At 39.6% G+C, this 72089-nt stretch overlaps 1 protein-coding gene and 1 long non-coding RNA gene across 4 annotated transcripts; one reads left to right on the top strand and one right to left on the bottom strand.

Moving 5' to 3' along the window:
* Window positions 1-21915: 21915 nt before the first annotated feature.
* LOC120440325 lies at window positions 21916-33015 on the bottom strand. 3 transcript variants are annotated; one of them, XR_005613170.1, is made up of 3 exons: window positions 27875-33015; window positions 25164-27191; window positions 21916-22269 (listed from the first exon to the last, which is right to left on the bottom strand). It is a non-coding gene; the product is annotated as an uncharacterized LOC120440325 (long non-coding RNA). The 3 variants fall into 3 exon arrangements; XR_005613169.1 differs by having other exon boundaries at window positions 21916-26526; window positions 27067-27191; XR_005613172.1 differs by having other exon boundaries at window positions 21916-27191; window positions 27875-30314; window positions 30908-33015.
* A 190-nt stretch (window positions 33016-33205) lies between these two features.
* On the top strand, window positions 33206-37318 carry irx5a (iroquois homeobox 5a). Its single transcript, XM_031746559.2, has 3 exons — window positions 33206-33885; window positions 34827-35232; window positions 35889-37318. Exons 1-3 carry the CDS (start codon window positions 33643-33645, stop codon window positions 36593-36595), a joined length of 1356 nt encoding a protein of 451 aa, XP_031602419.1. The 5' UTR covers window positions 33206-33642; the 3' UTR covers window positions 36596-37318.
* The last annotated feature ends 34771 nt before the right edge of the window (window positions 37319-72089 follow it).

The following is a 72089-nucleotide window of genomic DNA, read 5'->3' as shown; positions in this document are numbered from 1 at the left end:
CTCCCTTGCCGTTGATGATTAGTGGGTGAAAACTGTGTGAGGAATGTGCACTGTTTTTTTTTTTCTTCTACCTAAAGCCATGATTTGCTTTGCATAAACAAAAACAACAACAATAGCAGGCAGGTTCTTCTGTAGAAGCCACACAATGAGCTCAAGGGTTCCTCATAACATCTCATTATAGTTAATGAGCGCTGTGTGTTTACAATGTGTAGCTCTATAGAGCTAGCACTGTTTACCCATCCCCTCCTCTCAATGGAGATCACTCAGCACACCCCAAAACAAAGGAGGATTTGTTTAGCCATGGGCTGTGTTTCTTCCCCTCTGGATCATAGGGCTCAATCTAGCAGGCACAGGCTGTTAGCACTATCTCCCAAATTCATCACTGCTACCATGGGATCTCCAAATATACACTGGCTTACAAGCACACATTGAGATTGAACTCTAAACACTATATGTACTATACCTAATTCCTAAAGGGACACCTGAACTTAAATGTTAACAAAAGTAAAATATTTTGTTGTTTATCTATTGGCTAGGTTCAGCTAGATTAAATCAGTCACGGCAAACTTCCCCAAACCAAGCGAGATCTGGAGGACTTTGCAGCCCACATCTGGATGTCCTGTCTTGCCCTGACTACTTGGTAAAAGTACAAAAACTTTTAATGCTGTCTGCATTCCTCCTTTTCTGGAGACATTGACTATCAAGTCAAGTAATGAGGAACTATAACCACCAGACTTGTACAGATAAAGGTTTTAATCTGATGGTGTATTTCTTTGAAAATGGCTAAAAGAATAGTGAAAGCTTCCTTTCACACGCCTCTATAATTAAACAAGTGGATAAAATTAAACACACAAAATTTGCCCCAGAACATTCCATCTGCATCAATACAGTGCATAACTCACTGCATCATACTCCTATCCACTAATTAGAAAAATAATTATAAGCAGCTAACATCTTTGCATAAAAACCTACAGAAGAGCTCTGCATGGTAGGCTCCTCTCTTAATCAGTGTTTTAGGAAGCATGGCAATTGAGAGTCTGATTGAGTCCTGTGTTGAGTGTGTGTTAATCTCTGATTAACATCTGCGTGTGATCTCTTGGAAGTATGGCACCACTGAGCCCTATGTTCACGCAGGGCATGAAATATCCAGGCGTGTAATAACATTTTATTTACAAAGGGCCCACTGGGCACAATGCATGCCAGCACTGCCAAACCGAGCCTAGTGCAGTTCACTTGAATATAACATATTACCTTGGCAATCCAGCTGGGGAAAGGAAAGGGGAATGGTGTTAGTCACATTGTGCTATTAGAGGGTGAGAGCCGACGGATACCTGTATGCGAAACCTAATCCAAGATTTACCTCAGCATATCAGGGCACCCTAAAAAAAGCAGGAAGATACGATGAGATAAAGAGCATGCAGGAAGGTCCCACTTTATCCAAATACTTTTATTTGCATCTAGCAAAACCTGTATCACCTCGGCAGCAAGGCCTGAAGCAGTAATGTGTTTTAGGGAGGAATGTGAGGCATGCAAACCACAACCCCCATCAACTCCTCTTAAATCAATGGTGCATTTAGCCACAAAACCCACTGGATCAAAACCAATAAAAAACACTATTTCAGCATACAGTAGGAAAAACCAAGCACATACAAAACAACAAATAATTGGCATTTTGAGTGACAGCCAGTATATAAAAAAGTAAACTATCATAAATGGTGACAACATGCTCAGCAAGTGCATGACTGTGCATATGTGCAGTAAGAAGAAATATTTTTGGTAAATACAAGTTTCATGGATTGCTATCCAAGCAATGCTAAAATTTACATAAACCGTACAGCCACAATACAAGCTTTAAAGTATGCTAGTATATTCATATAAAATGCAAAGAATGGACAATCACACAATATACTGCATGAAAATATATGGATCAATTCATATTCATTGTTTCTACGACCCAACAGCTAATCTGAATAATCTCCACTTTATGCAAGTGTGAAAATATCACCTATGGGCACCTACAGGCTGACCTATTGCACCCTCGGGGTTTGAAAGAAGCACAGCATTTGTCTGCTGGGCTGAATAACCATCAGGTAATTCCAGGAAAACATATTTAACCTTCTTCCTTCATTCTGAACAAACAGTATGACACCACACTAGTATTTAGCCAAAGTATGAGAGTAAAATTGAAAATACAAAATTTTAATTTGCATTCATGTCACATTTTTTAAAGTTCACATGCAAATAAATAAAACAGAACTGATAATACACTATTATTTGTTTATTAAACAAATTTTTTAAATAACGTTGAACTCTGTTCAAGGTTACGATGTGGAAGAGCACTTGTGCTACATATGTGTGCTAGATAAAATATCATTGATGGACAGATATAATCACACCTTACTCAACTATACATCCACGGATCGCAAAGCCCATTCATTTTAGATATTTTTTATGCTGCCTTTCCTCCTTTAAAGATTCTGTTCTAATGAATATATGCAAAAGTCCATTAGAGCATAAAAACACAGACGAGCCCTTGCTTTCGCCTTTCCATAACATAAAAAAGCAAGCTACCAACATCGCTTTCAATGAGAGCTACGCCTTTCAAACTGCTTTGGTGTCCTACAAAATTACCATATGAGAAGCTATTTACAACTCGACAAAATTTCTGTGTGTTTCCATGAGAGTTCAGTCCATTCCTGTGATGGAACAAAATGAAAAGCCTGCCTTACTTGTTGCACGCAATTAAGCCCCTGCGAAAAGACAGTCAGGGCAGTTTAACATTTCATAGGGCTGTAATTATTCTTTAACTGTTAGAAAGTGTTGTCCCCTAGGAGCCAATTACTTGAAAAGCGCTCATCACACACAAGATATATACAAACAAATCCTTCAAGCACAAAGTAAATGTTTAAACATTAAAAGGGATGAGCGGAGGAACCCATACCAATCAGTTTTGGTAGGAGCTAATTACTAATAAGAGCAGCAACCCCGTTGTGTTAGATAATTATGACACCAACTTGCACCTCAAACACATTGAGCCGCTGGCTGGCTGGAGTGCCATGGTTCTAACTTACACGGGATCGAGCTGAGACTGCAGGCCAAGTAGATGGACACAGAAAGTTATTGGCGTTACTATCCAAACAGTTCCAAGAGAATATGTTTGCCTCTAATACTCAAGTCATCCAAGTCCACCAAAATTAGCCTACTCTCATTTTTTTTTTAACTCCAGCGTTCCTTGTTTGAAAAAATCTCCTGTAGCAATCATTTTATAAGCTGTTAAAACCAAGAAAAATAAAGAAAAATGTCTCTAAAAGTACTTAGGTACTTGAAACATTAGAATTGAGTTACATTTACATTACATTTAGGTAGTATTCTGGAAGCTGAATTAGGCAGGACAACATCCTGAGTTCATTAACTTGATCATTTTTAAGTGAAATAGCAACTTCAGAGTCAGTATTAATATAGATGACTGAGATGGATAATTCTTCACATCGGCAATCATATTAACCTCCACTTACTCTCTACATCTGCTTGGTCTGTTGTTTGCTCATCTATTTAATCTCCTTCAGGCTTGTTCTTTAATGTCCTACCACGTTTGGCCATCTCTAAATATCCGCTAATGCCTGTGAAACATCAGGCCCTCAACGATAGCACTGTAAATGTAATTTATTTCTCACTCATGCAAGCACTTGAGCTAAACGATTATGGCTACTGAGGAGCAGCACACTCTATAAGATAAATATTGATTGACTGGATGGTTTGTTAGCTACAGTGAGGTATAAGGTCTGGAGAGAAAAGACGCAGATAACGATAAAAATGGGGTGGGGTTGGTGTTGAGCTGCCCTGTGCCAACCAGGAGTGGTAATAAAGACCAGGTTGTTTGACCTGGCTTGGAAACAAAAAATAATTTCACTTGAAAGACTTTCAGATCCAATACCAAACAGATCCTTATTTTCTCTCCAACCCCCACTCCCTCTTCCCACTCTTTATTTCATTGCTAATTTTGCAACTTTTCTGTTCTCTGAGCAGGGAGGTTAACTGATACAGCATCATGAGTAAGCAATATAACTGGATGGGATTAAGAAGATTGCTTGATATAATTTTTAATTATTATATTAACCCCCACCCCCTCAAAAAAAAAAATAAAAAAATTAACTTATAAGGGACACACTCCATCATAGCATTTATCAAAATGGGTTATCAAAAAAAGCAATGAAACACTTTGAGATGACCTGGATTCTCTGTGACAAAGGATCACTGGTGCAGCATGCACACAGACACATAAAAAAGGGACAAAGACCCGATTGCCTATTTTCACCGTCCTTGAAATTAGTAACAGCATCTCCAGAGACCCAGGCATAACCTCAAAATCCTGTTTAGCCAAATTAACGTTATGACTCTCTTCACAATACAGCAAATCCATTATGATGTAATGTATGACACGGACTGATGTGAAAAAAAAAAAAAAAACAGACATACAGCCTATGTAATACCCCCTTTTTTTCCCGGGCGCAAAAGAATGCTGCTCGTATTAACAGAAGAGCTATTGTGGTCCACTTGTTCCTCAAAAGTATGGTGTGTATATCATGTGATGAGGGGTGTGTGTGTGTGTGTGTGTGTGTGTGTGTGTGTGTGTGTGTGTGTGCGAGCTTATGTAATGCGGAGAGAGAAAACGTATCGTTATTCTGTTTGAGTGTGTTTATGTGCATGTCAGAGATTGTCAAACTTTTTCCTGACCCTCAATTGCCACAAACACAGGCATATACACACCTTACACAAGAATTTCCCACCAGTGTAAACAATGTTGTGTTGTTGACGTGTGAGACTGACTGAGAGGGAAACAAAGCTGTCTCAAATCCCATTTGGGCTGAGAGGCGGCCCATATGGAAAGTTACCAAATAGTGCTAATACTGCTAATAGGATGTTCCACTCTAAATAGGAGCTCATGTTAATACCCAGATTTTCATTCATGCTGGAAATTGTAGTTTTAAATTACAGTTTAATGCTTCAGATTTTTAATAAAAAAAAGCCCCTCAAAAAACCTTCACAGCAACACAAAAATTACCACAGCCTCTGAACAGAGCCTCAGCCTCCCATTGTCAGCCAATTACTATGCAATCTCTTTCTTATGACTGAATAGCTCACTGTTAGCAAATAATGAAAAGGCAATTATGGCAAAGCTGTGTTCATATTACCCTCTTCATTTTATGCAGGCTGTAATTATTGTCAATCCTAGAGGCTTACTCTACCATGTAAGAGGCAGCAGGGAAGAAAATGGAGTGGGCTGGTGCATGGCAAATTGGAAATGTCACAGCTACCTTTTTATCAGCACCACTAGACCCCTTTGTGCACGTGTGAATTCACGTACACGTACATGTGCGCATATACACACGCACTGCAAACATACATGATTGTACCTCAGTGTCCATTAGTGCACGCACGCACATCCAGGGCATACATTTATTTACACATTAACACTCAGATACTTACTTTTATCATTGCCAATCATAAATTCAATGGCGGGAGAAAAAAAATGCACACGCAGCACACGCAAAACGATGTGTGTTTTGCCGACTCCTCGCCTCAAGCTGTTACTGTAGCTTACAATGTTAGTGGGTAAAGAAATAAATAAACAAACTGATGGATAAAGTGGGTCTGAGAAAAACACATACATACACACACACACACACACACACACACACATTCCTTTTGTTCTTTCCTTTTTTTCCTGAAAACAATGATTCCCCGAAGACTCTTGGTTTTCTTTCCCTGCCAGTGTCTGTCTAACAGCAAAGTGGTGGATATATTCTTTTTGCCTTGGCCCTCATTAGCTGTCTCCATGCTGTTCAGTAATAGGGAGTGGCACATAAATGATTCCCTTTATAGAGTTTGATGTGCCACACTGAGAGTACCACAGCCCCCGTATGGACAGCACCCCCCATCAACCCCTTCACCACCACTGCCAACCCCCCAGATGGAGTGCACATGGGGGGAGGCAAGGCTTGAAGAGAAAGCACTGTGTGACACGCATGACAAACGCTTCAGCCTGTGTCGGTGCTAATTCTAATGGGTGTTGCTGACCCTTTAAAAAAAGCACATCAGTGTTATCCTAACTGCCACTAGCAGAGGTACATAATTAGGGTGGGACATCTATAAAAGCCTAGGCGCGGGCACAACTGCGGCACACATGGCACCAGGCACACTTATGGTGAGATGGAACTATAGAAGGTACATACAGGCAGGAGGTGCAGTTAGGAGAGATCTTTTGTCAATACTCTTGCATGCATCTCTGACAAATCAAAGTGAATAAACAATGTTGTGATTCTACCGTACCTTGACAGGCGAGAAGCAGGTCTACTAACACGATTCTGACGGCAGACTTTTCAAGGTCAGCCTTTAAGCTCTTTAACTGCACTCTTTCAGGCTTTGCACCAAATTCAAGTCGACATTCATATACCTGGCAAGCACATTTATAATATTTTTTTGAAAGTTATTTTCTCCTTTCCCTTTTTTCCCCCCACTTCGTCCCACAGAAGCAGGTGCTGCTCCTTTTGTGTTTAACAAGATTCTTGAAAGTGTGCATGAGGGAAAAGTGCATTTCTTAAAGGAAGGAGTTGCACTACACGAGGCTGTCTACCAAACACGCTTTTCAAATGGATACTGAAGCCTGTCACAGTCATATTACTTTACCTCTAACATAATAGCATCGTCTAGTGCACTCCAACACAAAAGACAGGCAAGGAAACATCACAACAGGATCAGGGAGAAGAAAAGCCCTCTTTTAACTTTCAAAACTCCTTAAGTTCTCAGAGCACACAGACTTCAGTGTGCCGCTAGCTTACGATGGTGTGTTTGCCTGCTGCTTAGAAGAAGGGTGGAGAGAGGCAGTAAAAACAATGTAGTCATTACAGCTCACTTGAGTGTCATTTTGGCAGGCAGTGTTATATCGCTGCTTGACTTCAGATGCGTAACTGAAATCACTCCTCTGTTGTCTTGTGGCCTAGTGGCTGTTAGGCAGAGTTACAAGGCACACAAACAAACCAAAAGGATGCCAATTTACTTCCGTACACTGTTCTCCATTTTTGAGAATTTTGAAAGCAAAGTGTTTTGATTTTTGCCAAGCACACAAGGTGACAGATTATGATGGCAGAATACAGTGATCAATCATAGATAGATCGCAGGGTTTCTCTGTTCTCTACAGATACAGATCTCACTCGAAACAACAGCACAAACAGCAACAGCTGCAGCAGCAGCTGGATCTACAACAGCACTAAAATGATTCCTGAGTACAGGATATTGAGCTTGTGTGACAGACTTTCTGTGTGTGTGTGTGTGTGTGTGTGTGTGTGTCATAGGATTCTCAGATCTGATATCATGATTGTCATACACCCTTGAAGTGAGTGGTCTGTGTGTTTGTCAATTCAGTTTGATGCGTCTCTCTTATACAGACGCATACACTTTTATACACACCTTGTAAACACTGGAGTTCACTCATCCTCTATATTCATCCAGGAAAAGCTGTAAATACAGCGAAGTAAAGAGTAAAAAATAATGAGAAGACACAATCAAACCCTTAATCCCAAGTTGTTTGGCTCGAACAAATTATTTGTCTGCAATAACAGGTAATGCTAATCTGCAGAGGCCTGATGATATGTGAATAACACAAAATGACCAATTACACTAAACATGCCAGCTTTAATTTCCTGCCTCTGAGGATAGTAAATAAACATGGCATCTATGAAGGCGCAACTGGAAAGTGCTCTGCTATCCAAGCCATCCCTGAGTTATTTTCTTTGATTAGCTGCCAAGGCCCAGATACCCCTCCTGTTTCAAGTCATTTGAGGCGTTCAAAATGAAATTATAGAGCATCACTTCGAGATATTAGTGTTAAAGAGCAAGTAGCCCATGGCTACAGTAATCCCCTGTTAATCCTGACCTAATGAGACCAAGCATAAGAGAAGGGGAAACACAGGGTTAAATGGCATTAGTGGGACTTACTGGTGTGGCATAAGCTTTCTTCAAGCGTGAATTACACAACAACACTATGCTAAGAATATACTAAATTGGTAAACATGAAATAGTCTTGTATGTACATAAAAAAAAACACATAATCAAAATGAACTATTAGATGAAAATATCAAGAGCTGTTATGTGTTTGATCTTAATAACATTCATAATTTAATTATTCTTTCATTTGTATCGTCCTAGTTGTATTGATATGGACATATGGAGTATGAGTAAGAAACTAATAAACACAAACATAATTAAAATAGCATATTAAAGTATAAGTATTGTATTTGTGTTAGCCAGCCATGCTGAAAATTATGTAATGTCGTTATAGTCTGCCAGAAAACAAGATCTATTACGCTATTACAACAGCATCAAAATAAGATTGTGACAAGCTCATGTCACCAGCCTTTTTATGTCCCATATACTTGTACTATGATATCAGTTCAAATTTCCGTGTAACCTTCTAAAACAGTTATGGACACTTTGGCATTGCCAAACCATGTAGAGCTGCAAATTAGTGTGGAAACTCCCGGTTCAGTTTCATTTATCATTGGGCACAGACCAAAATGCCTCTGGATGCAACAGGATAGAACTACACTCAATCAGAGCAATGAAACATGGGCAGCTTGGTTGCTTCTAATATGGTAAAGGTAATGAAAGTGAGTATATTAAATCCAATCACGAGCTTTGCTTAAAGCTAACCAATTCATTTTACCCAAATAATAAAAAACACCAAACAAATTGGAAATTCTACAGTCTCATAGTATTTCATACCTGAAAATCACTGGAGGAAATTAAATGCTACTACATTTCTTCTTTCCAGGACAAAATATGTTTCCCATGAAATGTAACTGAAAATGCAGCTTCTTTGCACCGAATGTAATATGTCAGTATTGCCATGTCATGTAGCACTGAACTTATTTAAAGCAAGACGTGATGGTCAAAAGTTGCAAAACCGCAATAGGTAGCCAACATTATATGAGATTAAGAGAAAAATAAGCAATATTCTTTCACAGAACTTCTTGAAATTTAATATTTATAACTATAAACATTGTGGGAAAAAGTCTTATTGCTATTTGTTTTTCAATTAAGAGCAGTTTACACAGCACAAGGCATTTCTACTTTATACTTAAGAAAAAATCAATAAATGTACTTTGTAAACCAGAGTAAGAAAAAAAAGCATCTGATTAAATCACACATTATTTTCCTAGTCAATTATAAAATGCTTTCTCCGTTTAGAATAGATTTTTGCTTAAGTTTAAAGCCAAACTGTGGGTGCTCTAATAACACAGCAATGAGGGACACCAGCTGTGTGGCCTGCCTCATCCAAAGGTAACACAGCTCTGAGTATCAAGATCAGCAGGGCACTTCCTCCTCACCCCTCTGATCTTTAATAGACACTAATCAGATGTGGGATTTGAGAATAAGCGAGTGTTTCTATATAACAAAGAGACCGAGGGAAAGATTATAAACAACAAAAATACCAAAAAAAAAAAAAAAAATTAACACCCCGACTTTTGACGTTGTCTATTACTGGATATATTGTCTGTGTTAACAATAGATTTCAAATAGATTTTTTTTCAGTCATATTTTTCCGTACATTTTAAGCTGACAAAAAACAGACAAACATGAAGAGAGGGCTGAGTGCGAGACAGTGAGCAAAACATGAAGCTTTAAAACCTGAGATTGAGCACAGCCTCCGTCTTTCAAGAATTCATAAATTAATCAAAAGGCAGTGAATATGTCCAAACAAACACATGAAAGTTAGATGATGTTCTGTGTGTGTGAGAGTGTGTGTGTGTTTGTGTGTGTGCGAGCAGGAAAGTTGTACATATAGAACATGTCTGATCCCTGACATGTAATTAAGCTTATAGCGTTACACAGTTGCATGCCCATACTCTTGCACATAGATACAGTTAGTCAGCTACATGCACAGGCACACACACACACATTTGGAAATAGGTCATACATAAACTCACAGTAAAATAAAAGACCACACTCTTTGTCTCTTTTATATTTTCCCATACACACACAGAGGGCATGGGCTCACATCTGGGACTGTCAGATTAGAGAAGGTCCTTAATTTGTGTGACTCAGTGGAGTTTCGCTGGCTAATGAGATTGGGCTAATTGGTATCGTTACTGTAATCTCCTGAGGCACAGGACAACACGTTTAAACATATACCCACTGATCACACTTAAAACCTGCCAGTGATGCTAAAGGTCATTAGCAGCTGTGTTAATTTCCAAAGCTATGCTATGTAATGGGGAGAAGAGTGCATAAAACACTGTAGAAGTTCACCAGGGTTAAAACATTCATTTGCTAATTCCAGGATGCATGTTGCCAAAAGAAAACATGCTGTAATTACACAGGGAAAAAAAGAGAACAAGCTACAGTAACACTCTTAGACATAACCATGGATCTCACTATGCAACCCATTTTCTCGGCAAATTAAAGCATATGTTGGTGCACCGAACACTAAATGTATCAAATTTGCCTATAAACTGATGAGACCTTAGGTTCTTAACCCCAGCTATGTTGAGCTTAGATTCAAAGATGTTTTTGCATTGTTTTTTTTAATTATTAATTTAATTTTTTATCATTCCAATTAAAAGATCTACTTTTAAAACACTAGGCTGGCAGTGTAGATGCACTGTTAATTACATTTCAGCAGATTTTCCTCATGTAATGCAATTGTAACCAAAGATCTTTTTTTTGTTGTTATTTTCTACTGTAGGCCCAGGAGAATTTTACTTTTACTTTTGATATAAAAATAGGCCAGTTTGCTAAAAATGACACTTAAGACCATTATAACAATTAAGATAAGATAAGATAATTCTTTATTGTCATTGCACAGTCATACATAGTACAGTAGTACAATGAAATTGGAAAAACTGTCCTACGTCGGCACTACATATAACACAACACGACACGATATGACACATCACAAAATAACACAAACAACACAACACAGTATATTAACTTAGAAATAAAAAGAAGAATAAGTGTTATGTGTATTGCACACTGTTATTATTGCACATTAATTATTATTGCACCTTGTTATAAATATAAATATTATTATTGTTATTGTTTTAAACATTGTTACCTCCCCTAAAAAAGTCCAGGGAGGTAGCCAATCAGGTCAGCTATTTGCATTGATCAGGGCTATTGCCCTGTTGTAAAAGCTGTCCTTGAGTCTGTTTGTTCGGGACCTCAGCAGCCTGAACCTCCTGCCAGACGGCAGCAGCTTAAACACCCGGTGTCCTGGGTGTGTACAGTCTCGTAGGATGCTGCGTGCCCTCTTGAGACAGCGAGTGCTGTACAGGTCCTTCAGGGAGGGAAGAGGATGTCCAATGATTTTTGGGCCATATTGATGACCCTCTGGAGTGCCTTTCTGTGTGCTGTGGTGCAGCTGGAGAACCATACACCGATGCAATATGTCAGCACACTTTCAATGGAGCAGCGGTAGAAGACGGTCAGCAGCTCCTTCTTCAGGTCCATTTTTCTGAGGATTCTCAGAAAGTGGAGACGCTGTTGGGCCTTCTTTAAGACCGCAGAGGTGTTAGAGCTCCATTGGAGGTCTGTGTCTATGTGCACACCCAGAAACTTGAAACTGGAGACCCTTTCCACGCACTCCCCGTTGATGCTGACAGGCTGCAGCTCGGACTTCCTCCTTCTGAAGTCGACTACCGACTACCGACTACCGACTATCGACTATTATACGATTCTTATCTACAGTAAACCCATGTTACTTCTGCTGTAATAATCAAATCAACTCTGGTACAACTAAAAAGACTGATCACTAAAATTTAACCATTTCTCATGGAAAAAAACCCCCCGCAAAATTCCTGAAATACAGTAACTATAATCTCAGACTGGAGCAAGGTACAACTGTCATTTCCAATACATAATTTAACAAATAAGCAAATACATACATAATTCCCATGACCAAATATAATGAATTTGTAGCAAAGCCATCAGCATAAGTAGGCTATCAGTCTCACTTTTGGCTCAAGCCAAAGGAATGGCATGGGGCTGACAGAGTGAAACAAGAACAGTAGCTAATGTTAGCACTAATGTTAGCATTAGTATTAGCATTAGCAATAGAGATAAATGGAACTCCTGGCAGCCAGGCCTCATCTGTCCACAACTAGAGACAGGTGGGCCCTTAAGCCTGGCTTCAGGTTACTGAACCGAGCCACAATGTGCGTCACGTTCTCACAAACACACACGTTAATACTGCAGGCTGCAGATTTGTGAACTGTAGAAATCTTGATTCATTTACTCTAGCCTTTATAGACATATTCTGCAAATAGGTTACTTTAAAACAAGAAGTTTTAATGTCCTTTTTTCACATTACTTTCAATTTTAACCAGAAAAAAGGGGTTTATTTTCACTATACAGTACAAAGAAGAGAAGCAATATTGTGCATGTGTTACAGAGCTTTTGTGATGCAAATATATGTTGAGGAAGTTTGCTTTAGCACTGTGTGGAGAAACTAAGCTCTGCCACCTGTTCGCCAGATCCAGCGGCTCTATTGAATATTCTTATAAAATCAAAAAAAGGAGGAAGAGAAAATCAAAGCATTTCCTGGCTGCCTGGCACAACTTCTGAGGACTGTCCTATTTTAAGGCTCTGACCTAAAGCAGCAACCCTCTCTTTTAACCTCAAGATGTTGCCAATACAATAAAAACATAAACCCATCTACCAACGTGGCCATTTAATGATATGGTCCTCTGACTCATTTGGAGAGATGACAGTGACAAAGCCTTACATTTATGGGACAGATACGTTGCTCTGTCATCTAAATACACAGACCTACGAAAACTTATTTTTATTGTAAATTAATAGACGAAAAGCATTGTAACAATATGATTAACTTACTTGAGCTCTGATCAACAAACTGTTTCCAATATTGTCATAATTAAATCATTAGCCTTTCACAGTCTTCCCATTTCCCCTGCTTCAGGAAATGTTTACCAAGGGATCTGGGGAGAGATGCCATGTTTGCCTTGCAATCAGATCTGAGCTAGAATGTGGGTTGGAGGAAGGCCCCTCTTCCTGCCTTGCTGGCTGGTGTTGGATGGATACTCGGGGTGTAAGGACCTAGCTTGGAGTTCTATTTCTAGCCCTGCCAACACCCAGGAACACCCTTCTACCACTACGACCCAACTGTTTCGCTGACTCCAAATCAGATGAGCACTAAACTCTTCACGACACAACTCATTTAATTACTTCATCAGAGGAAGTCTGCAGTCAAGCCAAGTTATTTTTACTGGATGTTTGTCCTCTGCCTACAAAAATAGTTGCATAGTTACGCAAAGTTCACAGTCTGATCTTACCCACATACTAGCTGGCCATTTCCTCTTAAACTAAACTGCTCTTAATGCACAACATAGTCCTGTGAGTTATACATTTTTAAACACTAACACTCCAGTTTATAAAGCAAATCCAAGATAATGATAATAAAACTAATAATAATTATTATTATCATTATTATGAATAATAATAATTATAATAGCACATTTAAAACAGATATAACATTAAGGCAATTTTTTAACTTAAAAAAATAAAAGTGTGCAAATTTCTTTCTACAATATGTACAGTTTGTAATTGTCAGCAGGCAGTCCCCTGTTTTGTGCACTGATTTTGATAATAATTGCTGTTCATTTGTTTCCTTGGATTGTCTTAAGAACTAAGAAGATTATGATCAGACGTCTTAAAACAATCATTTTAAAACAAGATCATGACAAAAATTCAAGAGAGATATAGAAAAAAATTAAGAGAGACAGAGAAAATGGAGAACAAGGCAAAGAAACAAGAGTATGAGAGAGAAAGGAAGGAGGAAATGAGAAAGGGAAAATGACTCTTCTTGTAAATGCCTGTGCTTGTTAGCACTGTGTCACATGAGCATCCATATATCATCCCTGTCTGTCACTTGACCCTGATGTGTCACAGACCCTAGACTGTCCCCTCAAACACAAGCCCTTCTCTGGTAACCCCTGGGCCCTCTGTGGACCAGTTTCCCCTGACTGCCAGTGAGTGTTAGGCAGTACTTTACAGCCTCTGAAAAAGAGCTAAAGACCACTGGGGATTGAGATGAATTACAGCCGGGGGAGCTCCTTTAACGAAGGGCGTCCAAATTTACAGCTTTGCCAGCTTTCTTAACTTCATGGATGGAGATAAAGCAGGTCTTGGTTTTGACAGAGCCTCGGCAAGTACACAGGGAGGGGGAGTAGAGAGAACGAACACAATACAGAAAGAAAGGAAGACGAGGCTTAGCTTCTAAAAGAGAATCTAATGAATGAAAATATATGAAGCAGAATGCCTCTTGTTATTCTCTCCCCCGACAAGAAAAACGGCAGCTAAACGTCAAGTAATATTTATTGCGACCAACAGCCATTGAGAGGTTATGGACACAGAGGCCCCGACTGCACTCACTAACTATTTTGTTAGTGAGTGCCGCAGCCAGCCGCAGCATGAAACACATTTTTCTTTTTTTCTTTTTTTTTGAGATCAGTCGGTTTAAACACTTGTTAAATCAGCCAAGTTAAAAAAAAAAAGCTTTCGACTGCTGTCTAAACCTGAATGAAAAGCCCTTTGTAGTTCACTCTGTTGGGTTTGTAAAAACAAATGCACACTACATCAAGCCAATCATTTATCCCCCAGACAAAGATCAAACTAATATTGACTGAAAAACACCTGAGGGATGAGACAGTGAATGCTAATGAGAAGGGCCTTCCTAGCTGTTAATCAGAGAGAGACTATTTTCAGGGGGGCGTGCGGGGGGGACCAGGGACAAGAAAGCCATCTTCATAAACATATCCTCATTTTACAGTATGGTGTACAGGGTCTGGCCGCAGCCAGACTCCTATAAGAACTGTGAATTGTATATTAGCCTCTAAAGCTGGCACTTTAATCCTATTTGCATTCATATGACTATTGCTGGATCCTGGGAGCCTTTATCCCTAGATTTGCCCATTTGTATGCCCCTGTGAGTGCAGGAACTCTATGCACAATACCAGTATCAGGATGTATCTCACATCTTTCACCCTATTTCACTCATGCAGCCACTGCCATTCACTGGTTGAAGGGGGACCAGGAGAACATATTGGAGAATGGTAAAAATAACATGGAGACTTTTGGTTGGGTAATGGACTCTCATGAACACAAATGCACACACACACGTGCCTCTCATCCACACATAGAGAATGAGAGAAAAAATGGTAAGAGAGAGAATTAAATACTCCTAGTGACTCCCTAGTGGAGAGAGCCATAGGCTTAGCTCCACGGCGGCTGGTTTGTGAATCTCTTCTCCTTAAACTGCTCTGTGCCTCTGTGCACACGTTGTGCTGGTGTGGGGGGCGGGGGGCACTTTCACCCATTTGCACATTAATAAACCTCCAGGAAAAAAAAAATATTAAAAGCTGGGAGAATAGACAGTATTTACATGTGAAACTCCCGAGGACATCGGCGAGTTTGGCAAGGGCCACACCATGGGCCTCTGTGGTCCTGCAAATCCTTGGCTGCACACGGGGGCATGATAATGACATCCTGTGTCCAATTACTCCTGCTGCCAATAGTACTGGTCATGATGGAGAGGAACACACTATTAACCCTGTTAGCATTATCGACACAAACAGCATACCTCAAATCAGGACTCTATTAAGGTGATGGCAAAGGTGATAAAGGGGAAACCAAAGGATATATAATAACAATAACAATAACAATAACAATAATAATAATAATAATAATAATAATAATAACAACAATAATAATAATAATAATAATAATTTTTGTCACATTTTATATTATAGTGCTGATATTTAGTCTCTCATGTGAGAAACAGTATTTGCATTTATCAATATTAATGGCAGGCTAAAAGGGCTGCTACGGTGCACAATCTGCAAATATAATGTCCCACCTTATCAATTCATAACACAGACCAGCTAAACTGTCAGAAAAATCTGAAGTCACACATAACCGAGCCCAATACCTACTATTAAGATGGCTCAACATAACAGGACGGCTGCCAATAATTGTACATAAAGATATGGGAAAGCCACAGTCCAGCTATGAATATTTCATGAATTCCAACACAAAGAGCATGCTAAAAGGATCAAAGAGAAAAACGGGAGAAGAGTCAACGTGAACATCCAAACAATATGCAAGAATCCCGACAGTATAGGTCACATGCAAAAAGACTGGGGTCACACTGAAATTGTCCATCAGTCAGACAAGCAGAACTGATTTGGATGCTAAATAATGGTTTAGATATTCAAAAATTCCATATATATGCGAAAGGCTTCAGTGCACCCTGGATCTGGCCTATCAGAGGAGTGCTCTGCCACCACACTCCCTCATGCAGACCCATGCTATGCCTCTGAGCCTATGACTAACACACACACACTTGCAGATATGCAGACATCCAGATACATAGTTCATGTATATACACAACACACATGCATTTAGTCTCATACCTTGAGAATGACATAAACACTGACATAAATTATGTTTCCCCCATAAAAATAAAATCAATGTATAAAACTGAAACAGGTTTTTTGATTACATCAAACAAATTACTGAAAGTTTTGTGTCAATTCTCAGATGGAAAAAAACAAACAAATATCAACTTTAAGCTAACACCCTGCTATGAGTTTATAAATGTTGAGCAATAAAAGAAAGCAGAGACATGCTTTGCTTTCCCGATTCTTCAAAGTCTTGTTTCCACATGGCTGCATGATGGTTATATCCTTTTAAGATTAATATAATTCTGTCTGAAAGTAAGAAAAAGCAGCAATTGTCACCATGAAATGTCCCTCTCCTTTGCATCCTATACATTTCAAAACCACATAATCAATGCAAAATTTATACAAGGCAGTGTCTTAAAATCACAACATGGTGCCACAATTATATTGTGATCTTCTGCTTATTCAAAGGGCCATCTTGTTGTGATTGTCATCTGCCACTTGCCATTGAAATGTGTTTTTCATGTTTCTCATCTCATTGAATGTCAAACATCTCTTATTGAGGGAGCCAAATCCATCTGATGATTTTTCCACCCCACTCAAATGGAAATGGTGCATGTGACAAAACAGTCATATTAACATAATAAAGGAATTCGCCTTACAAAAACCTCAACATCTGCCGGGTTGGAGAGAGTAATGGATAACATTTCTTTGAATCCAATTGATGGATCTGATGGCGCTTAGACAGTCATTCACATCATGATGTCTCAGGAGAGGCCAATAATAGGAACAACATGGGATTAATCTCAACACTCTTGACTCAGACGAGACAAAATATGCATGGGCCCGCAGATCTAAAAAGATGCTGTTATAAACAAATTTGTTTGAGAGTTTTCTCTTTTTTCTTTCTTTTTACACAGAGGCTTGGAGTGCACGATGCTTTGCAAAGGTATCAATAAGGCCCAAAGAAACAAATGATATAATGGGACAAAGTACCTGTGTTATGGAAATGAATGATATTTTTAAGATGAGGACACACCGTGACCCTGATGAGCAAAAGCTTTGTTCATTTTAAACTCAAGTGTTCCTAAGGAAATAGTCCGATACCACCCCTCACACTGCTCCTGCAACAAGCATCAACTAAGGTTACAAAACTCAGTCATTTAACTTTCAAAGAAGTTCTGAATTTCTTTATACACTGCGTGTTCCTGTTAATGTGTCTATGATCAGTGCTTACTGACTGCATGCCAGTTGTCAGGTGATTTATTTGAGTTTTTGGCAAGTAAAAGAATATATGAGTTGTATTTAAAATGGAATTAATTTCCCCAAATTTGATTTATATAAGAATATAAAAGGTCCCTCATGTTATTTTTATATGCTTGTATAAAGTTTGATAACAAAATAATAGAAAAGCGCTCTGAAAGCACTGAGAACATTCTACTCAGTATACATCACATTTTAAAGAGAAAGATCAGCGCGTCTGGACAAACAGTCTGTAATATGTTCTTCCTTTGATCTTGCTTTATCTCTGCACTAATTCCCATTCAAGTTTCATGAGAATTAAAAAAATACATTCTTGCGATATGCAACGTTATTGCAGGTTTTAAATGAACTCTGCCGGCATCTAATGAATTCAGTGCCAGGCGTTGGAGTTGTGGTTACAGTGCAGCTGCTATAACTTCAGCCAAAGAGGACCAAATCACAGGACTGTAGGGAGTGAGAGCCAAAGTTCTCCACTTACTGCCAACTAAGATCACATTAATTATCACCAGCTGAATTTTTAATGGACTGCAGCTTTTGACCACTGTCACTTGTCTCTTTAAAACATAGATTTCTGCCATTTATCTTATTCATGTTTAAATCTGGTGACATTTCTCTTTGATGCTGTGTATTCAGAACGCCCTGACGACTCATGACAGACGAAGGAAATCAAAGTGAATAAAAGACATATTTGAAACCTGGGGATGATCTGGCCAACCGGAATGCTTACAATGACCTGAATCTGATGGACAGATAATTTCTTGTGAGCTGACCTCCAAGACAATGGTTTAATAATAAATACACTGTGTCTGAATTAAAAAGACACTGTTCTACATTTTTAATGCAAATGTATTTCTGCATGCAATTAAAAATGAATGATCACAGAGCTCACGTCTGTGGACCTGGGGCTCTTGCTCAGCTGTTTGACCATGGGGACAAGAGGCTGAGATTTCAGTAAGGACAAACTTGAAAGAAGAGAAGCCAAGAAGAGGGGAGCTTCAGGGAGAGATGGGATGTATGAGTACTGTCTAGAAAGGTTGGTATCTCTACTTTAAAGACTATCTAACCTGTACAAATAACCATGGGAATTTCTGGCTGGTGATTAACATGTTGGCTGGAGGTTTAAATCACTCCAGGACATAGATGGCCCACTGTTTGACTGTGTGATATACTACTTAGTGGAGCTTCTCTGATGGGAAGAACATTACTGATGAGAACTGAAAATGAGATTGCAGAGAGCAGGGGCAGGAATTAGGTCTGACCTGAATGGGTCTGAGGGTAACATGGAGGCTATCACATTAACCTGACGGGGGCTCCTTTAATAGGGTCCAGGGCTTAAACTGATATATCAATTTCCCTCCATGTGGACGATTTCAAAGGCCAGAGCTCATTCTCGCCACTTGTGCTGGCCCCCATCAATCTCTGGCTGCTGTGGGCATCATCACCTCCAAGCCTAAGACAAGCTAGGATAAAGATCAGCAGGCACCAGTCAATCTGCAGCTTTGTCCTGACTATCCAGTTGTGGTCAGAGAGAAGATAGCACCGTCAGAGTTCCAGTTATCTCATTTTTTCAGTGATTGTACACTAGCTGCTACTATTTATCAAAGTGGCAAAATCCAAAGCAACACAGTAAATTGGTTTCAACATGCAGGTCAATCAAACACAGCACTATTCAGTTTCAGTATCACAAAATGATTGTAATTATAATCACAGCTGACAAACATTTCTCCATCTGTGTGTGCTAACGTCATAATAATTACCCTTGTCATGCTAAATGTGTAATTTGGCAACACAAATCACGGCTTTTACCTCTGCTGACAGCTAAAATGATAAAGATTCAGTAAAAGCATGGCAGAGCACCTTCCAGTTCACTTCCACTATTTGTATAGAAAGACTCCCTCCTCCGACAACAGAGACACAAGAAACTCCTTTCTTTTCACTAAACTCTCTGTTCTCAGAAATCATATCAAAAAGCTTCTCTCGCAGTGCAGGCCCTCCAGGGTTCTGATGTCACTTCCACTGTAACACTCCGCTGATGACTGACATATGCTTCACATGAGTGTGAAGAGAAAAAAAAAGGAAAACAAAAAATCCTACATGCTACACACACACCCTTTTTGTTTTAGACGACATTTCCGACTTTACGCTAACTTGTTTTGTCAAAACAATTCCCGAAGAAATTAAACGACACATTACTCAAGTCAAACCTGAAACCTAGATCTGCCACAACAAACCTAATCCACTTTGAGCAGCCCCTGTGTTGTGGTGTCCTCGGAGTGTGTGTGTTTCTCTTGAAACATGACTTAGGTTTCAGGAAGTTTTAGGCCTGGAGTCAGTCATCAAGGTTTGCGGTGGTGGTGGTTGGGGGGGGGCACAAAAACATGGCCTCTGACGGCACTGATAATGATCATGAGCAAATCCCTTTGAAGAACTTTCACTGAGTGTGAACGAGATGTAAAATTTGTGAATGAATTACCAAAAAAGGGGGCATGTGAGTGAAAGGAGCAAAATATACATTAAATGTTTTCATTTATACTCAAAATTAAAATAATACACCCCCACCCGCCAAAAAAATAATACTAATAATCTCACACATATAAAACATTTTTAAGTTAATCAAGTGTAAAAACACACTCTAAAGGAGAGTCCTACAGCATTCAATGGATTAAAAGAGCTGGAAAAATTCCATATTTGTCATAGAGTTCCTTTGAGCTTTCACCTTGTGATCAGAGGCATCATTTAGACAAAGAACAAAAGATGGCAAATATTTGGGGAAGGAAAGAAAAAGTGGTCTGTGTAGCGAGTTGCAACAGTGAAACTGAGCGGGGCGGTGCGCGGAAAGGGCCCGCTGGTGTGGGCTACAGTTTGCAGTGCATAGCAGCCGAGATCTATGAATACAGATCAGGGGAGATGTGAGGGAATTTTACAGCAGGTATTGTCTGTCACTCACCCCGTCTGTCTATGTGATCACTGCCTCCTCGGCGGCTGTTTCATCTTCAGCTCTCTCACACTCACTCATTCTCACACACACACACACACACACACACACACTCCTCCCAGTGCTACCAAAGAAGACCTGGTGCTGTGGTGTGCCCTTGCCAAAAAGTGACAGGTGTTCCAATAGGAAAACCAAAAATCAAAGGCCCATGATTCCTATTATACGTTGTGATACCCTGCTTATGTCTGGGTTTGTATAAGTTACTGACATCTGGATTTGACTGAGAATATATAACCTACACGAGGTAGAGTCTGAAAAGAAAAATTAGCCGTGACGTGAAATTTCAGATATGTCACAAATCTAAATGTGATCTGTTTTTTGCATGCATAACATATTAAAGTGTTATTTATCCAAACTCCTTTTTTATTCTTTTTTTTCCTGTTTTCTTACAATGGGGAGAAAAAGCTGCCAGTCGTGTGCCTGCATGGCCCGGAGCCCTTTAACACACACTGTGAATTATGCCTGCAGTGAACATAAACACAGATTTTACAGCAAAACAGTGTTGTATATACACACACAGACTTGAAACACCCGCTCCTTCTCTCATTTAACAGCATTACTGCTGAGATGAACCTTGCTCTATCTCTCCAACACATCATGCGCTGCCTCCCTGAAAACAAACATGTTGATAAGACGGATGAACAATGTTAAAAGTGAAACACTGAACAACAAAAAGGGCAGACTTCTCACAAGCGGTGCCACAACACAGTCAGCTTGAACAAGTGTTTGTTTTTGCATGGGAGTGTCAGTGTTGATTTCGAGCGCGAGGAGACCAAAAACACACATAAAGCTGCCCAACTGTTCAATCACGGTGCTCTGCAAATGGGAATGGGCCTGCAGTCTCAATTAGCTAAGTGTAGCAGGCAGCTGTTGTGTGGCCGATGGAGTGCATCGTTAATTCTGTAAATATACCTTCCCTCATCTGTCTGAGAATCACCCACTCAGGCCACATTTAGGCCAGATGAGCAACAGCTTCGCCAGTGTCTGGTAAAGTTGGCAAAAAATGCGAATGACTCAACGGAGCATGGAGAAAATTTAAATGTTCCTTTTGAGGGATCTCATTTTTCTTTTGAATAGACAGTGCAAAGTTGCCAACCTCACTACAAGGTTTCAAATGTAAAGGAAAATGAAGCAGCATTTAAAAAATAGAAGTAATTGTTGTCTGTTCATGTTCCAGTTGTAGCACCTTTTATTCAAACTGAACAACAATGTGAAAAATAAATGCTGTGCTCTTTCAGGAGCAGTGCACCATTGAAACTGATGGTTTAGCACTTGTATTGTTCTTTAAAGTTGGAGCAGTGCGGCAACAACATTCTGCCTCTTCTTTTATGGGCTATCAATAATCTTTTTCTGACACATTATTTGCTGGGCTGGAAGAAAATAGGGAGCAGCACGGTCAGTGGTTCACCACAAAGACTTCTGGGATCTGGCAAGAGCAGCGTGCGTGGGCGATGCATCCACCCTGGGACCCTGCCAGGATGTCTTTTTGACCAGGCTGCTGGAGCACTAAGGACCAGTGACAGAACTGGACACAGCCTTTGGGGAAAACAGACAGAAGCAATTAGATGACATGACAGTTATGAAGATGATTCTTTGGCAGGTTAAGCTCAGTTTAGAGTTATTCAAAACTGTATTTTCTGGCAGAAAACTAGTGATTTAGCAGCTTGCTTTTACATTAACATTTGTGAAATTTTTGCATTATCTCATGATTCATTTTATAATGTATATGTGTATATATATATACCTCATGACTTAACAGTTATTCAACCTCCACCAGTATGCTCTTTTCCATTTCTTCTCATTGCTGCTATTTTTCCCTTGATGACAATATTGCTGGTGTAAAGAATTTTACACCCCCCACCAACCCCAGCACAGCTAAGGCTTTTGGGGAAATTAAATAACCTGAGGATTGAGCTACTTTAGGAAGCTCAATTAACATATTTGCCTCTAGAGGAAAATATTGCCTCAAGTTGAATGGACGGTAATTTTACGCATGGATTTTTCCATCTTAATTCTCACAGCTTTGAATAATCCGGAGAATTTGTTTTACAGAACAAGGGGTTTTAACGTTCTGCACTGAAGATGGGGTGGGTACGTTTTTTGAGAGCTGTGTGTCAAAACAAATAACACTGCATCTCAAAGGGTCATACATTCAGTTGTGTTAATTGAACATGATTCAGTGATTCAATCCAGCATTAGTACATTATAGTAAAAATGCAGCTTCCCCAGAGCGAGATGCAATTTCTCAAAAATAGAGCTTATGCTGCCCGATTGTTGTATATTGGCAGAAAACATTGTTGACCACTATGATTTTAGACAATCTTCAAGTCTGGTTGTAATCCTGTAATCCTGCATCCCTGCACAAAAAATAATAATCCACGATATATCAGTTAAGTGCACAATATGTTACATTCTAAAACTATTCATCCAAGTTTCAGAGCTTGAGCTTTTAATTATTTGTGTCTATTTCTAAATCCTCATTCACACATAACATAGGGGTCAAATTCCAATTCCAATCTTGGTTCACCTTCCACGCGTTATGTTTAAATCCCACTGTGCACAAAGATCAAACACTTAAAAAGTTGGGATAACCTTTATTACTTCTCATTAGTGGGTAACCTGATGCACACTGACAAGTTTAACAGTTGCTGCGGTCAGCTGCTGATGCCTCCAAATGGCCTGGCCCTTTGTGAAATTGGCTGACCAGACAGTGAAGTAGTCCCTAAGTCTAGCCCAGTGTGGCTTAGCATGAACTCCATTTGCGCTGTCGCCTCTAGGCCCAAACAAAAAGGGAGTTTTAAAAATGGGCTTTAAGTCTCCAACGGCTCGGCTGACATCCACTACTACAGATCATTAAGGCTCCACAGCTTCTCCCTCTCCAGCCTCAAACACACCAGTGGAGTCATTAAATGCAATGTGTAATTAAAGTTGGAATAAACAAAGGCTTTTCTGCAGGTTTTTTATTTCTCCCTCAACCATGTGTACATCTCTCTCTCATTTTCACACATGCGTCCTCTTTATCTCCTTCTTTTCATTCCTGTTTTTTCCCCCTCTTTCTGTGTCTCAGAGTTGACACATAAGAGAGGAAATTCTCATTGGCTCCCATGGTGGTGGTAGGCATGGACGAAGGCCCTCAGCCTAATTAGAAAACTAAATACTCTGAGTAATGCCTAACCCCTGGGAATACAACTGCCATATCTCTTACACATGTGATGTGGAAGGACCCGAAATGCCACTGGGGTGTCTCGCTGAAATATCCTGTGCTGTTCCCCTTTGCACAGCTGTCCACACAGACTCATGCACTTAAGACAGGCTCGCTTTCATAGTTAAAATAGAAATTTGTGTCCTAAGTGCCGCAACACAGCTAATGCTAAATATTTAATTCCCGCGGGTGCTAATTATGGTTGAGTACTGGCAACATGGATTCCCTTTTTTCACTCCACATAACAACTGTAAAAGCAATTTAAGCATTTTTCAATTAATTAAACACATAGTCTTCCAGTAACCTCTTGTCATTTTGCCCTCCAGGACCATAGCTAATTTGTGTAGAATAGAAACTGGAAAGGGGAACGAGTGGGGGTGGGAGCCATTTTCATCTTTGCAAAATGCTCCTACAAAGGAATTAAAAGGGAAAACACACAATTTTCATGAGAGTTTAAGAAGATCACACTCTATTCTTCTCTTTCAAAAAGCCCATAGTATTGTAAGTGTAGTTTCGAATGTTATGAACCTATATCAGATGATTGTAACCACAAGCACCAGCCCCCATTATGTTATCAAAGCAGCGGAAGATAGTCTGGCCATGAAGCTAATCCCTGATGTATTTTTAGTCACAACTGACTGATGAAGTGAAATTACTACATCAGTGATAAAACGGGACTCTCTGAAAAGCTTATACAAGCAGCAACTGAGAGAGCTCTTTAAGCTTCTGCGAGTCTAAATGAGCCTTTACAGCAGTGGTGAAGAATATGACAATATGGTAAAGATGACTAGTGGTGAAATTAAGATAAAGATACGTTATGTATCGATAATATGCTGAAAGGATCATTTCTACTATGAAGTTCAGTTTCATTGTGCCAGTGGGCCAGCTTAAAATTTATAGCAATCTCATTTCATTTATTCATAAAAAATAAAAAATAAAAAAGGAGAAAATCTATCACCATTTCTGTGATACAAAAAATTGCCTTTGTTTTTTTAAAGTCCACAGTGATGCCAAATAGCATTAAACTTATTGTACAGTGTCTTGTATAATATTCCTCTTTGTGTATCTGCCATTTGGGTGCATATGCACATGTATATGAGAGCCATTAGGAGGGGCAGTGACACACCCAGCCTCTTATAAAGGCCCCTGTCACTGAAAGAGATCAGAAGCAGGCTGTGAAATCCAGCTAATAGTCATTATGGGATGCTGGTCCCTGCACACTCTGTACCTGCTTGCCAAGGCGGCTCCATCACACTTCATATTTGCATTGTGTCATCTTATCAGCATTCACCCAGACAGAGGACAGATCTCATTGCAGAATGACAGCTGCATTACTAATATCAATAAATAAGACTGAGGGAAAGAGCAGAATTAGATGTCTGTCACTCCAAAAAATAAAATAAAAAATAACTAAAATAAAAACCACACACACAAATCATACAACAGCACAAAAATTGAGATACAACCATGTGACACTAAAAATAGCTGTAAAAATAATATTTTCTCCTGATGTAAAATTTATGTCCAAAATCTTTGTAGAGGGCCTCAGCATGTGGTGCCCACCCCCCTGTTCCAAGCGGCGAGGAAGAGTGAACTCTTAAGAACCCTGTGTGCTCAGTCACTTCTGGGCCCATGCAGTCAATAAGGCTATTTCTGATCTCCGGATGGCTAGGGTTTCAAAGCCTGTTTAAATGGGCTCCCACAAAGCCGGAAGCACCAACCTCAGTCTTCTCCCTTCCTGTCTTTCTCCCTCTCTTTTTCCCCCCCTCTCCCCCCCCAACTCTTTTTCTAAATACTGAGAGGGAGCTCAGCTTGCCTTTCCCCTTGCTAAAGAGAAAGGGGAAAGAGGAGCAGGCGGGGGGTGGTGGGGGTCCTCCCCTTCCACATGCACGGTGGTGAGGAAAGACAGGGAAGCGCAGGGTCAGGGCTCCCAGTGCTAAGCTGTGAAAGGCAAACGTTTGGCAGAGTAATTACACGCCGCACTGCTCTGGGAGTGATTAGTGATAGTTGTCTGTTCAAAGTGTTTGGAGCTCACAGCCTTTATGGGCTACGCTTGCCTTCCCTTTGCTTAATGTTTAGATTGCATTTGCATCAGGAAGAGAGTTGCATGTGTCAACATAAACAGTGTGCCTATGAAGCTCACCAAGTGTGCACTTGCTTATCTTGCTTATTATATTATTATCCAGGAAAGACTGTTACATTATTGTGGCGTACAGCTCACAGTTTATCTGTGTTGCTTGAGTTATCCAGGACTGAATTATAATTTGCCATTCATAGGCCAAAAGGCTTATGTTTCGAGCTTTTATTTATTCATTTATTTTTTAAACAAACAAACAAAAAATTCTGGTTGGAACCTTCTGTTAAATGTCTCAACTTGGTGCAACAAAATCTTCTCTTTTCACTAGTCAGATGATACTGAACTGCACTGCAATCAGCATGCTCAGGTGGTATAGCCCAACCTGCCGGCCTTTGATGTCCTTGCTGTGTTTATGTTCGCTAGCCATTCTGCTCCAGCACAGTCTGCAGATGTGACTGCAAGCGGTAAGGTGAGCTGCAACACTCCTGAGTAGCGTCCACTTGTAAAGCACACCCTGACAGAGGGTGTGGCAAGAGAAGAACAAACAACAGGATCAAAAGTGGAATTAGCAATTTAATAATATTAGCATCAGACATGTTTCAGTAATCATTCCAGAAAACTGAACTCTTTTTTTGTCAAATGAAAGAACTGTCAGATTTAACTTTTCAGTGACAGCATTGCGTGCCAACTATTCCCTTTCTTCAATTGCTATCATTTACTTTATTTTTAAAGTAGAAAAAAAAGCTCTGGCTCCTGGATAGGAAATCTTTCTTTCATTTTATCCCACTGAAAATGTAAGGTATACTTAGAAAGGTTTTTAATCCTACTTATATTTTTTGAGGCCTTAAAAATACCTGAACAAATCAGAATCATATTTATCAAAGGGATGATAAGTATCATTTTCAACACCTTCTGAACTTAATCCCAACACAGGGGCCAGCTAACAGAGGCTTGATACCTGGGTGGCAAAGAAGAGTAGAAACAAACACAGCCGTGGAAAGAAAAGGAAATACCTAAGGGACTTTCTGGGATTGGTGAAGAGGTAAGACAGTACCTGTAGTGCAATCCCTTCCAAATCTGCACCAGGTGTCAGGCATTAAGGAGAGCATCTCCGCTTTGGATTTCCACGTCTGGCTCAATAACCCAGGGCAGTGTGTCAGATGTCGGACAAAATGGTTACTTTCCAAGAAGAAGAAGAGGTAGAAGAAAAGAGAGAACTGAGGCACAGTGTGTTACAGAGGACGATTCTGCTGACAAATATAGATTTGCATCTTATCTAACTTTTTTTTCTTAAGTATATTATATACCCATATGTGGCAGTAATTTCAGGATTTTGCAATGATTCTCGTGAATGTTTGACATTTAAATATTCAATTATGCATGAAATTTCTCTCATATCACTAAAATTGCAACGAGACAATAAAACGTGGGCAGCAGAATTGAACACCGCATTTTAATGAGTTAAGATAGATTAAGGATTATAATACACTGTTATCCCACTGAGACTTTCGGTTAACTACAAAGACAACCACGCACTGCCTATTCCCTGTGTGAAAATACAAAGAAAGCAATGTACTATAGATTTCTTAGCTTGACATTAATATTACACTCTTAATAATGAAGACAAGTTCTAAACTGAATACCTAGCAACTTCTCAATTTAAAGCAAGTAAGCATTTTGCATGTGCAATTGTCCTGAAACAAAACAGTGACAGCAGACTTCTTAAGTACCAAGAGAGCGAGAGCAACATAGAGCCATGTTGGCATTGTTGTTTCCGCAGATTATACATGACACACCGAATAAAAGGGACTGATTGTAAGATGTTTAAATGTATCAGAGGCATGGGAGAGGAAACTTAATACCTCAGCAATGGGAGATGGAGAATGCGACCGGGCACGTGCGGAATGCAGAGTGGCAGGAGGAAAGCAGCAATCTAAATTTCTAATGCTGAGGATGTTTCCCATTCCGTGTTTATGAAACATGGCTACCGGGACTACAAAGGTAAGAGGATACAGCATCAAAGCCTGCCCTGACAAAAACAAAAAAGCAACAATGCTGCAGTGGAATGCACGACAGAACATAATACTCCACCTCCTCCTTCTCCTCTCCCCTAAGCAGTCTCATTTGATTACAGTGTAGCAGGCCCCAAATCAACCCCTTAGTCCCAGTTCTCACTCCCCGCTGGTGCTGTGAGTAGGAGGTAGAACACAACTTGCCAAAGTGGCTGGGAAGGAGATGAGGAGAGGTGATGTCGTGGAGGAGAATCTCTCATTCTGAGAACAAAAGAACACGGCAACGGGTAAGCCAAGGTGTCCGCGGCAGGGGTGGAAAGTGGCTGTCATCTCGAGTGTGGTGACTGAGGCAGAGACTGCATGTCTGATGACGACGAGGCAATGTATCGTTTACAGGCTCCCTCAGCAGAAGCCCCTTGCATGTCCGTCTCCAGCCACAGAGTTCGCCCTCTACTTAAAGCAACAAGAGTCAGGCTCAGCATTACAAGCCTATTAAAAGATACTTTTAATTATGCCCTGCTCTCCCGGGATCACTTCTTCCATGAACTCTGTGTTTCTTTGGCATGTGCACTTAGGAATGGCATAACCAGAAGCACGTGTTGTTTTCTCCCTCCAATTAAAGGGCATGTTGACAGATTAAGGCTGCTTCTGGTTTGTGCTCCACTAACGCGTTTAGGGAAGATGATGAACGTGGAGGGGGGAGGATGAGGGCTTGAAGAGAGAGAAAGAGAGAGACAGATAGAGAGAGAGGGACTGATATAAGAGAAAAGGAGAGAAAGAACATGCACATGAACCCTGAGGGATTAATGTGTTTACATTACCTGGGCTGTGATCTATCACCAACCTCGTCAACTTCTATTATGCATCACATACATAAGCAAGCAACAGACCTGGGAGCCCCTGCAACTCACTCATACTATTTCAATTGGATTAAGTCAGTGCAAATATCTAGGGCACAGCTCCCACACTGTGGTTTTAGCATTCTAGTTGTCATTTGATTTGTATGTTGTATCAGTTTACCTTTGTAAAGGTGACACAGAAATGCCTCCTACATGTCTCCAGAGCTTTTAAGTAACATGAGTCTTGGATTATTGCCATATGGCACCTATAGCACCTTCACCATAAACATGCTATTTAGCCATAGATCTGATAAGAAGCGAGTCAAGTATGGACACTCTCAGATCATGAATCAAAATACACAGGAAAAGTTGAATGCTGAGTGTGTTGATTCACCCTCTGAATGAGGTGTATTTGGTCCCAGCTGCACATGCAGGTCTGCAAAATACTCAGTTGGAGAGGATCAGCATCACTGCAGTGAAGTCTGCAACAGGGCTCATATTCACACTCAGGCTTCATTATATCCAATCAATATTCATTTACTCACTGAGCCTATTGACTCATTTCTGAAATAATACTTCAGGTCATTCGTCTTGTCATGGAACAGGGGGAATTATCCCTTTTATACCAACCCCCATTTGGAGAACGAAGTATGGGTTGAGTCTGGATACACCCTATGGATACAACTGTAAATAAATATTTTTGATAAAACACAGAAAAATCAATGGGTGCTTCCTGTGATCCATCTCAAGCGAATCAATCATCATCTGCGCAGCTGGCAGTGTATTGCAGGAGGATGGCGTGGCAGTGAGAGAGGGGTGTAATCTTCTTCTGATATCTCTCATTTTGGAATCGCTTCCCATAATAGGGTCATCATTTCATCACTTAGCCAATCCAGAGGCCTGCCATTCAGCCTTGCGGGGATCGTGGGGAGTAGGGAGAAGAGGGGGGAGCTGATATACCCCATCAGGAGGAAACCAAAGACACACACACACTCTCACTCCATACATCTTCATTCAGGTCAATAAAAGAAAAAGAGATCACAAGAACAGAAAGGAGATCAGAAAATAGATTCTCTCCCCTGAAAGCCATATTGAATTATTGTGCTTCATGTAAATTGTATGATTATTAAAGTCAAATCAACCCATCGAATCATGGGCATCAGTTTGTGTGAGCAAAAGTGGTGATACTACGTAAAACATTGAGGGATTCTATCTCGAATAAAATCACGGGAATAGCAGCAATGCAGCATATTTAAAAACTATAAAAGAGTTAAAAAACGGATAAATTATTACAGTTATATAAACACAGAACTGACTTTTTGAGTATGTATTTTTTAATTATCATTTCAAAATGTGAACAAGGTTGTTTAACTTAAGCTGTAATTGCAAGGGTGCTTGTGTGTTTGAAGGGTGCATTTCACTGACTGCTTGGTGACTTCATCAACATGGATCTGGGATTCAAAAACAAAAACAAAGAGTCAATTATTATTTTTTTAATTCATTTAGGAAAAATAACACCAGGAACAGCAACTTTTTAAGAGTGAATTTGGCATTAAAAAAAAGGAATAACAATTTTAGTCATGCTTATCACTTATATAACACTTTAAGAAATATGGAAATTTACAGCTCTATAATGCAAAACTAATAATAGCCAATCAAATGCTAGTTGTTTAGTCGAGAGCGTAGTGCACATATGTTTAATCATTTAACAACCCTCCCTTTTGAAAAAAAAAAAAAAAAAAAAAAAAGCAAGGTCAAAAATAAATTACATCCATTATTTGCAGCAGATCTCCCCACAGCATTTGGAGCGAAAACTGTTTTGAATTTCAATTGGCTTCCAAGTGGCAAAAGCCCTCAGCTAATACATCAAAGAAAAATTGGTGTCAACTAATCGGTTTAGGACACAGATTTAGAATGGTTAAAAATCCCATGAATACTTCAAGCATTTTTCTGTATACCACTAAAGGCTTGGGAGCAGTACAGCTGACCTTGTGCGCTCCAGAAACCTGTCTGCCACTCGACATTAACTGACTGTTTAACTCACCCAGCCACGCAATTAGTCCGCCACAACGCATAATGTTGTGTAATAATAGCTTCTATATCCAATTTAGATTACGCTTGCTCCCTCAGGCATTTTAAGTGGCATGCATCATCTTTCATTCAATTCTTCTTTGCCACTTAAAAACGTTTCCATGCGTCAAAACGGAGGCAGTTCACTCAGGGGGGAAAGAGGAAGAAGAAGAAGTGATAGCGAATAGGAAGAGACAAAGTCAGATAATATCAGAATAATTAAAATATAAATGAAGATTAAACTCAGACTATTGCGAACACTTGCGTAGTTCAAATACATTTAAAAAACACACACAAATGAACAAAACTGTACTCACCTATACCTCCTCCTTTATCGGAGCAGTGCTGAGAGGCGGTAGCAGTTGCCATAACCCTACTCCTATTATAGGCTCCGTGATCTCAAATTATGGGTCCTCCTCCTACTTCAGAGAGCAACTCTGAACCAAAACGCATTAAGGAGGACACATGACACAGACCCTTCATCCTAGGCCCTCAAAACTTTTTTCCCTATATCTTATGAAATAAATAGATAAAGTAAATATTTCGGGATGAAACAACCCACAAGGCACAATATTCCAGTTATGGGAATTTTATAGCTCGTGGCACACAATCACTCCACTATTAAATACACTTACGTCTCTAATAAGGAGGCTGTTTATCGCTGCTGCTTTATTTTAACTTTAACGTAAATTAAAAAGCGAATATATATATTAGTACCAGCTGATTCGAATTGCTCCCCTTGTAGCTGTTATTATGAGAAAAGTTCCAATAATTACTTGAGTGTCTAATCACTACAGGGCGCTGTGAAACTAGGGCTCATGGTATCACTGTCATCTGATTAGGCTATACTGTAGGATCGCTTTGTGTATCCATCTTTCTCTTTTTTTCCCCTCTTTCTCTCCCTCGTAAGTCTGAGTCTTCTCCCACTGTACCAGCGTCATCATTCTTTGCTCTCTAGAGGTTTTCGGAACGTAAGAAACACGTGACAATATGTGCACACACACTCTTTAGCAGCGCCTACAGCGATCCCTTTCGGCTTATCTGAGACTTGAACTGGAAAGTCACCAGAATGAGAATGGGCTTTTAGATGTTTGAAACATACTAAACAAAATAATAAAATTCAGCTCATATTTTGAAGCCAAGTTAGTATTCCATACTTGTGAAAGAACGATATTTATGTCCTAATGATAATAATAATAATAATAATAATAATAATAATAATAATAATAATAATAATAATAATGACCGTTAATTATTATATTTAATAATGATGCCTGGACTTATCTTTATTAAATATATTTAACTAATTAACGATAAACGCGGTACATTAAACACTCTTTAGAATTTCAGGAACAGAAATGCATCTACAGCGATCAAATGAGATTACAACAGTTTGTCCGGTGAGATTCGGTGCACTTGGCACTGTTCTGCCCTTGTTTGAGGGTTCATGAGTTTCTGGCAGTGTAGCTTATCCGACTGGTTCATTTCAGAATAATTTGATATAAAATAAAATAAAATAAAATAAAATAAAATAAGCAAATAGCCGTGATCACGGAGTGGACGACCACGCGTTCACAATTAAAACATAAAACCGTCGACATGATTAAAAAAAAAAATTCTCACCTACAAAACTATTCTCACACAGTTGTCGCTCGAGGACAATTTGCGCCATCTTACTTTTACTTTTGTCACAGGCTATGCTGTCTTACCAATGCAACAATCGTCGTGCGTTAGAAAGTCGACTTGCACAACTGTAGTAATCCATTTGAAACCCCAACTGCCGATTTTAATGCAAGGCGCACGGAGATCGCGGGGCGTCAGTCTGTTGATTTAACGCAAATATGTGAAATGAGGACGTTTTTAAGCACAAAGAAAGAGTAACAAAAAAGAGAGCACTGCGGTGGACCGTCTTTTTTAATTCCTGCCGGTATCTTGCGAGCCCATATCCTGGCATACAACAGCCGACTTGTTATTGATCAAGTGTGAAAGTGACGGCTTCCTATTTGGAAGAAAAAGAAGAAAGTTGGGAGTTGACAGACTCGCGTGGTGTCGCCATCCAAAGGGGGGGCTGCAAGGCGCACTTGAGACTTACTGCAACAAGCCTTGTTAAAGAAGAAAAAATAGAGAAATAGAGAATGAGAAGGGTTGTTAGTTAACGCAACGGAAAGGAGGGGGTGTTAGACAGAAGAGAGAGAGGGAGAGAGAGAGAGAGAGACCATGGGTTTAGGCAGAGTTGTGGTTACCCAGCATAAGCTCGCCTTTTCCTTCTGTGACTACACCCCGAGAGGAGGAGCGTAGAGTGCAGCGTAGTAGGCGTCAGGATCCTCAATTTCCAACTTAGCATCTTGGCAGGACATTTTCCCAAGCAAAGCCCCCGTCCGACTGGCAAAGAAAAAAAATAATAATAAAAACTTCTGCATGGGCATGAGAGCGAGGATTCAACTCCGATAAGGGAGCAGCAGAAAACAAAACAAGACCAAACCTCCGGCGGACAGTGGCTGACTGGCTGACTGGCAGCGACCAAAAAATCCACCCAATATCCAAGCTTATTTTCATCTAAAAAAATACTTTTTGCCTTGACAATTGCCATTTAGAAGGGGGGAGACAGCGGGCTGCAGATACAGCTCTATGCGCTCCGACATCAGCGCATGAGAAAATAAAGGGGGGAAAGTGCACAAGTTAGGTGGCTTATACTCTCCAGACTCCAGCATGGCATATCCTCAGGGCTACTTGTACCAGCCGTCCGCTTCATTAGCCCTGTATTCGTGCCCCGCGTACAGCACCAGTGTTATATCGGGACCCAGAACCGAGGAACTTGGGAGATCCTCTTCGGGATCTGCGTTTGCGCCATATGCCGGATCTACCGCGTTCACCAGCGCCTCGCCAGGCTACAACTCCCACTTGCCATATAATGCAGACGCGGCGGCAGCTGCCACGTTCACCTCATATGTGGTGAGTACACTAAAGGTGATTATTCAATCTAATAGGTAGCAAAAGCGAGGGGAATTAACTCGTTATAGAACCCTTAGGTGTGTGTTGCGCAGTCGGAATCAAGCCATTGAGAAGAAATGTGCGTCACAGAAAAGTACGTGGACAGAAAAGTAGAGATTTTCATGTCCAGAAAAGATACTTCTGAGTAAATGTAACTAATCTACAAAAGTCGTGTACTGTTATGGCTTTGAAGTTAATAGTAGTTTTTAATAGATTAGGCAATGTCTTGCCGAAGCTTCTGAGCTCCTGGCCGAACGAAACGGACGGCAGCTTACATCGCTGCGTTTCTTTCTTCTAAGTCCATTAGTTGGTCCAAATATAAAACTTAAATAGTAAAGCTTGCGGGGAAGAAAAGACTAAAAACAAGTTTATTTAATTGTCTCCTATTCTCTGTGAGCGATCTCTTACCACGCAAGTAATTCATATTTGTTTTATAGGCCCATTTGCTACTGCTTAAAGATTGATCGCTGTTTAACAGGCAAGGAAAAAGAATTTTAGGGCCACCGCGCATAATGTTTTCATGTTATTCTAATTGGAAAATGTTCTATTTCAGTAGCAACAGAAAGAGTCACATCGCGTTAATATGAAGAAAACAAAAATTAAAATAGAATAAAAATAAATAAATAAATAAATAAATAACACCGAAGCACGAATCCCATTTCAAATATCCAATTAAGTTCAAAACCATTCCATAAACATTGACTCCATGCTCGAACCGCTGGATTAAAGCCAGTGCACCCGTGCGCGATTACGAGCGTGTGCTTGCGTGTCTATTCGTGCGCGTGTTTATGTGTGGAGTCGTGCACGTGTGTTTACGTTTGTGTGCCGCAAGTCCTTCTAAGTATTTTGCAGCAGTTTAAAGAATAACCGAACTTTTGCACACTTTCTCGTTTTCATTACAGAGTTCTCCCTATGACCACACTACGGGAATGGCGGGCTCAATAGGATACCATCCTTACGCAGCACCCTTGGGCACCTACCCTTACGGTGATCCAGCATACCGTAAAAATGCAACCCGGGACGCCACCGCCACCCTGAAGGCCTGGCTCAACGAGCACCGCAAAAATCCCTACCCTACAAAGGGCGAAAAGATAATGCTGGCCATCATCACCAAAATGACCCTCACCCAGGTGTCAACCTGGTTCGCCAACGCCAGGAGGAGGCTAAAGAAGGAGAACAAAATGACCTGGACTCCTCGGAACCGGAGCGAGGACGAGGAGGAGGACGAAAATATCGATCTGGAGAAAAACGACGACGACGAGCCAAACAAGCCCACAGATAAGGGAGACTCCACAGACACGGAAGCAGGTCGGTGGTGCAGAAAAAAAAGGGGGCAAAAAAATCATCAATTTTTCATCGCAGTCTTTCCACTCAGGGTGCAAAATTGATTGCTGGTTAATGGTTGTATATTATTTATAATGGGACAATTGCTTTAAATAATAATCACCTTGAACTCCCCTCGTTTGACTTCTCAGTGGCTGAAATTGCTGGTGACGCAAAGTATTTAGCAGTCAATTTATCTTTAACTGCATAATAAGGCTGCAGCTGGTGAATTGAACTGGTATTCGGCTACAATTGTACAAACGCTTCTTATCATCGCAAAAGCTATTTTGATACTTGAATGCTCAGACTTTAATGAACTTATAAGTCATAATTATGGGGGGGGAGTTCATTTTTCTTTTTAGGCGTTTACATGTTTATGAGAACATTTTATTGCACAATTATAATTTGCAAGAGAAACGTGCAAAGGTACCCAAATATTTTTTGCACACCCAGTTTCAGTTTGCATCTGTGTTTAATTGCTTGATAATCATCTGAAACACATGCTAGAGTTTTACGAACATTTTAATGCTTATTTGGAAGTAACTGTGGTCTCCTTGTGTGTGTGTGTGTGTGTGTGTGTGTGTGTGTGTGTGTGTGTGTGTGTGTGTGTGTGTGTGTGTGTGTGTGTGTGTGTGCTTTAGATCACAAACTTCTTAACCCAGGGGACATAGGCTGTGACAGATTTAAAGAAGAAAACCATAGCAAAGACACGGATCACCTTCTGAGTGACACGGAGTTAAAAGACCAGGAGGAGCGGACTACAGAGTTGTTGCCGGATTCTGCGAAACCAACCACGTCGTCTCCTTCAGCGATGCCCCGGGGGAACCAGCTTGCGCAACAAGACAAGCCGTCAGATTTGAGCCATGCATCGGGTACGGTCACCAGCAACGTGACCTCTGTTATCCACTCGCCCCCCTCCGCTCCTAAACCCAAACTCTGGTCCCTTGCGGAAATCGCCACGTCCTCAGACAGGTGTAAGGGCAGCGGCGAGGTGTCACAGTCTTGCCCTGGTTTGGGTCAGAGCACTGTAATAGGCACTAGCGCTTCTCCATCACGATCATCCCCTCAGTGCCCGCTCCCCAACAGCACAGTCCTATCCAGGCCTCTGTACTACACCTCCCCTTTCTACCCCGGCTACACGAACTATGGTGGCAGTTTTGGACACCTTCACAGTAACCACGGCTCGGTAACCACGGGCTCCACGGCACATTTCAATGGATTAAACCAGACTGTGTTAAATAGAGCTGAGGCTTTGGTAAGGGAGAGCCAGAAAGTCAGAGGCCAAACGCAGGTAGATCTTTGTAAAGAATCCCCTTATGAACTAAAGAAAGGTATGTCGAACATTTAATACCTGAATATTTTCCACTCACTACGGACATTTATTTATTTTGGTTGCATTTAAAAAAAGATAAGAAAAAAAGAGCAACGGTGAAGCAAATTCTGAGAACAGTTATTTTCTGAGTAAATGCTTATCCTCATTTTTTTTTTTTTAAAGTTTTGAATGGTTAATCTTAAAATGTAACAAGAATGGTCTTAATCGCTGCAGCCGCCTGAGTCTATTTGTATTAAAGACTAACATGTATATTTAATGTAGCATTTTTGTATTTAAAATGGACAACACACTATCTTTGAAGTAAATTATGGATAAAAAATATATATATATTTGTGCAGCGATTATTTTGGGGGGGATGCAGTTGGTAATGCCTGATACGTGTCTAAAATGCTTAACTGTCAGTTAATCTATGCGAAGTTATAATTCAATTTATCACCGTGACAGATGTTTCAACGGTAATTATTAAAAAAAAAAAAATACCATGGCAATGAGATCTCTGGCGAACTTGAAACAAAAAAGGGGCCTGCAAAAAAAAAGAAGAAAAAAAAGAAAAAGGAAAAAAAGGATGTTGGAATATCTGACATAAAGAGCCGTTTTATTTTGGTACATTTTCATAGAGTTTCAACGAATGAAAAAAAACATTCTAGCAAAACACTTACAGTTTAATCTGAGACTTGTGTCATTTTTTTTTTCTTGAAAATGCACACAAGGCCTCATTTTTTTCCCTTTTCTTGAGCAGACTTCTAAATGTGGACATTGATATAATAACAATACCAAGGACCACTCATTTAACCCAATTACCTCCCGTGTTTTATGCAGAGCAATCAGGTGGTGAACTCCGTAATGAGCTCGATTTTATGCCAAATTTAGACCTCATTGCTATTTTCCAAAGGCGTGGCAAAGCTGTTAAAAGGGACGCGGCGATGCATTTAGAACATACTGCCCTATTATATATCATTAATGGAGAGCCTCTTTAATAGCGCGTTAGATGTGAAACATTAGTTTGAAGTAAAGCGAGAATGCTGTCATGCACACAGCAGATGCAGAAGGATATTATGATAGCGTGTAGCCTGTAGCAAGGCACTGCTCGCTAACTCTTCCAACTTCTGCAGGTAGGTGTCACACTTGCTCCTAATTTCAGGGGGGACTCGGCTAATCCGTCACAGAGACCCATCCCCGATCAAATGGCCTGGTGGAAAAAAAAAGAAAAGAAAAAAGAAAGGGAAAAAAAGAAGTGAAGCCAATGGCCACATACAATGGTCACAGTTATTGTAAGGATTATAGCAAATTTGAAGTAAATTTGGCAAGTGGCTATACAAAATAAAAATAATAATAATATTAATACATACATACATACATACATACATACATACATACCTAAACGACATTAAGAACACAAATGAAGAAAAAATTACTTTTATAAAATGCAATACAATTTTTTCAAACATTTTTTTTATTTTTTGAAATCAAAGATTTAACTGTGTAGAAGAAAAAATAACTTAATAAGAAGGAAAAAGTTATTATTTATTGTGATGATGATTATATAATAATAATTATCATTATTATTATTATTACTACTAATATTATTATTATTGTTATGTATTGGAACGGTTCTACACCAAATATAAGAAGGCCCTATTTCTTATATATATATATATATATATATATATATATATATATATATATAATTACCTTTATTATCATTATTATTGGGGATACTGTTGACCTCTACTAGGGTGGGACAGGCTGCTATTGTTTATGGCTGCCATTAATCTCTATAGTTTACTTTCCCCTTCTTCAGTTTGAAATCTCCCCTGAGGTTTGTATAATTCCCTTAGCCTTAATGTCTTCTATTCGGGCCCTCTATTTTTAATCTGACAGAGTGTGTGTGAACAGTGATTGCGACACATCAGCCGGATAAATAGCATAATTAGGTTTTTTTTTCTCTGTCTTTGCTGACCCCAGGAGGACTGGACTGTCCCATGCAATGTCCCCTAAGAGAGTAGTAGAGTTTTATTAAATTGCGTTTTCTCAGATTTGACTGAATCTGACTGAAATGTTTCAGGGGGGCAATATAAACAGTATTTCTGCGGCATAAATAATATCTGTGCAGGCAAATACTTTAAGATTATGCAAGATGCAAGTTTGTAAATATATATATATTTGTGCGTGTTTGGGGTGTATACCAACGACTGTGATGATGCTCTATATATATATATATATATATATATATATATATATATATATATATATATATATATATATATATATATATATATATATATATATATATACATATATATATATGCAATCAATTATGACTGGTGAAGGAAGAGCACAGACTTTACAGCCATTCATCAGAGGCATGGCAGCCTAGAAGGATAGGCTCTGCAACTTTGCCTGGCTTACCCCTCTACTTGAATGGCGTGTCGGTTCATTGTTGGAATTGCTACAATGTGAGAATACTAAGCAGGGGTGAAACCATTCCCACGTGTGAAAATGGGGAAAATAATCCGACAGGAGAAGAAACACGGGAGAAAGAGCTGGATAAGGTCTTTGCAGTCACACCGACTTTGTTGTTGTTGAGCGTTTAAAAGCAGCTTTGAGGGGGAAAAAAAAATAAAAACCTTCGATCTTCGCATACCGTCATCATATCAATTAAAGTATTTTTTTCCGCCCAAACTGAAAATAAAGGCCCGCGGCTTTACATCTATTTTAAGGGTAGCGACTGACGCCTAATTAAAATGTACTGAACGAACTCTTAAATTTTCCTGTTTAGACCCGAAGAAGTGAATTCATTATTTACCCAAGCGTCTAAAATCGAATTATTGCGTAATTAGAATTTTGTATTTCCGACAGTAAATATATATATGTATATATAGACTGGTGGAAACTGACATTTTATATTTTTTGTCATAAAAAAACGTAACCCTGAAATGTGCCGTTCATTATGCTTTATTCATGCATATTAAAAGTAGGTTTATATGTGAGCTTGAGTGTCATAAGGGAGACTTTCAGTGGTGACTGAAAATAGTGCTATTATAAGTCTAATGAATAACAAGAGTAAACCGTGGTTTCGTGTTTGTTTTCGACACTTTTGGGAACGGCAGGGTGTAATGAAGTGAGAGTTAAGTCTGGCATCTGTGGCCTTGTATCATGCTTTTTATTACTGTACTTATCTGGGAAGCCAAGAGCGCACATTTACAAGTGGGACATCCACATAATTTAGCAGTTTACCAAATATCCAGTTTGTATCGAATATTTAGGGAGGTTAAAAAAATGAAATAAAATAAAAGTTTTAAAAGAAAAAATCTGTAGAGAAATTTTACAGCACAGACTAACGTAAAGTATTTTTAAAATTTTAATTTTATTTTAAACTAAAGATTTATCGTGTATATCGAATGCTGTTTCTGGGATAATCTGGTGTAGATCAGTTTACCCTTCTTTAATTTGACACTATTTGGAACGGACCTGCTGGAAACTGCTGCTGGGTTTGGCAAGAGATTTGCTGCAGGGGCAAAGACACTGAGGCCCAAACAGATTACACACTTGCCACTGGACCGTTCTGCGAAGGCCTATCACATGCTACTGTATGTCAGACTACAAGGTGAAATCAAAACCTGTTGATACACACATTCCCAATATCGCTGAAGGATTACTCAACTGAGGCAAACGGTACATCTTATAAACAGCATACTGATACAACACATAAAAGCTGGGGTCAAATTTAGCTCAAATGTGTAAATAGACACCCGCTGTACTTGACCTGCACAGATTAGTGGCAGTGGGTATGATTAGCACCACAAATTTTGCCAGATACAAATGTCTAAAAGAATGCTGAAATAAAAGGATGTTTTTTTATTATTATTATTTATTTACTTTTTCTTTTAAGAAAACGTGGTCGTATCTGTGACTCGCAGACGGCTGCAAAAACACATATTTCACCGGATTCTCACGTTTCCTCTTCACACTCCGTTTATCTTATAATAGCTCACAGTGGCAACCTCATTTTGCTGCTATAATCCTTAAAAGAAAGAAAATAAGTTTTTATTATATTATTTTATGTTGTGATGCTTACATAACATGTCACAACATAATGGGCATTCGGTTTTTGTTTTTTCCGTAGGTGTAAAAACGTTTTCTTGGGGATGTTCAAAAAAAGCTCACGGCTATTTCATCCTCATGATATCCTCTATGAGAAGGCTAATTAGGGACATAATATTTCAGCTTTAGCCTCTTGGAGAATCTGTACAGACTTGAGTCCGAAGTCGACGAGGTTCACATGGGCCGTGTGTGGGACTAACTGCTTGTGAAACGACTTCATTTTTTCGTGAGCGCATATTTGCTCACCTTTGAAAGCCTCAAATTCGCGTCACTCTCGAGCCTCTTACACTTCCAACGTTCATGTTAAGTGGAGTTATAAAACGCTTTTGAACACATGGCAAGGCGGCCCCGATAAGGTGGCAGAGAGTGATTTACCACTATTTTTGTGCACTTCACGGACTGTTTTTCTATTTCTCTATAGAACTCCTCTGGGAGAGATTACACGTGTAATTTTCAGCTGTGAGATGTTTAAAGTGACCCACCCCCACCGCTACAAACGCGCGCGCGCACACACACACACACACACACACACACACACACACACACACACACACACACACACACATATACATACATATATATGTATTTTAATAAAACATATCTAGAAGGCAGGAAAAAAAACATTAAGGAAGAGTGATGAACTATGAAGTTTTTGGAGACCAGCAGTTCAGGTAAGGAGAACTAAAGGATTCAGTTCCAGTAGAAAATATAAAAAAAATCTGTGCATTATTATGTGTCAATTACCCCCCCAAAAAAATCATTTTTAAAGGTTCCCATTCAAATTAAGTGCTGGGTAATGTTTCAGTTATGCAGAGTTGTCTCATTTTAATTTATATTAATGACCACCCAAATACATGCATACACTGAAATACCCTTCTCTGAAAGCACCTTAACTCCATGACAGGTCCTGGCCATTGACCACGCTGCTCTGACAGCAGTGTGGTGTGAGCTTCTGACCCTCTGACTGCAAAGGGCCTGTGTTCAGTGCCCATGTAAGGGCTCACTGGTGCTCACACTAGGGGGGTCTGCCCTGCCCTGGAGGAGGTGATGGTGACACACACACACACAGACTTAGAGCGTACTTCACGCCAAACTCCCTCAGGTATGCACAGCCACAGAGCAGTAAGTGTGTGCATCCAATCTGGAGGTGGAGACACCGGCAGGTTCTTCCTCCTGTGACTCAGTACAGGTCCTGTTTGTACCTTCACATGGCTCCTCCCTCATTCTGGTCAAAAAGGTGAGCTAACACCAGTGCTTGTGTTCTATGTCAAACCTTGCTATTTTACAAAGTGTACCATCTCACTCAGAAGTTTTTATCAATCAAATATTAAAGATATTCTTAAATAAAAGTAATGCAAGGGACTATTAATGGAAGCCAAAGGGGAGTCTATCTACTTACGATAAGGCCCTCTTTTTCCACAATATTCATGTTTTTGAAGAAGATTGATGAACTGTTTTCTTTCAGTGACTTCACAGGGTCCACAAGGGAGGAGGGGCACCAAGCTGCCTGACTGTTTATTTACATTTGCCCTTTTAAATGATCCCTTTCTTCGCAACATCTGCTCCACATTACCACACAGATATCTGTCCTAATGACCGCTATAATGCCTGTGAACACACACTTAGTCAAACATAAGCACACACACACATAGACTGCCTGTAACATTACCATTATCCACTGTTCATATGGGACACTTTACCCTCTCCAAACCACCTTGCACAACAAATGGACCTTTTCTCACTGCTCTTTCTGTTTGTGGTGAGCTTCCCACTTTTCCTCCCAATTTGGTGTAGTCTGATGGATGTAAATGGGCACTTACTTAATTGGATCAGTTCCCAAGATGGAGATAAACGGGGCACAGACTCCAACAACCCCAACCCCCTCCACCCCCCACCCAAGTTATTTTGAGCTGTGCTCAATTCAGCGGTGTGTGGAGAGAACGTTAATGAGAAGGGGCAAGGAGATGCCGTTGCTGCTCGACTCATCCAAAACTCCCTGCTCCAGACTGGCCCTCACTCCCACACGATGAGAGGAAGTAAGCTGCATGGACCCCATGTGTGACAGTGTCTCAGTGCCAATTTAGCAAAAGTGCCTGCTAGTGCTGCAACTCACAAACTGTCCAATCAGGTACAACTACAATGGCTGACCTGAATTTGGTACACACAAGTAGCAGCTGGATTTTTTAATTTAAAAGACAAATTAGATGGCAACCAAATCTAAACCTAAACATGAAGAAAAATAAATGAGTTTAGTTCTTGTCCATGTTTCATGACACTTGAATGTTCCAGACATTAAGTTGATAAAAGGGCTAAAAATGGCCTACAAAATAATTGGTAGTTTCTTTTTTCTTCCTTATCACCCATCCAAAAAATAAAAAATAAATAAATCAAGCAGTGGCTGCATGCCAGTGGGAGTGTGCTGGCTGCAGCACCCTGATTAACAGCATGGTTTACAGCCAACTCCAATAGGTAATCTCATCAGAGAGGGGCTTTAACAGATAAAGACCACCCCTAGCTACCCCCCTCTCTGCTAACTGCTCCAACTGCATCCTTTCCCACTTGAGACGTCCCATCTAACACAGTAACTGAGAGTTGCTAATACCTGGAGCAGGCTAACATGGCCAGCCACAAACCAGGCTCAAATCATCTATTGACCTCATTTTCAATAAAGGAGCCGTTTCCAGTCTGATGAATGATTTGTTGGTCTTGCATGGAATGACCATCTGGATGAAAGGATATGCTCACTGTAGTAGGTATGTATCACCTGCCAGCTAGGATTCTCTCTACAAACGCTTGCAGTTGGCAGCTACGCATCTGCCTATGCATCTCACTAAATGTACTATGTATAAAACTAGACTTGTAAAAAAAAGAAAAGGAGAAAGAGCTAATTGAATTTTTCACCATATGGTCACTGTTGGCTCAGGTCTTTTTCATCTCAAGTCAAACATTAGGTTATATTGAGCCAATATGAGAAAATCCCCGGTTGCATCTGGAGACATAACAGCAGTTCATTCAGATATCAAAAGCTTTGTACCCGGGCCTCTTTGTTGCAGAATAAAGAAGAGGAATCCAAAACAAATCTGTGAAAGAGCTTTGGCTGTAGTAAAACCTCTTGTCCCACACTGCCTCCTTTTTTTGTTTAGGGAGCTCAGATTGGGTTCATAGTAGCTGCACTTAAAGTATAGAAAGATCTGATTTATTAGCTTGTCAGGGGAAGCATTGTTCAAGAAAGCAATCAAAAAGCACTTACCTAGCTCCTCTAAAATTACTGCTATTTTACTGGCTAATTTGTGTAACTCCCATGGAGAGACTGGCAAAGGGTTTGATGAGGCATATAATGATGATTAATGAATTTATTGCCCTGCTGCTCATCAAACAGTTGTATATACTCTCTCTCTCTCTCTCTCTCTCTCTCTCTGTCAGTGTATTGTGCCTTCTCCTGAGTGACAGAGAGAAGATAGTTTTGTCCTCCTACCTGCTACCTCTTTTTGGCCGTTAACCTAACTGACCCGATGGGCATGAGAATGTAACGGATGGTCTGTGGGCAGAGTGCGGAGCACAATGGACAGTTTAATAAAAGGTTAAACTGGAAACACAAGTAAACCTGCTGCAAGGGACATGAGCTCTCAGCTTTCAGCCTCTGATCACTTTTGTGGGAAAAGCAGAGGGAAACTAGATCCCTGCGACTTCTTCTGCCCTCTACTACCACCGCCACCACAGTAACCCCATACAGACCTCAATGCAGCAGCCTCAATAAGCACAAAAGCAAAAAGGAATACAAGAAGCTATGAAGTATTAGCAATGAGTCAACAACAGTCACCAAATACACAAAAGGAAGCACCTACTGTGTTACAAAAATGAAAGAGACGTGTTTGCATATACCATTATTGTGTTGAAACAAGGCCTGCTTTCACCGCAAATGATGATTAACGACTAGTAGGGCAGGGAGGGTGTGTGAGTGTGTATGGCAACGGTACTGTGCTTGTGAAGCGGTCACTCTGGGGTCAAAAGCACGTCTACATATTTGCTAAATAAGACCAGCCCCTTCACCCAGCCTGCTCCCATAAATCTGGGGTCACACATCTCTCGACTCAACGTTGTATGGGATGTTTACACTTGATTACACCACATGCCTTCCTATTCCCAGTTCTTTGGTCAACTGGGCTTGATTGAGTTTGGGCTTGTTCACCATTGCTGGCAACTATATAATTCATTGCTTGAACACTGCCACTACTACACATAAATACATCCCCACCCCCACCATCACCCCCTATGAGATCAGTTCCCTGGATAGACTGGATTCTGCATTCACTGATTCATTAGGTTGGTCCCTTAAATACATCAAAGAGCTTCCTCGCACAGACAATAAACCAATAAAACCAATTATAACCCATATCTTCTAGGCAATGCCGATCTCTTGGGTGCCAACGTTAGATAATGAAAGAGCTTGATGACATAAGTTTTCTGAGAAAGCTCACTTTCTGTCTCTTTCTAGTGTGCTTGCTCTTCCACAGATGCTGGCTCTTCTAAGCATGCGGTGCAAAATAGCACATGCCACAGTTTCCCCCTGAAATAACATGCATGTAATTTGCCCATATATCATAACCCCAGAATTTGTAGTTAAAATTAGAAGAATATAAAGTGCTTGTAAGTATAGTGAGAAGCCAGTGCAAATATAGTGGTGCCTTGCCTATCATGTGTTTCACATTAAATGTTACCAGTTAAAGTTCTTTAAATATTCATGGACCTCCCTTGCTTTTTCTTCCTCTCTCTTTTTGATGGAGTGGATGGAGGGGTTCAAGCACAGGCTATTCGGGCTGTGATAACCCCTTCAGCTGGCATGGCGGAGATGAAATGCATTTGTCAAAAGGAGAAATTGAGATTCGCTCAGTGCTGCCTATTATTGCTTTCATTCCCTTTCCTCAAAACAAGAGACGGCAACCCAATCAGGGGAATCGGCATATGCAGATCACAGCGATAAATTTTTCATGAGCATGTTTCATCTTAAAGCAGATGAAAACGACGGGGAAAGAGGTTATTAAACAAAAGATGGAATCAACAGAGTGAAAAATGGCGTTAAAAATGAAGTTTCTAAGTGGGTGTTTTGCTTCACAAGCCATTTCAGGTTTTTGACAAGTATGCATATCATACAACTTATTGTGCTGTATACTTAATGCTGAATGGGAACACTTCAGATCTCCTGTTATGCAGCTTGGTTGTATTTTTAGAATGTAATCTTAGCGGTGTCATCTTCGCAAGTTAAAAAAAAAAAAGTTTCTTTTATTGGAAACACATTGAACCAACGGTCAGCAGGTTCACTTACATATATCAATGATAAGTCATAATTATACTGTTTCTTGCCTGTGGGAATCCTGGAATTTTAATGAATGATGCTTCAGCTTCCTTAAACACATGAGCTCTGGTCTCTGGAAGGATGGATGTGTGTAGACCAGAGCTTTTTCACATAGTATTTTTCACATAGTATTAAAATCAATCAAAAATGGTTGATTTTATGGAATTTTTTTATTGTATTTTTTGCATGACAAAGCACAAACTCTTATTTGACCGCATGCAATAACTATTCAAGTTTGAAGCGAAGGGTCCCAAAATCGTCATGAAGCCAATTTTAATACAGCAAATATTTATTCAAACGTATCAAAATGAGCTCATTAAGCAAAATTAATAATACGGTGAGAAAAGCATTCAAATTCAAGCTGCTCCGCTATAGATGTGAAAAAGAAATTACCTGAATTGAACAAAAATATGGTATCCTACGAGTCTGCGCACTAGCAGAGGATGACTCTACAGTCCTTGACCTGTTGACTGACACACAAATGCACCGACTTCATTAGCAGGTCACCAGTCAGTGCCCGAACAGTCATTAGTAAATACATGAGTATTGACACACATATAAAAACCTTGCGCACATTATGTCATTGACTAGAGCAGTTTTGCCTACAAGGCTGTTACAAAATATGAGGCTGATAATAGGTTGTTCAGCCAATTACAGGTGTTCCACCTGAAATAGTCAATATCAAGCAAAACCGTGATTCATTACCAAAGTGCATGAATAAAAATAGAAATTAAAAAAAAAAAAAAAGATATATTGACCAGCATAATATGCATACTTTTACACAGCCCTAGTTTCTGTGCATAATTGCTTTAATGTGGGCTATTAAGACTAAGTGGATGTGATTTTACCGTCTGCCCTACATTCAGTATGATCTCTGCCATGATCAATACTTATGATTTGTAAGTCACCAGCCATCAGTAGCAATGTCTGCTACTGTGTAGTTAAGTGGCTGACCTTGTGAGGAAAAGATCCTTCGTTGTTCTTGAGACTATCAAACAGCGCACCTATACTGTGGGTATCAAGGGGAAACTTTCATATATTTAAAAGATTTAACCTACTACACATGAGTGTATATGATCACAAAATATGGTTCTGTGCAGCCAAGTATGCTAGACATAAAACAGTGTCTTTTGGAAAAATTAATATTCTGAGATCAAATACAAAGAATCAAAGAATGCAGACAGGAAGCAGAATATAACTGTGTGTGTGTGTTTGTGAATGGGTGAGTGGGGGGTTGAGATTCTGGCCAGCTTTCTGGCTTATACATTCTTTCTTAATAAGTGCTTGTTTGGAGTGCTTTTCCGCGTATGAGATTGACACAAACACACATACACAAACACACGCTTCAGATTAGACGTTGAGCCTGAGTGACTTAAACAAGAAAAGATAGCTCTTTGTACGGTGACAGATGGATAAGCAGAGCTATCTCAGGCTGTAATCTTGGAATAGTTTGAGACACTTTGTGTTTTGGCAACAGACGAACACGATATGTGATCTTCCCCTGAATGAATGAGCAATAGTGTTTTAAGAGAGAGGGATCTGTTTTTGATTCGTGTTGTGTCATGTTTTTACCGTAGGCGATCAGAAACCAACATCTGGCATGATCACTCCCAAATCTAAAGGAAAAAAATGTCACTGTAAGATAATACAAGACTCTAAAAATCAAAAACACCACAGGTAAAGAGCTGGATTTCTTGCACATATTTCAGGTCTGTTTATCATCTCTTTTTTCAGGCTAAACTATGTCTTTTCACATTTCTGACTGTATGTCAGAGCATGTTTAGGCAAGTGTAAATACTAAGTAATAAATACTCATCAGTCATAGGTTCTGAGGGAGTTACACCAATTAGGATGTACTTGCCTGTGATCAATAAAGAAAACATCAGTGAGGAAGAATCCCCAGTCTCATTAGTATTAGCAAATCTTAACACGGGTCAATCTGCTGCTGATGAAGATATATACTCAAATCTCCTGTGGGCAACTCCTCTTGTGTCTGTCTACATATCTGCATGTGTACTTTACAACAATACGCACGCCTGTTATTTAAAATTAACACTTGCTGCTGTGGGTATTTAGCCATCAAACACATTTTTTCTAAGTTGTGTTTAAGCTACAAAAACTATTTCTGTCTCCCTAATCTCTGTGTCAGGCATATATGTTATCCAGTTGGAGTTATTTGCGTATGAGCTTGTTCAGAATCTCATGTTTCCTCCCAAGCTGACGCTGACCGCAGGCATTTTTTGACCAGCAGTTAGGGAAAACTTTTACTGTATTCTGTCTCCACACTCTGTATGGATGAATGAGGCGGAATCTAAAGAGAGAAGGACCAGAGGCACCTAACACAGCACAATGATCAAGTGCTGGTAGCATGAGTAGCCAGAGTACACAGAGCTATTAGTTGTGAGTGATACGGTTGAAGTTACTCCTGTGAACTTTGCAGTGACTCGACGCCTAGTACTGTTGGGGGGGGGGGTTCTTGGGAGGAACCGCTTAAGTTGGGGGTGTGGGGGAGGGTGTATGGCCTAACGGTCGATATTCATCCCAGCAACCACACAACTCCCCTCCTTGTTTCCAGTTGGATTCCACTTATAAGTGCTGCCATTCTTTCCTCCATTGAGTGCAAGCTACACGTGCTTGTGACCACACTCCCTTTCTCTCCTCTCTGTCTTTCTCCCTCTAACTCCCTCTCCACCGAACCCGGTTATTAACACAAACACTGGCTGACACTTGTTTGTGCTTTTAATTGTGTCTGGATGTTATGTCTCTTGTGAACACATACATTAGCATTTCTCTGGAACAGTATAATCACTCCTTCAACCACAACGCCATGCAGAGAAAGCACAGGAAATTACCACATGCAATCATGTTTGCTGCACAAGCACATTTGGCTTCGCTCAGCCCCTGTATAGTCTGCAGAGGCCTATAACTTTGTGTTTGATTGTGAGTAAGTGATCTTCGGGATGCCATTAAATTTCACCGTGCATTCCCGAATGTAGTGCCTTTAAATGAAATAACATGAGTTTTTGTGTAGTAATGCCAATGCTGTCAAACTTTTTGAAGGCAATGGAATTAAATGCAAAATATGGATAACAATAGAAAACTAAAGATCCATTCTGCCTTGATAATTAGTCAGAATTTATTAACGTTCAGCTTCTGGTAACAAATAAGGACCAAAAGGACAACAATCTAAGGATGTTCACGCAGTGTCCCTTTTTTCCCCACTGGCAGCCTCCTCTACGATCATCAAAGGCTTCAAAGTATCAGTGAAATGATTCTGACTGTCAGAACACATTTAGAGTTTCCTTATTTTTCCCTCGCTGATATAACACGACCCACAAAAAGAAAACCACCTACTCTTCAGGCCTCTCCACATACTGTGAACAAAGCAGTGGTGTGCCAAGGATTACACTGTAAAATATGCATGTCCCAATGAAATATGTATATAGCTGGGTGTCATCAATGACATGGCTTCTACAAAGACTATACTGGGTATGCAGGAATGCATGTTTCTCTGATTCTGTTCCCTTGACTTTAATGGGTGTCGAAACAAGAAAAGGCTCATCTGGGGAAATAATTAAGCCTGACACCAATGTATTTGGTGTGCATCTGAACACGTTTTACAGAGCCACTAATTTACCTTTTTTGAATAACTTCTAGAATGGCTGTAAAAAAGCATGCAATAAATGGGCTCAGTGCACCAGCCAGCATTGTTTCTAAATTAAACGCCCCAAATATCTTTAGGAAATAAGACTGTTTTCCAGCGGATGAGGACCTAATCTCCTCAGTCATGGTGGTTTGAAGGGGAATGTTTTCGAGTTTTAACAGGGTTGGTTCCAGCATTCCCACCACCACAGCAGTCTAACTGCGAAGAGGGGCTTCTCTTCTCTTCTCTGTGCCAACCAGAGGGAAAGAACGTAAAATAGGTGAGCTGTGAATTACACCCTTGAATAGACTAAGGCCCGCTATCAAAACTGTGTAAATTGCCACAGTTGATCAAAATATATTTATTAGGATGGCAAACGTATTATTTGCCTATAGAATAGAAAATCTTCTAAGAAGAGCATAAAGAAAAGGGTGTTTTTGTATTCATTACAAGAACAAAGCCTAAGGCTGTAGGGCCACTGGATAATCTCCTCATGACTCAGACTCCCACAATCAACACAAAAGCATTAGACCCATAACAGTTTGACAACAGTCAAGTACAAGAGGGTGCAACCAGATGGAAGCAACGTTAGTTAGTTGCCTCTAGCTGCTTGGCTTTAGGTCTCAGGTGTCTGCTTCTCTACAGGTATGTGTTACCATAATAGAGTAGTTAAGAGGGCCTCTTGTCAAGGGCCCTTCCCTCCTGTCTCGGCACACTGACTCCAGTGTGAACAGGGATGCCTGGACAATTTAGCATAGTCTTGTTAGAGTGAGTATTGCACAATGGAAACTGTCATGCGGCTTGTAATGTGTAATTGAACTTGGAGCCATTTTGCTTGAGAATAGTTAGACTCAGCTCGATTAGATTTCACTTGGAAAAGCCGACAGAGATCCTGCACACTGTTTGCTCAAAGGCTCAATTTTTTTGAGCAGGCCGTAAAGGCTGAGGAGCACTTCTTGAAGCTGCTTTTCCCAAATGGCTACATGTCCAGTGCAGTTGCGCCTTTCTCTTATGTCCTCAAAACCACAATCTACCCCCGCCCTCCAACCCCTACATTGCTTTCTCGCAATTCACCCCACCCTCGCTGGGACTGTTTTGTCCTCTGGAACTTTCATTATGTGAAAAGGATAAAAATACAGCGCACTGTGAATTTATGGTTTTGTCAGATTTGCCATTAAAAATATGAACTTTTTCAAACGTTTGCTCAGAAACCAGAGTACGAAAACAGGGCGACCATTGTGTTTATACAGAGTCACCGCAACAGCCTATAGTCGTCCATATAGTTTCTTCGTATTTAGGCAGACACCTCAGGATCTCCACACACTCATACACTAACTGCATGAGTGCATATTCAAATAAACATTAAAAACCTACAATATCTTTAAAAATCCATGAGTGCATAAGCATTCACTAGCAGATGGAACCATGCACATATCTGTACTCCCACACACACACACACACACACACACACAAATACCACACACAAATACACAGTTACTGTAATCCATTACATCCTCTTGGATGTGTTATACTTGTTTATTGACTTTGCCAATTTTAAAGGACAGTCCGTATATCTTATCCCTTTCCAGTATAAACCTTTCCTACCGATCCCAACCTCAGACACTGATGACACATCCCTTTAAACACCCCTTTCTCTTGCATGGACATATGACTCAATGCTAATGACAGTATTGAGTGTTTTATAGAGAGTCATAATTACAATCATCTAAACCTCCATTCTCGGGAGTTTATGTCCATCTCCACCTTTCTTACTCTTTCCCTCTCTCTTTCTCCATGACAGCTGCTTTTCCTGGGAAAGTGCCTCTTTTCTCAGACGATAATCTATTGCTGTCCTCCCATCGCTTACATGTAGCTACATGGTGAGTCAGTGCTGTAATTCCATCATTAGCTGGATAATGTGTGTGCAGTCTGTGTGTTAAAACTCTAAGTGCCAGCTTTGCTGTGACCCCAGGGCAGCCTGTGGGTTTGACTGATGCCAGTCTACCCAGCAAGCGTCATTTGAGCGCTGTAATGGGTTTTGTCCAGCTCAGTTGGCCTAGACTGGCTTTGGGTAGCAGGACCTTCATACGTGTGTCTGGACTAAACACCGAAAGTTTGAAAATAACGATTTAGTAACCGTAAACTGACACTGGTACCAAATGATAAAAGAAAAGTAAATAGTCTTAGAGTACTTTAGCAAAGTGGACAGAACATATATATTAGATTTGATCTTTCATTACGTGGCTCTATGCAGTGGATCTACGTGATAAAAGAGGACTCACCCTTCACCTTTCTTCTTTACTTGATGAACTTGTTGACCGTGCTTGGTGACTCGTCTCTGACACAGGATTCACACACGGTAACACCCAATCACCTCCAGCCACTTTCTCCACAGCTCGTGGTTGTAGAGAGAGCACCACAGACCCTGCCAGAAACAGACACCTCTAAATCAAAAGTGGAATTACAGTAAAACACGGGTTGTATTACGCCAATACCTTAAGATACACTGAAAGACACACAGCCAAATTGATAAAACATGTCTCAGCTCAGTCCCCACCTGTCTTTTTCCAATAACAAACCAACACAATTAAGTTCTAAACTCTACCATAAATCTTCCAGGCCGCATGTTTAAAGAGTCCCTCCAGGCAGACATACATTTGCTTTTGATTGCAGTATGAGGGGAAAAAAGACAGCAGTTTGCGTCTGGGTGTGAGGTTTTATGAACAAGTCATAAGCGTTATATACAGTGCATGCGCATTTGTGCGCTGAAGTTACAAAGTAACACAAAAAGGTAGATGTAGAAACAGCCCATGTGGGAATGCTGTCACAGATTTTGAAATGCATACAAACATACACCCAAGTTCACATGGACTTAATTTACGCATGTGTGTGCGTGGATCATATTCAAGCGCTGTATTCAATCACAGATGAGCTCCTACCAGCCCATGACAAATCTCCACCTGTGTGTGGGATCAGTGTAGTTGTACATGTGGGAGCTCGCCCTGATCCCACAGTGTCTGCACTATCACCTACCACCTGAGGCCCTGCCTGACTGACTGATGGGAGAATTTCATCTGACAAAAAGCATCAGTGATTGATCACCGAGGCTCACCTGAGTCCCTACGGGGGGCCCAGCGTGCCAAAAACTATAGGCCCCAAGAAGGTGCACCTTTCCTAGACTTGTCCACCTGGTTCCCTGGGGCAGATTCCCCTAGAATCTGTGTGGTCATCACCACAGCTATGTGTATGCAAACTTACGACTGCCAACTTCATCATACCAACCTAAAATGTATACAGCACACCTGGGGTTAAGGGAAATTAATTAGACACTAAATCATTTATAATTTGAGACAAGTGTCTTTTCTGTTGATCTTGAAAGAAGCCCACTGATAAAGCAGGTCTCGGAAATAACCCTAGGCTATTATGGTGACTATGTCTGAGAAATAGGTTTTTGCCTCATTAAAAATAAATAAGCCTATTTTATACTGAACAAGAGCAAGCCAAATTGTGGTAAGGAAAGTACAATTAGCATAGAATCAATCCCTTTCTTCACATTTCATTTTTTTCTCTTCTCATTTTGTTGCCGCTTTATTTTAGCACCATAATGAATACTCAGAGAGGAACACACAAACCATGAGATTCTTGGAAGAAGGCAGCAGACAAACCCCCATCTTGCTCATAGCTATGTCTGGATTGCCTTCTGCGCTGAGATAGGAGTCAACATGTTTAGCGACATCAAAAGAAAACCTGATACCTTAAGTATAAGAAGATTAACACTTGCAGTGATCTTGAGCTTAGGCTTCTTCAGGACTTTCAACAGACTGTGCCAGAAGGGACAATTACTGATGAATTGGCACCAACATCTCGTAGTTATTTAACAAAATCTGGCACAGTGTATAAGCTCTCGTCCTTAAGACTTCCTTTCAAGTCTGGCCCCGGTATCAGAAGGCTAACAGATTGGGGAATGTGACGAGAGCCGACAGCAGGGAAATCTGCACGAACACTGAAAGCAGGAGGTGGGAAAAAGAAAACAAGTAAGCAAGAAAGAATGGAAAAAGACAGACAAAGAAGCAAAGAAAGAAACAATCATATCACTCTGTAGACATTTTATTTCCTGACTTTGGGGCTGTGTCATATCTCACACTGGATATTTGTGGTTTGTCTATGCTCACTGGTATGCCTGTGGGTTTTTACTGTGTACCTCAGTGGACTCAATATGACAACTTTAGGAATGTGACATTGTGTAAAACTCTGAAAACAAATGCTGACAGTCTGCCAGAGAGCCTCAGATGCATGCAAAGCATGGACATGTAGAGAGAAAGAAAAAAAAAACATATTTGAAAGATGTTTTTAACATATAATTGTTTGACACTGTATTATTTAATGATTATTGAAATAATACTCTCTAAATGATCATTTAGTAATACTTAAATGTCGCAAACCTGCAAAATCCAGCTACAGCACACCTGTAGGAGATGTTATGTTGCCACAAGCTTTCTGCTAATCCTTACCTTGAGCACCATGCACTCACCACAGGACTTTTTGGGGTTTAGGGAGTACACTGCTCTTTACACATATATATCACTCCCTATTAATCCAAAGTACATACTGTATGCTTGTACCTACAACGATTTTGTGCAGCAAATGTAATCTGCCTGTCAGACAGGATGCCAAAAGAGGAAGCAGCACGAGGGAGTCATGGACAAACTCCTTATGCGAAGATGTCTCCTTCCCTGCAGGAAACTTTGACAGCACCCAGGCTTTTTTTTTTTTTTACTTTTTTTACCTCTACAACACGACGAGGCAACAACTTGGGCAAAGGCTTTTGATAACTAACTTGTAAATTCAACTTTTTTGTCTTTGTTAAACTGTGATTTAACAATAAACACTGGAAAATTAAAGTTCTAGTGGTTAAAAATAAAATAACCATAACTTGTAAGTATGTTTTTACAGCTATACTTTATAAAAAAAAAATACAAGCCCCTTGGATTAAAACTTTTTTAGATTAAATATCAAACAACACAACAGTTCAACACATGCCTGAAACATCTTCACTATGAATGTTTTTATATTATATATGGAGTTTACCTAAACTTGACTGAATTCCAACATCTCAAATTTGAACTGATTCATTATGGTAGCAGATTGATATAAATTGGCAGGATCTGAACTCATCACTTTAGAAAGTTGGGAGTGACGCGTAAATATCCCCCCAGAGCCTACATGTGAATGTTGAAACAGCAGGCAGCAGCACAGGGCAACACCAGCACTGACATGTGCTGGTGTTGAGGGAGGGATAGGCAATTTTGCAGCCGAAAATAGGTCACCAAATTGGGAGGATGTGTTCGGTGTATTACGTGATCAGAGTGAGGCATGGTGCATGTTGAACACACAGTTCAGTTTTCCGTTTGTCTGTATAAATGCATCATGTACTTACCTCTTCTCCACACTTTTCCATTTCCTTCTGAATATCGCACTACTTACTGCATTGGCACTGAACGTGTAATGTGTAAGCAGTGCTGTAAATTAGTCGCACATGAACATAATTTCATGAACACTGTTGCTTTGTGTGGGTGTCATCTGTCATTCTTTGTAAGCAGCTGGTGCATGTCCAGTTTTTAACTAAAAACACATGCTCTAAACCATCATTTTTGCAAGATTATTTATAAAAAAGAATGATTTTGAGTGATTTATTCCTACTTAAACTTGTTTCCAGTTATTATGGGTCATCAGCTTTAATAGAGCTGAATAGATGCCATAGCACGTTCCGTGTTGTAAAACTCACACTCTACATTTCTTTAACAAAGCTGTGAGTGATCCATCGCAGAACTCCAAGACATGGTAAAGATAACAGGTGACAAGACAAGAGGCGCCAGTTCGTTGTTGGATCTAGAGGCTGCCTAGGGATACCGTGACAGACACTGGATTCTGACACATCTCCGTGGTACATGGGGAGGAGCAGGAAAACTGAGTGATTTGGCGTTGTTTTGGAGAAATTCCCTCTAGTCATTGTGCTCTCTCATTCCCTAACCCTCTCTGGAGTGACTATGACAGATAGACAGAAGAGACGTGACCTGAAACAAGCGGCTGTTTGATCATCTCCATACTGCTTTCATTCTGTCACAAAGATCTTTGCAAAATCACTTAATATTAAAAAAAAGTTTCCAGTATTATTAAAGTGAAAATAAGCTCACTGGCGCCAATGCATTATACATCAATAACTCTGACAAAATCTATTTTGTAACTAAATAGATGAGCCAGAAGAAGAAAGAGAAATTGTGATAAGTCTCAAGGAGGGTATAACACAGGATGCACATGTCTCCGTGTGTGCTAGTGTGCTAGACACAAAAGGGGAAAAAAGATTGTTCTAGAAAAAATATTGGGATTTTGTCAACGTTGCAAGCCAACCACGAGATGTGTGCACATATACATGTAGATTTATGTGGACAAATTTTGATTAAAAGCCATGAGGCTACTTGTACATTATGATTTTAAGGTTCAAGAAAGGGATATAGGTATTGGCTCTTGTTTCAGATTAAGCTTGCATGATGTGTTTTTATGGAGAGAACATGTACAAAAAATAAATAAATAAATAAAATCTAAATCTTTTTTGCAAAGGCTGAGGTGCATCTATAGATTCACCCAGGCACACACACACACACACACAAACTCAGTGCTATTGCAACACCTCATAAAGTTAGAGACTGCCCACACCCAAACAAATTTAAAACAATCAGAGGGTTTGGCAGGAGCAGACTGCTGTAGTCATAACTCTGGTCTCAGTGACAGCTTGCCCTGCTCACCTCATCTGTCTGGCCTCTATAAAGACCAGCCTTCTGGACAAACTCAGACCGCCCCTGACCTCTTTTCACACCCTTCCTCAGACACACCTAGAGCCCTTTGGTATGGATGCTTTATATCCTAAATCACTATGGCTGGTGATAGACTTTGACACAACTTTGAAAAACAACTTACATTATAAAACAGTCAACACATTTTAGGACACACAAAATGTACATTTTTTGTAATGTAATGACATTATTTAGATAGACTGAACTTCTACAGAAGTAGCAGAGCAAGTTCACATCACAATTCTATAAAAAAAAGAAAATCCTGCATGCCAGTGACAGTAATAAAAGTGCAAACATATCTAACATAATTCCCAGTAAAGATAACATTGTATCGTTTTGTTGACTGATAACACAGTACATAGTGAAGGCATCCAGCACAGTGAGGTCAGCAAAAAAAAACGTCTGATGCATCAACACTACAGCTGAAAATTGTTTCTCTTTCTTCATGCGGCATTTGCATACAGCCACATAAATGTGAAAGCACCCATAGATCTACAAAATCACCTTTCAATCCTTCCATTTCTGACACTCACAAACCAAAACATTTGAAACTACACAGACACATGCTGGGACAAACACACTTACACACACTAATGCATGCCTCTCTGATTCTCCTCCACTGCTGTACCCAACCACAGACGACTTAGCCAGGATTTACGCAGCCCAGTCACAGCGTCTCCATTAATTGCTGAAAGTGACACCGTGCACGGTTATTACACGATTACGACATGACAGCTCTCGTTTTTCACCATTAAGAAGCAGACGGGCCCGTGCTCAGCTGCAGCAGGGTGTCAGAACATGGAAGTGAGCCGGCAGGAAGACAGGTTCTACAGCGAAGGCCGAGGCCGCAGCATGGGGTGCTTAGCTTGCTCATATATTGGCATGATACAGGGCGCTGTTAAAAATGTTTCCAGCTTGAAGAAACTGGATATAAATGGCTGAAAACACGTTCAGTTAATAAGAACAGCAAAGTGACCATTCAGGTACACTTCCATAAAAGTTACAAAAAGTCAGTGTCATTTTTTTCAGTCCTTCATGGTTATTAGGGTAATAGGAGAAGTAGCAGCAGTAAAAGTAATTGTAAACCCAGCGGACATTTATGAGAAATAGTGACTGTATGTCAAGCATTCAGCAGTGAAGCTTGGCATTCATAGTTGTCATTGCCTTGACTTGATATCTACCATATATATATATATATATATATATATAAACTACTGTTATGCTTTTATGCCATAGACTCTGACAAGGATGAGTGGAAGACAATGGATGGATGGATATTCTTCAAATACAAAACATAAATGCTGAAAGTGAAAACTTTTTATGTCTTTCTGGGGGGACAAGTTCAATTTGACTTTGATGCCAAAAACATGTACCGTTGTTTGAGATTGAATAAAAATGTTTTTTTTCCTTCTAAAATTAGATTAAGTCCCCTACAAAGTCCTCTCATTTTGCACCTTGGTCCCCCTTCTAGTAGTCCTGGCTAATAGGTGGTATAATGTGCCAGGAGAAGTGAGTGGAGAAGCCAGTCAGGCAATGTCATCACTGCACTGCTCACAGAATCACAGAATGCCAGCATCACTAGCATCACAGGCATGTTTATTACTGCTATTTTACAAACAAAAACCATATGAAAACTAAAATATGACTTAAAAAACGTTATCATTTAGGATTGGTAGCAGATTAAAATAACTCTACGTATTCATGTTTAACATCAAGGAAAGGCAAGTTCTTCCCTGAGTCCTACTCCCTGGGACGATCTTACAATCCCTAATTGTAAGATTGTGTTGATGAACAGGCACCAGTTCACTGCCCCACCACATGCATCTCCAAAATGTTTATCCTTACCATTAAGAGTTTCCATACAGATGCCTAAATTCTCAATTTTTTATAGATCGCAATTTTCGCATTCGAAGTGGCATACCTACTTCTCACGGCCAGTTTTGTGTGGTTAGAAATTAGGCCCTGGAATTCTGTTGTTGATGTTCATGATATCCATTTGCAAGATTCTATGCTCTGTTTGGCCACTCAGTGTAGTTCTTCTCAACTCCACCTGTATGTTTAAGAACTGATAAAATGCCTCTTCAATCTTCTTGAATGATGGTGAAGAATAAACATCTAAACTTTTAAAACTTTTGCACCTCCCATAACACAAGCTACCACAAGTTTGTTAAAGGGTGCAATCCTTCTCCTTAAAGACAAGTGAAAATTTCCACCCCTCAACCACAAGTCAAATACTGACATGGATACAATAAATGCAATTTTATTTTATATCCCATGCAACCAATCACTATCCCACAGTGATGGGGCATGTTCTTAACTGTGTCAGCATATTCACCAAAGATATGAATTCATAATTGCTACTTCTTTGCCCACAAAAATAAATAAAGAATGAATGAAAAAAAGAAAAAAAAACACACCATTGCCATTTCATGGAATTGTTAATGTACATGCTCATCTTTAACTACAGTTATGAGAGAAAATAGATCCAGACTGTGGTTCTACTAATTGCCCACTTGAAGTAAAGACGTCAAAGGGGTATGGATTTTCTGCCAGGGAAGTCGTGTGTGGCTGTCCCTCTCCTGATGCAAGAGCGGATGTGAATTATGCATTACAAGGTATGAGGCTGGTAAGGAGCCGGGGCTCTGGGAATTTAAAGGCATTTGTGTTTGTCACACAAATCAGGAAGTCTCGCTGCGCTCAGAGGCAAATCTGAACCGATGGCTGAGAGAGGAGGATGACACCACCGTTTCCACAGAACTCAGGCCTAAGAAGGAAGCAGCTGGAGAGAAAGTGTGTGTGTGTGCAAAACTGAAATATAAAATAGAAAACAGACAAGACGAAGAGTTTAATGGAGTATTTATTACATTAACAGACGAGAAGCACCAGTGAGTTCAACGTAAAATGTCTTCAAGATTGTAAAATTAAAAATTACGAATTAATGAATGCTATCATATTTAATCTAGAATATTATTTCTATATAAAGAGGCATTTAAACATCTTCAGGCTAATTTCAATGCTCTTATGCAGAATTATGTAAAGTACATAAATAGCAGGGCTTTAGAGTCATACTTAGGAATACTAGCATGTGAGCATGAAGTTGAAAACTTCCCTAATGTTTTGGTGAACAAATTTGAAAGCATGTGTGAAATTACCTTTTTTTTTTTTAATCTCTGGCTGACCCTCTTGCCTTTTGATTTTGTTCTAGTTAGAAATAGATACATACAATTCAGCATTTGCTAGCAGTTTCTCTCACGTGAGCCTTAGGTTCACACTAAACACACTAAAGATTAAAGGGACTGAACTCTGCTAAGGGGGCAGTTCTCTTCCTTCCTAGCATACCGCAGTCCTCTGTGAATTGTCTGTCAATAGGACTGTGTGTGTCAGCGTGTGATCAAATCTAGACAATTTACCCATATTTGTGTATTTATGTCTTTGCAGAAGATCTGTCTGACACAGTCTTGAAGTGGGGATTGGTCTTAAAGAATCTTATTTGGGAATGAGCTGCTGGACAACTGGGCATGAGTAGGGTTGGGCTGTTGCTCTTCCACTAATGCCGATACTGCTGAGGTGCAGATAGATAGGAAGCAGATCACAGTCTGAGAGACTGAGTCCAAACATTTTGACCTTGTGTGAGCACAAGGTTACTTGAACTTTACGTTACTTAAATTTAAACTAGCGACCATCTTGAAATGTTGCCCCCCACTATATATAAAATGCAGTACTGTGCAAAAGTCTTTAATCACCTCTCATCTCTAGATTTTTCTGGGAAAATGGGAAGTCAGTGCAGCGACTTACTGAAACATATGCAACCATGAATGAAAATGCAGTCTATAAGGTGACAGCAGTTTCTAATGAGTTTGAAAGTGATATTAGGTATAATTACTTCATCCTTCAATACAGTGAATTGTCTTAAACAAGATTTCTTGCAATTTCAGGGACACTAATCTTTTTTGCCTTTTATATTTTTCTTATTTCTAATAAGGCTTTGATGAACAGTAATTGGCTCAAATGAAGGTAGATAGGAACAGTATCGTGTTTAGACAGATTTTTAGGCCTGCCATTTCTTCACCACTTGTCATGTGTTATTCTTGGCATTTAACTAAATAAATGGGAAGAAAAATTGTGCTTTTGTGAAATGCGTTATATGTAGATGTATCACTGGTTCATCCATTGAGTTAGGTGCCTTTTTACGCTTAAATGAAAGCAGCTTTTTAAAAAAAGTATATTCCTCTGAAAAAGGCCAGATGCAAAAATCGGACATAAAATGCGCGAAAAAGCAGCCGATGTAAAAAAACAAACAAAACAAAACAAAATACAAATGAGCAAAAAAATGAGAAGTGACTCATAACTTTTGCACACTACTCTGTGAGGTCTCTGACCACACTCAGATTTATTAAGAATCTAAAAAATAAAATCAAAACATGGACATCTTTACCTAAAATGTGTAAAACTGTGTGACAGCTCACACCTATGAAATTTTGACTTCTTACTTGTATTTACAAAAAATGTAGGGCAGGGTCAAAAAGCATGCAACAAGCCCCTTTACTCCTGGACCTGGCATAAGATATATGCTCAAAGCATTAAAATTATGACATGAAATACAACAATAGGTACTCATTTTTTTTTTAGCTTTATTCAATTTTCTGTTGGCTTTGCTACTTTAACTCCACAACTGCACACATAAACAAAGGGAAAAAAGCAAAATGTTAAAATGGTATCCACCATAAGGTCAAAGCTACTGGAACCATTCAACTATTATTTCCAAGAGTATGAGTTTAAAGTAGCTTCTTACCTTGCTGCTGACAAGGGACTGCATGTTATTTAAGGTAATGGCATAAAGGCGTGGCTACCAAGCTGAAGCTGGCAGACACGTACCAGACCTTCACTTAAAAGGCCATGTCAGAGGTTAAGTAGTCATGGAAAAGGAGGCAGAGATCCGCTGCTATAGTTATTAGCCAGCATAGTTTCTCTTGTCAGCAGGTGGGAGGTGGTGTGAGGAGCAGGTGCTGCTCTGGGCCAGTGATCACAGCTGAACCTTAGGCTGTGATAAGCCCACTGCCACTTAAATTACACCCACAGCACCACTTTGACCCTGCATGGTTTGTATGGTGTGAGAGAGAGAAAGTGAGACAGTTGAGGATACAACTGCGAGAAATAAAAGCTGAGATATGTGGATAAACATGAATATGGATGCATGGGTTTTCTTCTTTTATTGGTGTAGATTAAGCAATAAAAATAATTTCAAGTGAGAAAATAAAAGATTCACACTAAGCATAATCTAGCTGAAATTAAATCATCAGAAAAACCTATTTCACGCAAAACTCCCAGTAAAGGCAAACTGATGGTCAGTGTTGTATTGATGCACTATACTGCCAAAAATATTCACACGTCTGGCTCCATACACATATGAACTTGAGGACATCTTATTCTTAATTTATAGGGTTTAATATGATGTCAGCCCACCCTTTGCAGCTATACCGGCTTCAGCTTTTCTGGGAAGGCTGTCCAGAAGGTTTAGGAGTGTGTTCAGGAGAATTTTTGACCATTCTTCCAGAAGTGCACTTGTGAGGTCAGACACTGCTGTTGGACGAGAAGACCTGGCTCACGTTCTCCACTCTAGTTCCTTCCAAAGGTCTTCTATCAGGTTGAGGTCAGTACTCTGTGAAGGCCAATCAAGTTGTTCCACTCCAGACTCCCTTATCCATGTTTTTATGGGCCTTGCATTGGTGCGCAGTCATGTTGGAACAGGAAAGCTTCATCCCCAAACTCTTCCCACATTGTTGGGAACATGAAATTGTCCAAAATGTCATGGTACGCTGAAGCAGTAAGGCTTCCTTCCACTGGAACAAAGGGGCTGAGCCCAACTCCTGAAAAATAACCCCACACATAATTCCCCTTCCACCAAACTTTACATTTGGCACAATGCAGTTCTCCTGGCAAATCGCCAAACCCACATGCATCCATCAGATTTCCAGATGGAGAAGCGTGATTCGTCACTCCAGAGAACACGTCGCCACTGCTCTAGACTGCAACAGCAGCATGCTTTACACCACTGCAGCCAATGCTTTGCATTGCACTCGGTGATGTGAGGCTTGGATGCAGTTGCTCGGCCATGGAAATCCATTCCATAAGGCTTTCTAGCACTTTTCTTGAACTCATCTGAAGACCACATGAAGTTTGAAGGTCTGCAGCAATTGCAAATAAATTTAATGTTGTCCTCTGCGTATACAAACTAAGCATTTCCTGTATCTTTTCCAATAAACTGTTACAGAGTTTCACTGGAAAAAAAAACTTCATTACTTAACAAGACTTATTGCAAAATACTTGCTTAATTGTGACATCAAAAACCTTAAAGCCTAAACACTTCAATTTGAAGAAATAGGTTACATACAGTTATCTGTGGTTATGACATTCAGTCTTTGACAAATTGTTTTTATGGTTGTCAGGTTTTTTCTACTATGTCAAGTTATTCATGTACAACAGAGAATTACTGAGAGAGGGAATCAGAGAGAGACAGCCAAACATCTCATTTGTAAAGAATGAGGGAGAAGGAAAATACATGGAGAGCATAGAAACATACTGTGGAAGAGCAGACAGGCAAAACTGAAGCTGGAGACAGATGACCTTATGATCTTTTTCAAAAGTCAAGCTAACATTTGATCATGTGGTCAACCATGGATGACTAAGAGATGTAAAATTTCCTTTGTGGTTACATCATGGCCTTAAAAAAGCTTAAATGTGCACATGTATGTGCAAATACTTAAAGTCCAGTTACGATTGACAGCTTTGAGTATGTCTGTCAGTTTATGGTCCCTCTGATTCTTCAAATTCTTTTTACACTTCAGAAATCCACCCCAGTGTTGATTTGCCTTCTCAGGATATGGGGGTGGATAAAAGCTGCCAATAAGAATGAAAGATGGAAACCTATGAGGTTTTGTCAAACAGAAATGCACATCCAGAAACTTGCATCAAGCACAGATTATTTTATTGTTCTGTTTTTTGTTTTTTGTGAATCCAGTGTTGTCACACGACATTTTGTAAAGAAAGAAAAGTAAGAGAAAGGTCAAGCTAAGGAATTAAACCGGTAGAATGAGAAGGTGAGGAAAGTGCAGGGGTGGATGCATTTTTTTGATGATTACCTTTTTGTTAGCTACAGCCCTTGAGACCCCAGCACTAGAAGCACTTCTAGCAAACCAAAATCATAAACAAACAAAAAATGGTAGTAGAGACGGAATGAAAGTGGACAGAGAGCAGAGGCATGGATAGCTTTGAGGATGCGGCGAGGTGAAGTATCGATCATACATTGACAAACACAATAGAAATTTTAGATGTGATGTGAGAGGCCCCCATCCATAATTTATCAGCGAGCCAAATGTGAGTGACGTGGGGTGTGGACAGGGGGGAGCACTAAGTATTGATTAGTGGGGGAAAAAAATGCAAAGAATAAGGGGAGCTCTAGAGGGAGGAGAGTTGGAGGGGATGCAAGAAAGAGATGGGGGTGGGGGTTGCAAGGGGATAGGAGGGGTGTAGATGGAGCACAGAAAAGCCATTAAGGATGGCAGTGTTACCAGACACTGGCAGTGACTGAGAGTGCAAAAGAAAGAAGCGTGAAGATTGGTGGAGCGAATGAACGAGAAAGAGGTCACCCCCCACATCCACCACTACTACCACCCCAACACACCCTCTTCCACCAATCAATATGACCATGTCAAAACATAAAATGCATGCTTTTGCTCTTAAGTAAAAGGTGTCTAAGATTTTTAAAAGCATTGATTCAGGCATGGGTCGATGGAAATCAAGGCATATTTTCCTGTGCAAAGAGGGGTAATAACACTCAGCTGATAATAGCACAACAGAGGGGACTTGGCTGTGTCTGTAAGGAGTGCACTGGTCAGATTACGACTCTCCACTCCACCGGGAGAGGTCACAAGAAAGGGGCAGGTCAAGGATTTGAGCTCTTGCTACTCAAACTGGTTCTGAGATTTGTCTATGGGGAGAAGGAGGATGAGTTGATGGCACTGGACTTTTACTGGAGCATCTGCCAGAAACATTTTACACATTAAAGTGAAGAGTATCCAGACAAGAAGTTCTCACAGGCTTGGTCCTGGGGGATATGCACCATCAAGCACAGCCAGACAGATTTCTTTTCTTCAGTGCTAACGACACTGAGCCAAACACATTTAATGAGAATTCTTTTGAATGATATACTGTTGTTTAAACATGTCAATCATTCTACCTTGAGGTGATATTGCTGTACTATTCTTATCTTTGAATTTCAAGCTCAAGCTCTCAATTATTACTTGGGTCTGAGTTTTCCCTGAATTAAAGTCAAGCACGGAGGGGAAAATGAATCTGAGCCAGAAAGATTCTGAGTGGGTTCAGTGGGTAGGGAAAGTTTTTTTTTTTTTTTTCCTGTAATGTGGGCAGCAGTGAGGCAAAGGGAACATACACACCACCACTGGGGACACAGCACCACCCATGGAGAACCAAACCCAGACGGTTAAAAAAAAAAAAAAAAAAAAAGAAAGAAAGAAAAAAACAAGATGAGAGAAGGAATAAACAAAATCATGTTACATAATCACAAACAAAACTAGTATCCACCACATGAAGGCACTGCCAATGTGCCTTCATGCCCCTTATTGCTGCACCACTTAGCACCCGAACCACAAAGTGAAACATTAAAGACAATGCCACTGTAACAGCAATTAGTCTTATCCCTGTGTGACAGAAACACGAAATGAACCATGATTTACTGCTGTAAAAAAACAAAAAACAAAACAAAGAAACACAAGAAAAAAAGACTAACAAAAAATGGCTGAACTCACCCACTGACCTCTCATGGGTAATAAAGCAACTTTTAATCCAAAATACAGTTTTATATGCGAAAAAAGATTTAAATTTGGGTGGTCTCCCTTTATAGAAAGACTCCTTGGTGAGCATTGCACTGCTTTCAGTGCATCTGCTGTTTTAAGAATACAGGAGACCAAAACTGCTCAGCAGGACATTTTGGTATGGGCAAAAAAAAAAAGAAATGGTACAATGGTGCAATGTCAAAAAGCACGTAGCACAAAATTTCCACAGATGGTTCTCCTAAGGATATAACAGTATAATGACTTCAAGTTTAACAAAGAAGTAAATTTTTTGTTAGTTTGACGTAGTAAAATATTCAAATTGCAGATGCAAAAATGCATTTGGACCTTCCAGGAAGCAATCTAAAAATAGTCACCATGATCGAAGGTATACAAGGACGACCTTTAAGGTTAGACTGGCCCAATTTAAATATGTTTTTGATATATTTTTTATGGGAATATTCAGAGAACCTCAACAGTGAAACACTGTCGTATTAATGTCGTATTAATTATTCTTATTGTTTTAAATCTAGTATTAATATAATTATTATTATTGTTATAGGTACAGTCATGGAAAAAAGAAAGTACACCCTCTTTACACTCTAAAGTTTTATACATCAGGCCATAATTAAATAATTTGGTCCCTAGAAGGTCGTAAAATTAGGTAAACCTCAGATGAACCACAGACTATTACACAGTGTCATTGACTGAACAAAAAATGTCAAAATGCAGAAGCAAAGTACAGCCTTACCTCTTCAATAGGAATTAAGCAGGAAGCTGGAACCTCTGGTAAAAAGGACTCGATTCATTGATCAACTGATTGAAAAAAAAAAAAACCCAAAACAAGTTTTGTCACTTTGTTTATTTGGAGCATTCAGATATGTGCTAACACAATGTTCAGATATGAAAAAAGCAATTGCTGGTGCCCATCAACCTGGGAGGAGTTCATTATTCTATGGTATAAAAGATTATTCACATGTGGAAAACGTCAAGATAATTCCATGGACACCATCAAATAACAACAGAATAGCTGAAAAAGAAAAGAATAAATGTGTTCAATGTCCCACTCACATCTGGGCCTCAACTCCACTGAAACGTTGTGGTTGGACCTTAACCTACCACATGAGTGATGAAACGTTTCTCCCACTGAAAACACTACATCCACAGGAACAGAATCAACTTCTTGGGACCTTAACTCTGTTGCAGTTTGTGCTAAAGACAAAATTCAAATGGTTTTGGAAAGAAGAGAAGAAAAGGTTACAGAGATATTCGGTGTATCACAGTAACACAAAGCATTGATAACATAGTGCTGTCTGAACACAGACAGAAAAATCAGCTCTGACTAGATTTTGCCATGTCCTAATAAGTTAAACCTTAGAACTGACAGAGAGTATAATATCTTTTTACCATAACTGTACTTTGTAGTTGTTTTGCATGCATTTGCATGTGTTAAATGCAATTTATATTTAAAAGTATAATGTCCTTTACAAAATGCAAAATCTGCCTTAAATGAGATCATCAGTAGATATGAAAAGTGTACTTATCAATCTCTGATACCGGTAATGTAGCTTTCAGTAATTTAAACTAAAAATTATTACTTAAAAAGGTTTAACAGAGGAAAAAGTCTTATGATGTAATCAGGTACAAACTGATGAAGTAGTGAGAAATCAGAATGATAGAAAATCGATTTATATATTATATGAGAAAAGACAAAAAAAAGATTACTTCTTGGGTCTGTAGGTATCACAGTTTTTTAAAAAAGAACAAGAATAGTCAAAAACGTACAAAATACATTTTCTCATTTCAGTGTATGGTTTCAAGAATTCTTCCTAACATACTGTTTACAGATTGTTTTGCATTACATAATCTACATTTTGAAAAACCTTAAAAAGGCACCAAGACATAATATAAGATAAAACAAGCTCAACTGGTGGAGCTACAACCATTTACACTCCATCATGCTACTCCACAATTCAGCTACACTATAGTATAAGCTAATATTAATTTAAACAGCATAACTTGCTTTGTCAAATGTAACTTCAAAGCAGTTATGTCACACAGTGAACAAGCATTAGCTTGCTAAACACTGTTAACTGAAACTTTGAAAGTATGGTCACTTTGGTTGCGCCAATATTAAAAGTACTATCTTCTTTTAAATATCGAGCAATTTCTTCAACCACCCAGCCACACCATTAGAACACATTAAGTGATATCACAACAACAACAAAACATTTTTGAAACTTCATTATACAACAAAGACCTAAAACTTACATTTTTCATTAATTTTCAGTTTTGTTATTAAACACGTTTTACACTTGTAACCAACCAAAATGGACATTTACATATTGTTATAGGTTTTTCCTTTAATTGGGCACAATTAAACTGCACAAAATTAACTAAAACAGCATAAAAAGATCAATGATTTCTTTAAATATTTATCTTCTCAGATACTTCATGTAAATTTTTTTTCTTTTTTCCCCCTGTGGTCAGATTTCCCATAAAAGTCCATCCCAAAGGTATGTATTCTTTATCCTTTATTATAATTGATTTCATGAAGTGAGACCATTAACATGGGAATGTGGAAGGTGTATGCATGTATGCTAGCTGTGTCTTGTTAAAGTGCTAAACTGAAGCCCTTCCACTGGGCCCTGTATGCTACAAATCCTTGCAAAAGACACCTGATGTTATGAATATTCTTTTATACCTTTAAATCAGGAATCAAAACTATGTTGTTCATGCATGCTATTAACAATTAATTTTTAAATGTAAAGTTTTTGTGCTGTATATCTGGGGTATGAAATTAAAAAACATGAACTCCAATAAAAAATAATTTCCTATCACACTGTCAAAGTTCTTTTACAATTTACTTCTGCATATAGATAAAAAGCCTAGTATCAACATTTGTATGTACTTATCAAAGTAAATTTTATTGATGTTTTATTTTTTTTAGTCAGTGTTCACATGGAACTGATGTTACTTATTAAATAGTTTTTTTGACTTGAAACAAAATGTAAACATAGTTTTTAAAAATGTGTGTCTGAAAAACAAAATGTGTAATTTTAGAAAAAAAATGAAATTATGTTGAAGGACATATTAGGTCATATTAGATATACTAGTTCTGAAACACCTGTAGAGAAAACAAACAACAAAAAAAGCATAGTGCCTCTCTACAGCCAGATGTAATTGACTGAGTATGATGTGAAATCCTTTGCAATGCATTTATATATGTATGTATATCTTTGTGTACATAATCTGACTTTTGTGTGTAACATTACTTTGTGACAGTACTAAGCTAATGAAATGCAGCACGGTTGACTTTTGACCAGTGACAGACAATTATTACTAATGTGCAAGAGTATCTTTCTAAAATTTATTTTGTGTGGGTATGATTTATTCTAAAGTGCATAAAATACAACTCAAAATGATAATATTATTAGAAGTTCTGCAGATAAAGAATATTGTATAAAATAATTTATTTGTAAAATTGTTACATAGCTAAAATCTTAAACTACATTTTTTTTTCCAGTTTAGAGAAGTGCATGCTTGATAAGAATATTGTCTATCAGACTTTCAACTTCAAGGTCTGACCAAAGCATTTCTCTGACACATTGTAGATACTGCAGGCAGCAAACAGGTTGGTCATTTGATTAGTTTCATCCTGATTGTGTGTGATCTGTTGTCAGTGTAACACATGAGAAAGTGGTAAATGAAAGCTGGCAGGAAGATAATCTGGTCACCTGATCCAAGCTCGGCGGAGTCGATGACAGCCGTGCTGTGCCACCGTGTGTCATATGATGAGGGGGCCAAACGGCAGGTGACTGACTCACCCACTCTTAATGGACAGATGACCATGCCACAAGGAAGACGCAGGGGGGAGAAAAAAGGCAGAAGAAGAGAAGGCAAAGGTAGATGAGATTAAGGAGGCAGAGCAATGGCTTTCATCTGATACTCCATTTTGTGTGATTCTTGATAAAAGTGGGTCTGATGGAAGGTGGCAAGGGAGGGAATGAGGGACAAACGGAAAGAGCAGTTACTGTGTTTTACACTGCAGTGGGCTCTCTGCTGGTACTCCAGCGACACTGTGCGAAGCCAGCAGGTATGGAAACACTGTGTAACACATCGGTGTGTTAGTGTGATCGAGGATCCGTGTGAGCATTGTGTGCGTGCAAGTGTGTGTGCCTGTGCGTGTGTATTTAACAGCTTAATCAATTACTTAACCACTTGCCATAAAGGAAACAGGATTTGCTTATCACGTCTCCCACCATTCACAAATAAGAGGATACACAAATAGCTTGTGCTCACAGCTCAGACAAAGAACAATCTTTCCCTCCTTTTGCTTAAAGGAGACTTCTGGTATGTTATATCAATAGCCAGAGCTCACTCTGGAGACAAAGCAGGATGACAGTTGTCAGTGCAAAGGGGACCACACGAACACATCTATATTAATATCTAGTATTACTAAAGTGACATGAGATAATTGCCCAAAATAGATAAAGGGCCATGCAGCACGCTAACACCCTCATAAATGCAGATGTTATGCGGATGATTTAATCACTGGTCTAACAGATGTTTTTAGGCTGCCCTTTTTCATTAAAAGTCTGCTGCTGCAGATAGGAATTAAAGATTATTCTAGGAATTAGGATATGAAAAGCATGTTAGCTCAATTAAGAAAATTAAATTGTGTACATTAGACAGAGCCTTGTTCAACCAGCAGTGAGCTTTTGCCGGCAAGGCCGGGGCATAATATAATCAAAGAATCACAGCTTAATTGAAATGCACTTAAAAAGGATCATGCTGACAAATGCGATTTTATTGAGGCGCTAATGTGCACACCTCCTGCAAGTCCTCTTTAAATCCAATGAAATTGAAATATCCTGGGCTGCTGACCGCTTCCTGATACAATCAGTCAGCCAGCAGCACAGCACATGCAGAGAGGAAGAACAAGATGACAAAAACACAGGAAGCAGGTAATCAATTTAGAACAAACACATAAGGGCAGCATGTCCCACACTGTTCTATTCTCTCTCTGCCCTCTCAGACACACACAAACATCACAGGATGTTGGGTCTACACAGAGATCAAAACAAATGAAAGGTGAAGTGTAGATCTCAAGTCATCATGGACTTATCAGCTGTGTCCTGTCAAGGCATCCATTCACTTAAGTGTATCTTATAATAGCATGATGTGAATGGTAGAGATGTTAGACACTTTGCATTTAAGTGAAGGCTGAGTAATCATGCATACTATATGCACACACCCATAGAAAACACATTTATACATTTAATGCTGCACATAAAAAACACAACAGCAGACACACACAGCGCTATGTGTTTCAGCATACATATATTATCTGCATTTCATTAATCATAGGGCAGATTACCTCACAAGCTTAATGGGAGTCTCTGTCCCACTATAGAACAAACAGGCATATGTGTCGTTATGATTGTTTGCAGTACTTTAACCTAAAAGACAAGTCAATAATTAAGCACCTACTGAGTATGTAATTAGTTTTGTATACCTTAGATTTTAGTATTTTTCATTCACATAAGAACTATATAGAATCAGTAAAAAATTAAGTTTAAAAAAGTGTATTTCACATTATTATCTGCAACTCTCAAGCCATTTTCCTGCAGCCTACTTTTCTCAGTACAAAAGAGAATATATTAGGTTGAATTATATTGGTAGCTAAGGCACACAAACACATCTTTCAAGTTCAAGACCATGTAAATGAAAATAAACAACTCCCTCCCTTAACAATTTTATTTAGTAGTAGCTGATGAGAACATTGTACTTGAATTGCAAACACTAAATACCTACACACTTTTTGAGCTTACGCTATGTTTCACAAACAAGCCTTTGTCTCCACATATATATGTAAGCAAACAAAAATAGAAAAAAAACAGTTGGACTGCTGATATGGAAACAAAAAAGTAATGTGTTTGCTATTTTTCTTGCCATTACTGTGTTTGCTGCTGAGCACAGTTGTACTCTCTAAGGTAATTCTCAAGAGGAGCCACTAGGGGAGCTTCCAGCCTCCTTTTGAGCAAATATGAACACACAGTGTATGCAAACACAGAGAAACGTGCACGTATGCACACATTCATGCACAGATATTGGATGAGACAAAGGGGGAACCGAGCAGATGAAGAAAGCGATCCTCTTAGTCAACAGAGAAGGACTTTATCATAAAAATGAATAATGTTCTCTCGTTTTCTAATGTAATTATCACTGTGCCTTTTAGTATCCAGCCATCTGCATGTACTTCTTACAGTTGACAAGGCATTGTGACATGTTGCACAAACCAGCATGCTATTGTAGTAAAGCCTAGTATAGCAATGGGAATACTCTGTGCCCCAAAGTACAGAACACACCTCCATTATGCATTACACATCTAAGATATTTAAGCTCTTTGTAAGAGTTAAGTCTTGGAGCCGTACCGTGTCATTCTGTGGGGGATGATAGGGAGCTTTAGTCATGTCTGTATTAGCAGGATGACTTCTAAAGCCTCTGGGATGGAGTGTTACAACTGCTAGCTGTAGTCAGGCCCTGTGTTGATATCCAAACTCTGCCTGGCACTGAGCACCAGTTCAGAACCTTCAGTTCAGGCCTTGCATTAAAGTGGAAGCTTCACCGCAGGGGCTGACTATTCACCAAATACAATCAAATTAATCATTACGTTTACTGTGAGTCAAAAGAATGGTTCAACAGT

This window comes from Oreochromis aureus, linkage group 1 (genome assembly GCF_013358895.1).
Source record: "Oreochromis aureus strain Israel breed Guangdong linkage group 1, ZZ_aureus, whole genome shotgun sequence".
In the NCBI taxonomy this organism is placed as follows: domain Eukaryota; kingdom Metazoa; phylum Chordata; class Actinopteri; order Cichliformes; family Cichlidae; genus Oreochromis; species Oreochromis aureus.
Note: the sequence above shows the minus strand (reverse complement) of the source record. Positions and strands in the feature narration are given on the sequence as shown.

Bases quoted from the DNA above. Each gene is read 5' to 3' on its own strand.
- irx5a (XM_031746559.2), top strand. From the start codon at position 33,643: ATGGCATATCCTCAGGGCTACTTGTACCAGCCGTCCGCTTCATTAGCC. The intron at 33,886-34,826 runs GTGAGTACACTA...TTTTCATTACAG, and splicing joins CCACGTTCACCTCATATGTG to AGTTCTCCCTATGACCACAC. The intron at 35,233-35,888 runs GTCGGTGGTGCA...TGTGTGCTTTAG, and splicing joins CTCCACAGACACGGAAGCAG to ATCACAAACTTCTTAACCCA.